The sequence below is a fragment of the Macaca nemestrina genome, chromosome 19 (genome assembly GCF_043159975.1).
Source record: "Macaca nemestrina isolate mMacNem1 chromosome 19, mMacNem.hap1, whole genome shotgun sequence".
NCBI classification, from domain to species: domain Eukaryota; kingdom Metazoa; phylum Chordata; class Mammalia; order Primates; family Cercopithecidae; genus Macaca; species Macaca nemestrina.
Window position 1 is genome coordinate 40,530,999 of NC_092143.1, and position 72,089 is coordinate 40,603,087.

At 43.3% G+C, this 72,089-nt stretch overlaps 1 protein-coding gene and 1 pseudogene across 1 annotated transcript; both read left to right on the forward strand.

The window, feature by feature from the left end:
• The first annotated feature begins 1,400 nt into the window (after positions 1–1,400).
• On the forward strand, positions 1,401–24,410 carry LOC105489420 (mex-3 RNA binding family member C). Its single transcript, XM_011754239.2, has 2 exons — positions 1,401–2,524; positions 21,384–24,410. Exons 1-2 carry the CDS (start codon positions 1,771–1,773, stop codon positions 22,607–22,609), a joined length of 1,980 nt encoding a protein of 659 aa, XP_011752541.2. The 5' UTR covers positions 1,401–1,770; the 3' UTR covers positions 22,610–24,410.
• A 93-nt stretch (positions 24,411–24,503) lies between these two features.
• On the forward strand, positions 24,504–40,768 carry LOC139360012 (serine/arginine-rich splicing factor 10 pseudogene; annotated as a pseudogene).
• Positions 40,769–72,089: the final 31,321 nt, after the last annotated feature.

Sequence of the window (72,089 nt, forward strand, 5' to 3'; positions counted from 1 at the left end):
TAGGGAGGAGGAAACGGGGATTCATTTCTTTAAAAGCACCAAAGAGCTGGACAAGGTGGTTCACGCCTCTAATGCCAGCACTGTGGGAGGGCGAGGCGGGCGGATCACTTGAAGTCAGAGTTCGAGACCAGCCTGGCCAACATGGTGAAACTCCGTCTCTACTAAAAATACAAAAATTACCTGGGCGTGGTGGCACGTGCCTGTAATCCCAGCTACTGGGGAGGCTGAGACAGGAAAAACTTTTTTTTTGAGACGGAGTCTCGCTCTGTAGCCCAGGCTGGAGTGCAGTGGCGTGATCTTGGCTCACTGCAGCCTCCACCTCCCGGGTTCAAGCGATTCTCCTGCCTCTGCCTCCCGAGTAGTTGGGATTACAGGGGTGCGCCACCACGCCCGGCTAATTTTTATATTTTTAGAAGAGACGGGGTTTCACCATGTTGATCAGACTGGTCTCGGACTCCTGACCTGACCTCGTGATCCGCCCGCCTCAGCCTCCCAAAGTGCTGGGATTACAGGCGTGAGCCACCGCGCCCGGCAAGGGAAAGCTCTTGAGCCCGGGAGGCGGAGGTTGCGTTGAGCCAAGATCGTGCCACTACACTCCAGCCAGGGCGACGGAGCTAGACTCCGTTTCAAAAAAAAAAAAAAAGCCCCAAAGAGCTAAAGTTCAGCACCTGCAGGCTGCTGATGTAACCACCCTTCCGGCAGAAAAGCCGGGCCAACGGGGCGTTGGGAGCGTCAGGCCACGAGGGAGGAGTATTCCCGGGTCCGAGAGGGAAGGCCCGGGAGCCACGCGGCTCAGGAAACCGCCCCCGCGAGGGGATAGGAGGATATTGCGTGGCCCCTCCTTCCATGACTCTTCTTAAGGCCCTTCCTCTGAAGGGGGCGATCTCATCCTCAACCCGAGGAAACAATGCCCTCGAACCTGCGCCTGCAGCTCTGCTCCAGGCCGCTCACACAGTGCCTTCCCTAAAAGAACTCAGCCAGACCGGCTACAGGGATAAAGGGTTGGGGGAAACAAATCCAGGTGTGCGCTTCGACCGCAGGCGCCTGCGCCAAAACCCCGCTTGGCCCTTAGTTTCAGCCTCTGCAGCAGCGCCTTCATCCGCCTCCTTTTTCCCGCCCCCGCCGGAGACGTCACAAAGAGTGACGTGTAAAGTGAACAATCACAGTCCCTCTCCGCGCGTGCCGGGAGGAATGGAGAGGGAGGTGGGCGGGGAGAGGACGGAAGGAGTGGGCTTCGGGAGCTGGCTGGTCCCGGTCACCCAATCAGAGAGCTCTGGGGAGGGGAGGGGCGGGGCCCGAAGGAGGGTGGGGGGTGGGGCTGGGGAAAGGAGTTGGAAGGCTGCGGGAGGAGAAGGCGGGCTCCCAGAGATTAAAAACACCCAATCAGAGCGCGCCGGCTTCATTCGGAGAGCGGCGTGGGGCGTCGCCGCCGCCGCCGCGCGCGCCGGGGGCTGGTTAAGGCCATGAAACAAAAGAAACCCTGAGAGGGAGCCGCTGCCACCTCCACCAGCCCGCCCCGCCGCCGTCCCCACCCACCCACCTAGTTACCTACCTTTGCCTCCTTCCCCTGCCCCTCCACCCCGCCCTCTCCGGTCTCCGGGCGGCCCTGGCGCTCCACGGCCCGGGTCCCCAGCCCCACCGCCTCCCCAGAGGAAAGGTGTTTGCGCGCTGAGCAGGGCCCTGGCCCTGTCCGCCATGGGGCTCGCCGCCTGCCGCGCCTGACCCGGCCGCCGCCGCCGCCGCCGCCGCCATTGACAGCGCGCCGCCGCGATGCCGAGCGGCAGCTCCGCGGCCCTGGCCCTGGCGGCGGCCCCGGCGCCCCTGCCGCAGCCGCCCCCGCCGCCGCCGCCGCCGCCGCCGCCTCTGCCGCCGCCCTCGGGCGGCCCGGAGCTCGAGGGGGACGGGCTCCTGCTGAGGGAGCGCCTGGCCGCGCTAGGCCTTGACGACCCCAGCCCGGCGGATCCCGGTGCTCCGGCGCTTCGAGCCGTGGCGGCGGCGGCGCAGGGCCAGGCCCGGCGGGCGGCGGGGCTGTCTCCAGAGGAGCGGGCTCCGCCTGGCCGGCCTGGGGCCCCGGAGGCGGCCGAGCTGGAGCTGGAAGAGGACGAGGAGGAGGGGGAGGAAGCAGAGCTGGACGGAGACCTGCTGGAGGAGGAGGAGCTGGAGGAAGCAGAGGAGGAAGACCGGTCGTCGCTGTTGCTGCTGTCGCCGCCCGCGGCCACCGCCTCTCAGACCCAGCCGATCCCAGGCGGGTCCCTGGGGTCTGTGTTGCTGCCCGCCGCCGGCTTCGATGCCCGGGAGGCGGCGGCCGCGGCGGCGGCGGCGGGGGTGCTGTACGGAGGGGACGATGCCCAGGGCATGATGGCGGCGATGCTGTCCCATGCCTACGGCCCCGGCGGCTGTGGGGCGGCGGCGGCCGCCCTGAACGGGGAGCAGGCGGCCCTGCTCCGGAGAAAGAGCGTCAACACCACCGAGTGCGTCCCGGTGCCCAGCTCCGAGCACGTCGCCGAGATCGTCGGCCGCCAGGGTGAGTGCAGGGGTGGGGAGGTCCAGCTGGGCATGGCCCCGGGCGTGGGTGGGGAGACGAGAGAAATGAGCATGGGACGGAAAGGGCGAACCCGGCGAGGCCCCCAGATCCACCCCGAAGGGGTCTGGGAGGAGCCGAGAGTCGACCAGATGTGAAGATGGGTCACCTTGCGAAAACCCACGCTTTTTCGCTCGTCTCGCCTGGTAAAAAGTGTGAAGTTTTTCGGGCGACCCAGTCCGGTGGTGTTCACGTTACTTGGGCTGTATTCGTGGAACACCAGGCTGGCGTGGCACCAGAAACCTCAGTGAGGTGGTAAAAGGTCGGGCTCGAGGAGTTGTGGGTTCGCTCTTGGGTACGGAAACCTTCGAGATTGCAAGTTTGCGCCGCCGAGTGTCTTCTTTTTAAAGCGTTCAGCCTCCCTTACAAGAACTTGTTCAGATGGAGAAAAGGACAGAAATGGAGGCCTGTAGACAGAGCTCACTGGGGAGGGAAGGGATGTTCAAATGGTCGGTATCACCGCCATCCCCTGCCCCTCCGCTGTTCAGAAACAGCTTTGGAAAAGCAGCCCAACTCACTGCCGCCGATCTTACTGTATTCCTCTCGATACGTTTCAAGTCTCGGAAAGACACACTGACACACTGGCTGTCTTTTGAAACTGTTCGGTGTGCAGGATGAAGAAAAATTGGACACTAAGGTAATTAAGAAACTTCTGTGTTTATACAGTTTTCAGTTAATTCTCCTCTTCACTTGTCAGCACACCAGTACTGCAGACAGACTCCTCCCACATTGTTCAGACAAAGGACCTATGTCTCAGATTCCAGGAGTAGATTTGTGAAGGTGGGGGAAGGAGATGCTTGGGGTACCTCTGTATCCGACATTTTTAGGGAAGGTCCTAAGTTCTTTATGGGAGCTTTTTCCCTTTATGAAAGGGGCAGATGTTACCTGCTGCCACCGCATGACAATATGGTTTAGCCTGGTTGATGCATGCCTCTTTACTGTTAGGTTGAGAGCATTGTTGGGGTCAAATAAAGCGAGATGATGGCGCTGCTGCTTAAATGATCTCATCTTTCCCAAGTGGTCTAAAGTACACATAAATAAGAGGTCTGTCGAAATGGTGGTTTCACATATCAGAGTTGGCTCATTTCTTTCCTATCTGTAGGATTTTAATAAAAACTCATATGAAATCTGGATAAAGGAGATAGCTTATTTCAGACTGCCTGATGATTGGCACTTACCAACACTGTTCAAAGCTGGACCTTTCAATTGAGAGGTAGCTTATGTGTGTTGTTCTTCTGGTTAATGAGTTTCAAATACCTGGTTTGTTTGGTTTTGACGATACTTAGAGTAATAATCCAGGATAAAACTTTTATTTACATGGGATAAAATTACAACATCTCAATTTGCATCAGAATGAGTTGACCATTCATGTGAGAACACTGAGGAATCGCCATGTACCAAGCATGTATTTTGCCCCGTGTTGAGTTTGTGGTATTGAGTTGAGAATGTGAAGTTAATTCAGACTTTCTGCCCTTAAGAAGATAGAAGTCTAATAAACAGTAGAATGGCACTAACGATAGTATATTTAGTGTGACAGAGTATCAGATAGGAGAACATCTACCGTGGAGGGCCTTGGAAAATGGGTAGGAAGGAGTTTAACAAATGGAGATTGAAAAACTGTGAAAGAACAATGTGAGGAGTGGTGTGGAGGACCATCTTCTAGGTATAATTGCCAAGTAGTGTTGTTTTGATACTTGAGGTCTGTAAAGGGGAGTGGTGGAAAAGGGGGAAGGCAGGCGTTCACACCGGAATGTGAAGAAGTCTGAATGCCATATGAAGATGCCACTTCTCAGGACAAGTTGCTTCAGTGTGCTTATGATAACAGTCTAGGGTAACAAAGGAAAAAACCATTTACCTGCTAGTTTTACAGAGGGACAAGATAACATATTTTATAGATTTAGTTTAATACAAACTTTTGTCCTTCTTTATAGTAGACACCCCGTAAAGCACTGCAGAATGGCCCTTGTGTACATTGTTATCTTTATAGAAATCAATTTTTTAAAAGTGAATTCCAAGTTTTTATTTTGTACCAGCTATTACATGATAGGAAATGAGATAAAGCCTTAGTTTTTCTTTTGAGGGCTGTGCTTATTTGGTTAATAAGGAAATGTTGAATTTAATTATGTCTTAGGACATGGAGACAAATTGCTGGCTCTTCCGTTTAAACCTTGTATTTTCCCGGAGTTGACAATACTGTTAAAAGTATGTCATCATCCTCTGTCTTAAAAGCAGAAAATCTGGTCCTTTTGCTATTTTGAACCATTCAACTTGTGGATCATTGTACCCCTTTGCCACCCCCATGTCCCAGCACGATAGTAATAAAACCTGTAAAGTTATTTGCTTACTCGTATGGAGAACTAAGTAACTTCTAATGTTCACATCCTTTTACAGTATGGTATTTCCCCATGGGAGAGAACCTGTCCTAAGTGAGGAAAACAGGGCAAATCATTTCATTTTCTTGTTTGCTTTGAGGGAGCTAAATTTTCATCCTTAAGATTAAATTATCCATTTCTGCCATTTTATGTATTACCTGAAGCCACAGTTTTCTGTTTGACATCTCTTAATTGATTTTGGAAATAATTATGTCACAGATGGAGACATTTATGACTTCAGCTCTGAAGCAAAGAGCAGGACAAATGGAATTCTGAGTCACATAGACTAGCAACTCATGTAGATGGCCTCTGAGCTCCAGTGTTTTCCTAAACACAAGCTACCGCTTTTGATACCGATGAAAGTTGGCAGAGTGTTTGACCTCGAATTTATACTCCCCAGTAGCATATGGTCATTTGTAAATGTTAAATTGGCCTTGTATTTTAAAGCATTGCATCTATTGTGAAACAACAGTATGAAGCCAGGAACTGAATATAATCAAAAAAGTTTTAGAATATGGACATCAAAAATAAACCTGACAACAGATTTTAAGACCTAATTTTACAAACTTAGAACATCTCTGTTTTTAAGTATAGTACCTGCAAGACATATTAACAGTGATTAACAGGTCTAATTTTAGTCAGCAGGTTTTTGTTCCAGTTTGTACAGTCATTTATATCCATTTAGACTAAAAAGTGAATTAAAATAGAACTGTGTACCCATTCTTAACTACATTATAAATTAATACTAAATGTCATAAATTCAGTTGTTTAGAGACTTGTAACCCAATATTTTATATTACTATTAGGATAAATGTGTATTTTTCATTATTTTCATTAGACTTCAATTGATGGGATATGTGTGTTCTCTAACCACATAGTCTAGAAAAGTCATCTCTAGCTTCTTTTTATTGTCCACCCTGTCCAAAAAAATGTGCATACTCCCAATCTCTGGGTTTTTATGTATGACTAGTAAGTGTGCTTAATATATTACACATTATAAAACATAAAATTCTTTATTAACAATTAATACTTTACACTGTTTCAAGTTGTCTTCCCAATTTCTTAGGGTGGAACCACCCTTCAAGCTCTAACACAACTGAAATAAGGTTTATACGAGAAAAAGAGAAAGCTTGGTCTTGCTGTACATAAATTTTCTCTTCAAGGAGAAATACATATTTCATGAGAATATATAGTTTCAGAATGATGCTACAGCACATTGTCTTCTTCTTTTATGGGGATGAGGGTGCATTGTTGGCCTTCTCTTTGCTTAGTACTATGCTAGGTGCTTTACCAGTGCCGTTTAACCCTGCTAGGTGGTTACTGCCATTTAGAGAGGTAGAAACTGTGGTTTTGAGAGCTAACTTGCTCAAATAGTGGAGTTTGGATTTAGTATAGTTTGACATCAGAAATAAAATTCTTTGTACTCTACATTGCTGCCTCAGTATTGAAGCATTCTGCTCTGGAAGGTTAGTATTTTGGATTAACTTGTGCCCTAATCGTAGGACACTGAATTTCTAGTATGCATAATTTAAAATATCACTATCCAAATTAGTTTACTTGATAAAATTTTGGTGTCTCTGCTACCCACAAGGCACAGTTATAACTGTAATATAGTTCTGTGTCTAGCTAAAAATTCACTGTCATTTGTAGTTCAGAGAGTTAATTTGTGTATATATAGACACTAGCTTTAAAAATTAAGTATTACAATTTTTCTAGGCTTTAAAATTTAAATTTCATTAATAATGGTTTGTATTAGCTCTGGGACCCTTGAGAAGGGTTCAATTATTGTAATTGTTTTTGCAAATGGGTGGGGAAATCTACTGCCTTACTTCCTGCCTTATTCAGCTAATGAACTATTCTGATTCACTAGGGAGGAGATGGGAAATGAAGTGGTAGTTCAAGGGTATATTTTGTACCCCTTGGTTACCAACAACCTGAAAATGATCCAGGAAACCAAGTATTTGTGTTAGTCTGTTAGAGATTTCTACCTAGAAAATTTTCAAACAATGTTTATGGGTTGGAATTCTAGGTGGTTCTTCACAGCGTAAGTTTTTAAGGAAAGGTAGCATTTAGTTATAAGGTAGTGCTTAATATATTGCTGATTTGGTTTTGAATACTTTTGCCTTAAGCTGATTTAAAAAATGTTTTAGTATGTGTATTTTAATATAAAAATACGTGTTGTAGCTACACCAAACTGCCTGTAACAGTCTCTGTTCGGCTGTGGTATATTGGAAAGAGCCAAATCAGAAATAGATATTCCTGTGCCAATAACTCACTATGTAATCTTGAACAAGTCACTTAAACTCCCTAGGCTTCAGATTCCTCTTTTGCACCTGGGCCTAATCGTATCTACAATTCCTGTAGAGACTCTGGAAGATACACAAAGAAATTGACATATATGAAACTATTAAGTGGTAAGCACATTACTTTTGTTAAGGTAAATCTGAAATTAATTGGGAACCACCGTTTAGTTATGTCCGCCTTTTTTGGCTTTAGCAGATAGTTTCACTCATTGTATTCTTCTGATGTAACAACTAGAACCAACAGATATCTGAATGCCTTTTAGATACCTGGCACTTCTGTCAAGATGGGCTTGTTACGCTATGGTTAACAAAGAACTCTACACCTCAGTGTTAAAAACAACCACGGTTTATTTCTTGTTCATAGGGGCTCTGCTCATTTTAGTCATTCAGGGACCCAGGCCAACAGCAGCCGCCATCTCCAATATTACTGATCTACCATTGTGCCAGAAGATGAAAGACTACGGCATAGCACATACTGATCTTAAAATGTTAGATCCAGAAGTAATGCTTATCACATCTGCTCATATTTCATTAAAGCAAATCGTCTGGCCACACCTAACTTCAAATGGGTGAGAAAGTATATTACAACTCTGTGCCCACAAGGAGAGCCATGATGACTACCACAGTCCTATTTTATAATTTATAGGATTCTTATAGAATTTTAAACAGTGTCATTCCTGCCATGTAGAATTTGTAACCAAACTCAAGATGAAAAAGTAGATAATGTTCATAAGATACTAAATGAATGTATTTGCACTTAAAAAAAAAAAAAAGCTTTTTAAGAAGCTCTAAATAGATCATGGATAATTATGTTTAAATTTCCATTGATATTCAGGTGATCCTTAAGTGATATGTTTTTTATTAAACTGCATTCTTAATGCTTCCCAAATAGCTTATATACCATAATTTTTGGATTTACTTTTAAAATTTTTCCCATGCTACCATTAGTTACTGTATAGAGACAAAGATTAAATCTGATATTTAAGCCTTGAAAATAATTTTCTAATGTTAAGATTACCAAACCCAGATATACTAAATTGAATGTATGCATAGTCTAATACTGTTTGAGTAGTTCGAGTCTTTGTTCTATAACTGACTTTGAGAATTTTGAGTTACACTAACTATAAGACCTCTTCCGTGCCAGTGTTTGAGATGTAAGGACAATTCAAGTGTTTGTTGCCCTTGTCCAGTAAGTGCGGACTACAGTTCATCATTGCATGCAGAGAAGCCTGGTTTGGTCACAAGTAAAGTTGTATCATGGAATAATAAGACTAAGCCTTAAAATAATAAAGAAAATCCTTCAATGAAAACTGCAGATGTAGTTGAAGGTAAGCATAAAGAATTTGGTCTTGAACGTGATTGAAGGGGAAGTGGGGAGGGAATGGCTTCAAACAACTAGAAAAGATCTCCCAAAATGGTTACCAGTGTAAAAGTGTATATTTGTATTTGGGGCTCACCTTTTTATTATTATTTCTCTTCTCCGTGCCTCCCTTTCCCTTTGCCTTCTCTTCTGCCTTTCTACCAGTGCCATTTAGTATAATGCAGGAAAGGACGTTGAACTTGGAGTTAGAAACCTTGCGTTTTGCCACTTGCTGCCTGTGACCTTGGATAAATCACTTAACCTCTCTGAGCCTGTTTTTTCTTCTGGAAAAAACCTACTTCATCTACTTGTTCTTTCAGGTTTCTCTCTTCCCTTTCCCTCATTTGTTGTAAGGATCAAGTTTGAGAAGATAGCATTAGTAGAAATTGACAGTACAATTGAAAGTACAGAGATGATAAATTATATATCAGATAAGGTAAATTTTTACTGCTAAATTTCTTTTATACTCTGAACAAATGCTAGTTAAAGCCAAAAAAATGTGATTTTGGTAAGTTTTTCCTAGGCTATACCAATAAATTACGTAAGTTACATTTTTTAAATTTACAATATGTCTTAAAATTTATTTAAAATCAGAGCTTTGGAAATGTATTTCCTGGCAAAGAACCAAGCAAGTCTGGAAGAGAATCATTTACAAATGAATCTAATTCCATTGTATGGTAGGTACCCAAATAGATAATTCTAAGGTTTCTGTTAACATTCTCTAAAGAGCATGAACATAATTTCAAGCTCCCCAGTTAGGAAAACTTCTGCCTTTCATCTCTAATTAACACCCTCTTCTGGTTTTTTCTTTCAGGTTTACCGAAAGGCCAAATAATAAACCTTTTCATTAAATATTTTTTATTGTCTTGTCTAAAATAAGTGAAAAAAGAGAGGTTTTAGATTTAATTTAACTTCTGTTTTTTAAAATACCTTGTACATGCAGGGAATTCTCCACTCCTAAAAATACACTAGAAATATTCTTACTGGGATTTAGGAAAATAAGACAACTTGAGAGAACGTTGGTTTAGGGGTCACTAGTTTATAACTGGACAGTTTTAGGCTTCGATTTTCCTCATGTCTAAAATGAGATTTAACTAGGTGGTCTGTCACAGTTCTTATATTCTGATTTTTGTCCAAAGGGAGTCCCTAAAATTACGTAAAAGTAAACCAGATTTCATATTACCAATTAGATAGATTGACTTTGCAAAATCTTCTCAATTTTGCAGAGTTTATAGTATGTTTTATCTTTAGGAGTATTTTTTAAATGTTAACTCCGTATAAAAATCAGTTCACTTGTCTTTTAATAACAAACTTGTGTCAGGCACTGTGCAAAAACTACATGTATCACCTCATTTAATCCTTTCTTAATTCCACCAAACAGGCAACAATTCTATAGAGGTACAAACAACTTACCCAAGGTCTCAAGCTGTTATTGTTTGAGACTTCAACGTACCTATCTCAGTAAGTGGTAGAACAAGTAGACAAAAATCAGCAAGGATATTGTAGAAGATCTGACTACTGTCACCAACCAGCAGTATAAGAAAAGAAAAGAAAATAGGTCACTATCTGTACGTGAACACGTGTCACTAAATACTTTTAGTGCTTGAAGTTAATGCAAGTCAGTGAAGGTAGAACTGAATCTTAGTCATCTTTGCATTCTTAATATTGGTTAAAGTACCTAAAACAAAATGGAATACTTCCTGTTTGTTTTATTGAGCTGAATTTTTAAATTATAAACTTGCCATTTCATTGTTTATCATTGTACTTTCCACATTGTGTTAATTGGGGTTTTCTTCCCTCTTGCCTTTATTCTCAGCCTTTTTTTTTGAGACAGGGTCTCACTCTGTTGCTCAAGCTGGAGTGCAATAGTGCAATCTCAGCTCACTGCAACCTCCGCCTCCCAGGCCCAAGTGATCCCCGGTAGCTGGTACCATAAGTGCACACCACCACACCTGGCTAATTTTTTGTATTTTTGGTAGATACGGGAATTTACTACGTTGCCCAGGCTGGTCTTGAACTGAGCCGAAGCTGAGCTCAAGCAGTCCACCCGCCTTGGCCTCCCAAAATGCTGGGATTACAGGCGTAAGTCACCACACCCATCCAAACAGCTTTTTATTTAAGGACCCAGTCAACCTCAAGTTGTTTGGCACTTTTGTTTGAAATACAGTAGATGCTACTTGATTGAAGGCATTAAATGTTTATATGAATACTGATAATGAAACTAAAATCACATAAATGAAGCTGTTTGAAGTATTGTCATAGTAATCCCTAAAGTGAGACAAACAATATTCTTCACTTGAAATAGCTACAAGGAGGCCACTTGAACCCTAGAAAGGAAAGCTATTAGTTTTATATTGTGCATTTAGGAATACATTGCATTCTTAAATTATTACTTAAAATGTTGAATTAATGTTGTGTACACAAGAAGCATTCTTACTGGGATTTAGCTGATACTCATCAGTTTTTGAAGATAGAATACAAGAATTGATTAGTTGAACTAATGGCAATTCCATATTTGCTGTAACACCTTAATACAGTATTGTATGTGCTTCTATAAAATGAAAGGAGCTTTTGAATATTCTGTCTAGACTCTTCCAAGGGGAAAGGGACCTTATTTTGTATAACATTATTAATACGACCCCCTCATTCATTCTTATATATCATGAAACTTGTGAGATGATTTAGGGTTTTTTTGTTTGTTTTTGTTTTTTGGTTTTGGGGTTTTTTTGAGACGGAGTTTCGCCCTTGTTGCCCAGGCTGGAATGCAGTGGCATGATCTCAGCTGACCGCAACTTTGCCTCCCAGGTTCAAGTGATTCTCCTGTCTCAGCCTCCCGAAATGATGTGTTTTTAGGGGAAAGTCGTATGATGAAAGGAGTGTGGAATTAAGACAATTTGGGCTAAGTACTTAACTGAATAACAGGCATTGTAGTAAGCATGTTTGATACATTTTTTCATTTAATCTTTGCGAAAAACAAATGAAGGAAGTATCTTTAATCATAGTTTGCCCTAATGTTGAAACAGCAAGTTCCCAGTCCTGCAGATAGTCAGTTCTTTGCTGCTTGAACTGGACCTTGAAGGATTCATACATGATAGCTGTAATAATGAGTTGTGCGTATGTTTGTATTATTCTTGAGTTCGTGGAGCCTTTTACACATAGTTTTATCTTTTCCAAATGGCCATGTTTGTTATTCAGATAACTCCGGGAGGAAAAGGAATACTAGGAGGATTTTCCAGGTTATGTAAGGAAATAACTGAGCAGAGATAGAAGAGGAACAAGACATATTTGGGGGATGAAGTCTGGGAGAAGGTAGGTTATGGCCACTTAATGTGCAGAAGGGGTAGGGACTTAATTTCAGGCCAAAGAGTTTTATTTTTCTTGAAGGTAAGAAGAGCTACTCAAGATGTTTAACTCCCCTCTCTTTACCCTTCAAAACAAAACCTCTTGGGAAATTTTTGAAGAAAAACCCCAAGGACTACCAAAAGTGAAAATATATACATGATGCAATTTTGGTGTTTGCTTGTAAGGGTTTGAACTTTCTTCAGTCACCTTATATTTGTAGCTAATGTATGAAATGAATGGAAAACATAATTTAGTTTCTAGAAAACAAATTCCTTTTTGCAAAATCTACAACACAAGTACTTGATGTTCATAACAGTGGTCATACATAGCCCCAGACTTGCATTCTGTCCTTCATTCTCAGCCTTTTTCTGTTTATTATTGTGATAGGCTTTGCGGTGAGTCCCCCGTCTTGTCTCTTTTGCATCTTTTATGCTCCTACTAGTCTTAACATGCATATCTGATTATGTTACCTTCTACCTCCAATTTTTTCTAGTCTACGATAAAGTCGAAATTCCCTTGCCTGACATCGAAGACCTCTGTCTCCCCATCCAGCTTTATCCCTGCCATTCTACCCTCCAGTGACTTGAAGTTCTCACACTACTGAACCCAGTTGTCTGACTGTGCCATCCCGTACTCTTGATTCCCTGCTTTTGCACTTGCAGTTCCCTCTGCTCTCCTTCCCATCTGGCAAAACCGCTGTCTTTAAGCCTCAGTTCAAATGCCTTTAAAGCTTTCTTTTATTTACTGTAAGTAGTAAAGTCATCTCCTTTTGTATGTACCTACTGCTTTGTAGGTACCTTTAAACCAGTTCTCGTATTCAGTATTGAATTTCCCTCTAGACTGAGCTTGAGAGCAGAAATGATGCCGGTTCATTTATACCACCTGGAAGTAACACTAGCATCTTTATAGGGAATTTAACATGTGAATGGGTAAGTTCAGGCATTAGGCTGCACTTTATCTCACAATTGATAAAATGCTCTTAAAGTTCACCCAAGCAGTGATTTTGCTGGGAACACCTAGGATAAGTGGAAGCTACTTTTACTTGTGTATCACATACCAAACCACTAATCTCCCAGCATAAACGTAATCTCCTAGTAAAAGTCATTGTAAACTCTTGGCTTATATATTTTCTCCCTATTTGATATTTTTATTTTAATATTTAATTGTTTATTATAGAGATGAGCGTCTCACTATGTTGCCCAGGCTGGTCTCGAACTTCTGGCCTCAAGCAGTCCTCCCACCTCTGCCTCCCGAAGTGTTGCGATTATAGATGTGAGCCACCACACCCAGCCCTTATTTGATTTTTAGCTTTATCCCTTCACCTATTCCAATGCTTGTGATTCCCCAAACCTTTCCTGACCCTACCTTATGTCTGTTCACTGCCCTGGCCTTCGGGTTACTATTCCTGAATTGGGATTTAAAAGCTAGATACTTGGAAGAAAAAGGAAAATAATTGAAGGAAAGGAGAAAGATAATGTCATAGGTAGAGTAATCCTACCCACCCAGAGAAGTCCGTGTCCAAATCCCCCAGGAACTCTGAACACGTCACCTCATTTGGCAAAAGGGATGTTGCAGGTGTTTATGCAGATGCAATTGAGGGTATGGACCTTGCTTTGGGGAGCTTGAGATCATCTGGATGATCGTCTGGGTATAAACACATGAGACCCTAAAAGCAGAAAACCTTTCCCAGTTGGGTCTGAGATCTGAGAAAGAAGATTTGAAGCATGAGAAGAACTCAGCCTCCGTTGCTTACTCTGAAGCTGAAAGGAGTCACAAGCCAGGGAATGTAGGTGGTGGCCTCTAGAAGCTGGGAATGGCCCTCAGCTGACAGCCAGCAAGGACGCTCAGTCCTTTCACTGCAAGCAATCAAATTCTGCCAACAACCTGCATGTGCAAGGAACTGGATCCCTCAAGCTTCTTGCAAGGAACACAGCCCTTGCAAACACCTTGATTTTAGCCCTGTTGAGACCCATATCAGATGTGTGACCCACCGAACTGTAAAATAACAAATATATGTAAAAAAATAAATTTATGTCATTAAAGCCACTATGGGAACTTGTTATGGCAGCATTAGGAAACTAAAGCAGGTAATAGGGAATTAAAGGACAGAAATATTTTTGGACTTGAACTGTTGACAATTCCATATTTACTGTTAACACCTTAATGTAGTATTTTATGTTGAAAGCTGCTTCCTAATTCTTTTTTTTTTTTCCTTTTTTTTTTTGAGTCAGGGTCTCACTCTGTTGCCCAGGCTTGAATGCAGTGGCACGATCTCAGCTCTCTGCAGCCTCGACATCCTAGGTGATCCTCCCAACCTCAGCCTCCCAAGTAGCTGGGACCACAAGTGTGCACCACCACGCCCAGATAGTTTTTTATATTTTTTGTAGAGATGGGGTTTTGCCATGTTGCCCAGACTGGTTTCAAACTCCTGAACTCAAGTAATCCTCCTGCCTCAGCCCCCCAAAGCATTGAGATTACAGGCTTGAGGCATCACACACGGCCAAAAGCTACTTATAATAATTCTTGAGAGACTTCCAGAATGTCTTTTAGAGTATTGAATAAGAATGTAATATATCTAACATTTTAGTCTCTGCTCTCTTGGGGCAGTGATTGTGGAGTTTTTAAGGGCTCTGAGAATCTCTAGTAGTTTTTATTGCTTTGTAACCGTTACTGCTAATTTAGCAGCTTAAAACAACATAAATTTATCATCTCCATTTCTGTAGGTCAGAAGTCTAGGCGTGGTGTGCTGTTCAGGGTCTCACTGCATTCAAATCAAGGTATTGGGCAGGACTGCAGTGCTTATCTGCGGCTCATGTCCTTACCCAAGCTTGCTGGTTGTTGATAAAATTCATTTTGAGCAGGGGCTGGGAGATGGGTGTTGCAGGATGATGACCTCCACCTCCATTTTTCTTCTAGCTCACAGCTCCTAGAAGACACTTGGAAGTTCCTTGTCTTGGGGTCACCATAGGCAATTTACAACATACATTGTTAGCTTTCTTCTTCCAGGTTAGCCAGAGCACATCTCTCTGACTTCTTTTCTGAGTCATGCTAGGAAAAAATATATATATATATATTTTAAGAGACAGGGTCTCACTCTGTTGCCCAGGCTGGAGTGCATTGGTGTGGTCATAACCCACTGCAGCCGTGACCTCCTGGACACAAGCAGTTCTTCACCTTATTAGCCTCCCATGTAGCTAGGACTCCAGGGATACACCACCATACATGGCTAATTTTTTTTTTTTTTTTTTTTTTTTTCGGTAGAAACAGGGTCCTGCTACATTGCTCAGCCTGGTCATGAACTCCTGGCCTCAAGCAGTCCTCTGGCCTCAGCCTCCCAAAGTGCTAGAATTACAGGCATGAGCCACCACAATCAGCCAAAACCTCTGCTTTAAAAAAAACTTGTGATTAGGTCAGGCCCACCCAGATAATCTGGATAATTTTACTATTTTAAGGTGAACTGATTTGGATTGTAATTATATTTGCAGAGTCCCTTCACAGGGGCCACGTAGGTTGGTGTTTGTTTAACTGAAAGTATGTGTACACTAGGCCCAGGAATCTTGAGGAACCGTCTTAGGATTCTGCCTATCATACTGTCTACCATAGCTTTTTAAAGGATTTAGTGGTGAATGATGAACAGCTCCATGGACTTTTATTTTCTGCTTAATTGTACATTACTGGTGACCTAAATGTTAACTCAATTCTTTATCACATGGTGCTTTTTCTGTTGGGAAGTGGTATAGATAGGCCATGTGGTCTTTTTGCTACCATCTAAATGAACTGTGGTTTAAAAACAAAAACAAAACTTGAAAAATCCTGTTCTAAGTATCCAAGATGTGTTGCTGGTGGCTGGAAAATAAATAATGGGTTTTTAAAATTCAGTGTTATAAATATGTTTGGGCTCTCTGGCCTGCACAAGCTACTTTAGGTGACCATAGAGCAGAACTATAGTATTACCATTTTCAACTGTATGAAAATTTCATCTGTAAAGTCAGATCTTAAACCCAGGTTTTCTCAGTAATGCCACATTCCCTCCATTTCACTGTCACTGTACTGGTTCTTAGTTGTAAGTACGTCATTTCACATGTGCTATGTAACTAGAAAGTGGCCTTAAAGATGATATTGTGTAGTGGTTTTAAGCTTTTCTGGCAGGAAAAAGAACATTTTATATTGCAGCCCATTATATATTTCACTGAAACATTAGGAACATAGTGAGTCCTTTTTTTAAATGCTAATTGCACCCACTGAATTGATACTGCAACCCATGGTTTGAAAAACACTGAAGATTACAAATCTTTGTTTTAATTTCTTTTCTTTTTTTTAGATTTTTAATTTCTTTTCTTTCTTTTCTTTTTTTTAATTTATTTCTTTAATTTCTTTTCTTTCAACCCCTCTCCCAGCAACAGAGGACCTCCCCGTCTTAATTTCTAAGGCTAGGAAAAGCCTTATTTATTTACCCTGGAGTAAATAAATAAATACCCTTACTTATTTACCCTAAATAAAGATACCCTTATCTTTATTTACCCTGGAGAAGCAAGGCAGAATCCTTTACTGTATCAGGGAGTGAGAGGACCAGAGTTCTAGCTGCAGCTAAAGGGTTTTAAGGTGAAACGTGGCCCCAGCAACAGTGATGTAGGAAGGGAAAATGGGTTCCTACACCAGTGAGGTAAGTTGGAGACTCTTTTTTTAGGGAATTTACTTCCAAATCAAGATAAAATTAGTTCTTGACCTCCAAACAGTCTAATCTAGACTTCCGCCCATTGATTACCTTGAATACAACTTGCCATACATGGATTTTTATCTCTAGCTATAAGAAGTGTAGTCCTCACATTTTTAAATTTCAAAACTTTGTTCAACTTTGAGGCTACGAAATCGTTTACCCTGCTGTTTGTGTGCAGTAGGTCCCCCCTTATCCAACAGGGATGCCTTCCCAAGACCTTAAGTGGATGCCTGAAACCACAGAGTACCAAACCCTATATATACATACTATGTTTTTTCCTATATGCACATACCTGTGTAACATTTGATTTATAAACAAGACAGAGTAAGAGATTAACAATAATAAAATAGAACACTTATGACAATATACTGTAATAAAAGTTAGGTGAACGTGGTCTTACTCTCAAATATCTTTTTATACTGTACTATATCCACCTGCATTTGGACTATGGTTGACTGAAAGGAGCTGGAAATGATAGAAAGTGAAACTGCAGATAAGGGAGGGGGGCTACTGTAATTTAAAATAATATCAGTAGTACTAACCAGAAGTCTAATCAATATGCTAAGACTAGTGAAGTGTATCATTTCTGTATGTTTGATTTGTTTTTCTTTTCTAACTTAATTTATTTGAAAAAGTAATGTGTATGTATGACTCAAAATTTATTTAAAAAAATAAATAAGAATATACAGTGAAAACTGCCTCCCTCCTTCCCTGTCCCCCTAAGTCAACCCGTTTTATAAGTGTATAGCATACCATTATATAGCTGTACCAGCCTCATGCTAATTCAATAATTATAAAATACAGAAGTTACTTTGTACTTGTGCACATATTTCTACAGGATCAATTCTACAAGAAGATTGTAGAAATGTAAGAGTACATGGGCTTATAACTGTGATAGCTCTTAGAGGGCAGTTTATGCTCTCACAGCTAAATATGAGAGTTCTTTTCCCCACTCTTACTACCATTGTTATAAGGTTTTTGTTCTTTGACAGTCTTATAGGTGGAAAATAATAGGTCAGTTCCCATGAAAATAGGAATTTCCATCTTCAGAGCCATTTGTATATTTACTTTGATGTTAGCTGTTTCTTTCACCCTTTTATTGGGTTTTTGTTGTTTTGATTTGTAGGGGAGAGATGTGTGCGTGCGTGTGTGTGTATGTGTGTGTAAGAAAGTGAGAAAATGTTATAAATATTTTAGGTTTTTTTTACTTTGTTTTTGGTGACTTGTGCCATGTAGCAACTTAAAAAATACAGGCTAATATATCATAATACGGCTTCTGAATTTTATGTCACTCTGAGATTATAAATTCTATGATTTTTAAAAATATCTTTGAGTTTTCAAATAAAAACTCAATTTAAAGTACCCAAAAAAACTAATACCTTCGTCACCTGCAAAATTACAAAACAAGATTGTTTTTTCTCCTTTAGTTCGTGTCACCTTTTAAAAACTATCTATTCGAGTAGTCCCCAATGTTAGAATGTATTTGTAGTTGAGAAATCATGTTAGTTGTTTGGAACTCAGAATATGTGTTCCTATAGAAACAATGTTATGATTGGTGAGCTTCCCTATAATCCCTAATCTGAGTTTAGGGTACTATAATCAAAAGATTTAGGGAAGTGAAGAAATAGTTTCCTCTATCTTTATTGACAGTGGCTTAAACAGGGTGGGCGGCTGGGGGCGATGGCTCACACCTGTAATCCCAGCACTGTGGGAGGCCAAGGCAGGTGGATCACCTTGAGGTCAGGAGTTCGAGACCAGCCTGGCAAACATGGTGAAAATCTGTCTCTACTAAAAATATATTTTAAAAATTACCCGGGAGTGATGGTGGGCACCTGTAACCCAGCTACTCGGGAGGCTGAGGCAGGAAAATTGCTTGAACCTAGGAGACAGAGGTTGCAATGAGCCGATGTGGTGCCACTGCACTCTAGCCTGGGCGGCAAAGTGAGACTCCATCTCAAAAAACAACAACAAAAAAAAACCCCAGGGTTGGCTTTCCTGTCTTCCTGTTACTTTTTTCCCTGATCTGCAAAACCTAATAAGCACATGACCCTTTTGGGTGTAGACCAGGCCTGTGTCCCAAGAGTGGCCCATGCTCAAACCATTTGTCTTATCTGTACCCAATGAACCATGCATTAAACACCTATTTATTAATACCAACCATAGGCTAGGTAGTGTTCTGTGGACCCTCAATCATATTTCCTTAGTTAATAACATACCTATTAGGTATTTAACAGAAAATATTCTACTAAGGATGTGACTGGCAGTTGCTTATAGTATCAGAAGTGTTTGATTAAGGGATTTTTACGTCGTTTTCTTTTTTCTCTTTTGTTTCTGTTTTTCTTTTTTTTTCTTTTATTTATTTTCAATTTTCTAATGGTCAATATTAGTAAGGAATGAAAGGGACCAACCCTAGACCCTTACACTAATTCTACCTTTGTCCTTAATGCAATTTGCCCGTGTTTTTCTGCAGAATAACGTCTGTCTTTTGTTAGGAATGTAATTGTGGCTGACTGCCTTCTTGCCACCTTGTCAAGTTGTAGCCCACTGTGAACTTACATATCCAAATAATAACTCCCCTAAGTATAGAGTATGACCAGTTCTGTATTCATATACCCCTTTCAGAATTTCTTAAGCATCAATAGAAAGTGATCTCAATTCTGTACACCAAACCGTTCCTGCTGTGCTGAATGAGGGAATCTCCTGGACATTTAGCCTGTATAAATGATAAGTAGATGTGGAAGTTTCGTTGTTCTCTCTGGTCTTCTAACTGATTTTTCTACTGTGGAACAAAAGCAGATACAGGCTGAAACTTCTAATCTGAAAATTTGAAATCCTAAATGCTCAAAAACCCTCCGATTTTGTTTTGGAGCTCCAAAATCTGAGGCTTTTTGAGCACCAGCATAGTGCTCAAAGAAAATACTCACTGGAGCATTTCAGATTTTCAGATTGGGGATGCTCAGCTGGCAGGTATAATGCAAATACTCCAAAATCTCAAACATTCCTGGTCCCATGTGTTTTTGGATAGGGGATAACTCAACCTGTGTAGTCAACACCTAGTGGCTTGCGAATGCTTTGGAAGGGCAAACAAACGAGTCCCACTTTGTGCAAAAAAGTGATCAGATCATGTGCTTTCTTAGAAAGCATTGGCCAGGCGTGGTGGCTCACCTGTAATGCAGCACTTTGGGAGGCTGAGGCGGGCAGATTACAAGGTCAGGAGTTCAAGACCAGCCTGACCAACGTGGTGAAATCCTGTCTGTACTAAAAATACAAAAAATTATCTGGGCGTGGTGGTGCACGCCTGTAGTTCCAGCTACTTGGGTGACTGGGGCAGGAGGAACCTGGGAGGTGGAGGTTGCAGTGAGCCGAGATCGCATCACTGCATTCCAGCCTGGGTGACAGAGCAAGACTGTCTCAAAAAAAAAAAAAAAAAAAAAAAAACCTCATCTGACTAAAGTGGTATAGAGAATATTAATTTATTAAGGACAAAAAAGGAAGGGAATATTTAAGAAAAAGACATGCTCAGATTGTGACACTTAGCTTCAGTAGCACCTAGCTTCTCCTTTTTTTTTTTTTTTTTTTTTTTTTTTTAAGATGGAGTTTCACTCTTGTTGCCCAGGCTGGAGTGCACAATCTCGGCTCACTGCAGCCTCTGTCTCCCGGGTTCAAGCAATTCTTCTGCCTCAGCCTCCCAAGGAGCTGGGATTATAGCACCTAGCTTTATTTTGATGAACTAAGAATAGTATGATATATTCATGAGAACACATCTATCCTGGCAAGCTCAAGTTAGGGTCTTTGAAAAGTATAACCCCAGAGTTTTATGCCTTGATGTGTACTTGACATTTTAAGTTACAGTTTGAAACCCTCTAATCTTAACATAGTTGGCACTAGTAATCTGTGATTACTCAAAAAAAAAAAAAAAAAAAAAAAGTTGGTTAAAGTGGGGCATTATGTAAAGTTATACATATGTGTCTTAGATGTTTTATTTTAACTTAAATATACTTAGGATTTGTCAAGGCCTTTTGTTTCAAATTGTGTCTGTCAATCAGAGCAGTCCTTGAGTAAAACCATACCCAGCACCCACATTCCATACAATCTGCAGTATCTGTTTCTTTTAAATGGAGCAGGACTTTACAACGATTACAAAATCATTCTATGTTACTTTTTTTTATCCCAGCCCTTTATAGCTGTCTCACCTATTCATAATTCAATAGCAGCTTTTTTCTTTAAGATGCTCTTTAAGATACTCGTCTTTTTTGCATTGATGTTTCATTAGTTTATGCAATAATTCAGATAATTCAGTTACTAGCATGAGTACACCTAGCACAAACAACATGGGAATAAACAAAACTGATCATAGCAGGCCTAGAATTGAACTGGTGGGAGCAGAAGTGAGATGACCTACTAGCCATGAGCACAGTGTTTTTGTCATCAATTGAGTTTTACAGAGGAAAGAGTAATGTTAAGAGAAGTCAGTTTAAGAACTTCTGTAAGATAATTGTGAAAATTGAGGTTCTTGGACTAGCAAAAAGACCATAGATTTTAGGTCAAACTAGGTTTACTTCTGGCTCTGCCACTTCCTAGCTTTGTGAAAAACTCTAAAACTTACCCATAACCAGATACTTAGCTTAAAAGGTGCATTCTGTGATTTGTCTTTATATATATCATTGAAGTACATGTTGATTCTTATGAAATGTTTTCTTTCTAACAGGTTGTAAAATTAAAGCACTGAGAGCCAAGACAAACACGTACATCAAGACTCCTGTTCGTGGTGAAGAGCCCATTTTTGTTGTCACTGGAAGGAAAGAAGATGTTGCCATGGCCAAAAGAGAGATCCTCTCAGCTGCAGAGCACTTCTCCATGATTCGTGCATCTCGAAACAAAAATGGGCCTGCCCTGGGAGGATTGTCATGTAGTCCTAATCTGCCCGGTCAAACCACCGTCCAAGTCAGGGTCCCTTATCGTGTGGTAGGATTAGTGGTTGGACCCAAAGGAGCAACTATTAAAAGAATTCAGCAGCAGACCCACACTTACATAGTAACTCCGAGCAGAGATAAGGAACCTGTCTTTGAAGTGACAGGGATGCCTGAAAATGTCGACCGAGCACGGGAAGAAATAGAAATGCATATTGCCATGCGTACAGGAAACTATATAGAGCTTAATGAAGAGAATGATTTCCATTACAATGGTACCGATGTAAGCTTTGAAGGTGGCACTCTTGGCTCTGCGTGGCTCTCCTCCAATCCTGTTCCTCCTAGCCGCGCGAGAATGATATCCAATTATCGAAATGATAGTTCCAGTTCTCTAGGAAGTGGCTCCACAGATTCCTACTTTGGAAGCAACAGGCTGGCTGACTTTAGTCCAACAAGCCCATTTAGTACAGGAAACTTCTGGTTTGGAGATACACTACCATCTGTAGGCTCAGAAGAACTTGCAGTTGACTCTCCTGCCTTTGACTCTTTACCAACATCTGCTCAAACTATCTGGACTCCATTTGAACCAGTTAACCCACTCTCTGGCTTTGGGAGTGATCCTTCTGGTAACATGAAGACTCAGCGCAGAGGAAGTCAGCCATCTACTCCTCGTCTGTCTCCTACATTTCCTGAGAGCATAGAACACCCACTTGCTCGGAGGGTTAGGAGCGACCCACCTAGTACAGGCAACCATGTTGGCCTTCCAATATACATCCCTGCTTTTTCTAATGGTACCAATAGTTACTCCTCTTCCAATGGTGGTTCCACCTCTAGCTCACCTCCAGAATCAAGACGAAAGCACGACTGTGTGATTTGCTTTGAGAATGAGGTTATTGCTGCCCTAGTTCCATGTGGCCACAACCTCTTCTGCATGGAATGTGCCAACAAGATCTGTGAAAAGAGAACGCCATCATGTCCAGTTTGCCAGACAGCTGTTACTCAGGCAATCCAAATTCACTCTTAACTATATATATATACATAAATACTATATCTCTATATGGACTCGTAAAGGCATGGGTATAATGGTACCCCCCAGTAAACTTCCTAATGATTTCTTATGACTGTTATCAGGCTTTATTGGGATTAGGCTAAAGTTGTTAGTAAACTTATAAAAGGCTGCTATGGTAACACTAAACCTAAGTGGTCTCTTGTCTATTAGTTTGGTTTGAATTATTAATACTATCCTGTAGACCCAGAGACATAGTTTATATAAGAATTGCTAAAGCTGAAGTTCAACTTGGCTGAGTGAAGATAATCATAGGTTGTGTGAGCCTATGAGAAAAGTGTATACGTCTAAGATTTCAAAACAGTGGGTCCCAAAGCCTAACCACTTTAAGAGTTTATGGAGGGTACTTGGCATTACAGACGATTCATACACTTCCAGTGCTGCCTTCTTTACACTGCCAGTTTTGACAAAACAGGTTTGTTTGTTTTTTATTTTACAACAACTTATGCCTAATTCTGCAGGATTGCAAGTAACTTTTTAATGCATTGTGATTACTTATTGGTAATAATAGGGCTGATGGCAGTTTACTAGATCACTGGTTATAATTTGGGACAAAAACTGCTACATCGACTTTCATCTCGCCCAGAGTTCTCAAGGCTGGTATGATCAGTGGATCAGGAATGCTGAATTCCTGCCCATTGCCTGTCTTGGTGAATGTGGAAATGGCCACCTTGGTTTTCCCATATCAGGAAGGGCTTTGGGATGGCACCTATATTGGCTAACAATTGAGGATGCGAACATTCCATTCATTAGTGTGCTCGAGCTGTTAGTTTTTAGACTATAGATCAAAATGTGAAACATTTTATGTTCAATCCATATTTGTCTTGCACATTATAAATATATTTTTATTTTTTAGTAATTTAGGGGAGGGAGGAAGGGGAAAGGGATAATGATGCCCTTGGCATAATTCATAAAAGCAGCTGTGACAACCTCCAATCAGTTTACTTCATTTCAAAAACTATTTCCAATCACAAGGAAAGATTTATTTAAAATACACTCGTACATTTCACCTGTGGATGTCTATAACTTCATCCTCAGTATGTTCCCAAATCTGTGCTGGCATTGAAAGGACAAAACATTATACTGGTGGGTTTTTCTACTAATTATTTTTTGAAGCATTATTTTCCCAACACAAAAGAGCTTTTTTCTCGGTATAATGAAAATTGAAATCCTATGTGTATTCAATAGTAAATAGACAAATTTTATTTTTTATTTCCACTTGAAGAGTTACATTTCTTATAAAAGTTTACAAATAACGGTTTTTATTTTGATTTTTTCAGTATAAAAAAAGTTGCCTTGATGGCATATTATGATGTAATGCTAATTGCTTGTAGGATAGTAAATGTCAGTATTGAAACCTAATCTCTAGCTGCCGTCTTGTAGATATGAACGAATGTTCACCAAGCATGTATTTTGTATTTTGTTGCATTGTACACTGCAACTAATAAGCCAAGGAATCGACATATATTAGGTGCGTGTACTGTTTCTAAAAACCACAAACTAAGAATGATAAATTATCAATATAGTTTAGTATTTGCTAATTTTACTACATTCTTTTGTTATGTATATGTAGGGAAGTCATAGGGATTATAAATTCAATTTGAGTAAAATTTAAAACCATATATTTTATGATAAAGGGCCTTTAACTTAAGATGGCCAAAGCACTGATATTATATATTTGCTGTAAAGAGAATTATAAGAGTTTTATTTTTCTGATATTAAAAGTTACTTAATAAAGACTTGTTTCCATTAACTTGAATGTATTCTCCTTGGTGTGTTTCATATAATCATCAGTTTATACTAGAAGATTAGTTAACAGAATTGAAAATTTTCTTTTATAGACTCCCTGTTCCCCAACCAGCTATCTCTGCTCACTCTTGTAGTTATTTTGTGTATGTGTGCTCTTGGTTTTGAGTGTGTCGCTTGTGTTCCTGTCCAAGTTTAGTTTTTTCTTTAAATGAGTGTTACATTACAGTAAATTGGAAATTTGGCTGGTTGTAGATTTAATTGCATATTTGTGTAGTTGACCACAAACCACTAGTGATCTAATTGTGAATAGTAAGTGACTTTCTTTTATACATCGCTACTTGAAATCCTGATTTCAACTTAAATTCTACTTGGTTTGCATCCTTTGTTTATGGATTTTTGTCTTTTTATCACCAAATCTGTAAAACAAGTTCTTTTCTAATACAAAAGCACCAGTTTACCTTTCAAGAAAAACTACCTTCTGAAAAGTTGACAGAAATATTTCTCCATTTATGAAATTGATTTGATACAGATTGAAGTAAATCATTGACTTTTTTTTTTTTTTTTTTTTTTTTTTTTTGAGAGTCTCGCTCTGTTGCCCAGGCTGGAGTGCAGTGGCGCGATCTCAGCTCACTGCAAGCTCCGTCTCCCGGATTCACGCCATTCTCCTGCCGTAGCCTCCTGAGTAGCTGGGACTACAGGCGCCCGCCACCATGCCCGGCTAATTTTTTTTGTATTTTAGTAGAGACGGGGTTTCACTGTGTTAGCCAGGATGGTCTCGATCTCCTGACCTTGTGATCCGCCCGTCTCGGCCTCCCAAAGTGCTGGGATTACAGGCGTGAGCCACCGCGCCCGGCTGACATTGTTTTAAAAAGCAAGAATAAAGGCATTTCTAAGATAATTTTAAAGAAACTAAAATTCTATTCTTTTTTTTTTTTTTTTTTTTGAGATGGAGTCTCGTTCTGTCACCCAGCCTGGAGTGCAGTAGCTCAATCTCGACTCACTGCAACCTCTGCCCCTCAGGTTCAAATCAGCCTCCCGAGTAGCTGGGATTACAGGCACACACCACCACGCCCAGCTAATAATTTTTGTATTTTTAGTAGAGATGGGGTTTCACCATGTTGGCCAGGCTGGTCTCAAATTCCTGACGCTAAGTGATCCGCCCACCTTGACCTCCCAAAGTGCTGGGACTACAGGCGCAAGCCACTGTGCCTTTCCTCTATTTATTCTTAATACTTAGACGTATCACATATCCATTCCAAGACTTCACTGTGGGTTTTGGACAAATTCTTAGGCTGTGGTAGACTTGCAAACATAGATTCAATGATGGGCAAGATCATCGTTCTAGAATTGTTGGGCAGAGTTACTTTGTCAACTTTAGGATTAGCCCCCGGAAGTATTAGTCTAATTACTCGGTTGTGTTACAGTATTTGTACAATTCCTGTTTAGATTGGATAACTTGTGAAATGAATTAACTTTTACCTAATGCTAGGTCAAAATCTTTCAGGGGGCCTTGAAAATAATCTCTATTTTAGAAGCTTTCCTTGTCCCAGAGTAAGCCAAAACTTGTCGGGAAGTAATGTTAGCAAAACTGATAAGCACTTACTCTGGTTCTAAGTCGGGATCTGCCTTTCCCTGTGTGCCTGTGTTAATTTTCTTGCTTACTGAAGTATTGGGGAAGAGAGACTTCAGGAAATCTGTGGGCCTGTGTTACAGGAAATAGCCATACCACACTGGATAATCTGCAATGTGAATAACCAAGAATTAGGCAAACCTATTGGGAGACCTTTACATTATTCCATTTTCACAACTGGAAAGGTGGATGCTAAACTGAAAACATTAGGTTTGGCTAGCTGCTCAAGTTATTGTAGTGTTCTATAATTCTTCCTATAAAAGACTTTATCAAAAGAATCCCATTGCAAAGTAGACTTTTAGCAAGAATGGAGGCTAGAATAATTAGGTTTAAAAAAACAGGTATAAAATAGGGGTATTAAATGTGTTTTTACAGATTGTTCAGTGAATCTGGTAGCCCAAAACCAGACACTGGTTCTCATTCTGCTACCTGCCCCTTCTATCCCTTAAATTTCTACTTTTCTCATTCTAAAACTGTGAACATCTTTTCCTTGTCAGTATACTTCTACAATGTAATTTAATGGTAGCAGTAATATTCTCTCTTCTGGCTATCCCATAACTTAACCATTTGCTCTTAGTGACTAATCGAAGTAACTATGGGCAGTGGAGCCCTGATGAAATATAGGGAAGGACATTGAGAAGCCTCAGGAGGAGATTCAATTTAGTAAAGATTTAAAATAGCTGTTCTCTTTAAAGTGGCATACCTTCCCCCTTGGGTACATCAGAGCAACTCTTCCTATTAAGTTTCTTCAGCTGATTATAAGTAATAATTGAGAATTGTGAAAGAAATGTTCCCGCCATTGAGATTTTCTACTGCCTCCATACTCGTTTATCTACATTTTAAAGGATTGTGTTTGTACACCAGTACAAGAAAACTTCATAAGGAGGGTAAATGATGAGATATTTTAAATAGTAAATGGAGTTCACTGATCAGAGATTGGAATTGGGAGGGAAGATGGCTAAAGAGAAACCACACATTTCTAAGCCCTTGGGGTGAGTTTAGATCCTCATTAGTCTCAGGGAAAATGGGGATATTTGTAACTTGATTACTAAATGAGTTGTAAAAATAGACTTCCTGCTGCCTTTGAATGTGTTCTAAATGATAAATCTTCAATCTCTGAAAGCATGTGCGTAAGTGCCTTCCTTTTGTAATGTGGAAGTTTTAAGAAGGAACTACAGTAATCAGCTGAGTTTAAACCAAAAACTGAAAAGAACTGGCTTAGTAACAAGAGGCTTGCTAGTTTAAGAAGAGGCAGTAAATGAGAGTCAAGATTATGAGTCTGCTCAACTCCTACCAGCAACATTTCAGTTTACCCAAAGCTGCTAGCAGTGTTATACATAATTTTCTGCATATTTAAATATGGAGCATGGGGATGGGACAAGTCAGTCACACCATCTTCAGGGCTGCACAAAAAGATACAAACATGATCTGTACCATAAACTGAGTCAGATGGTGGTTCTCGTAAATTAGAATCATCTTGGATAAGTCAGCAATAGTTTACCTATATTCAAAATGGAAAATCTGAGTGTAATTACTTAAAATTTGGAAATAAAATGTAGATATTCCCCTATATTAAAGCATTAAGGCTTTTATATCTGTTTCATGACATTTTCAATATCAGAAACACTGAGTGGAACTTTTGACATGATCTGTTTCTGCAATTTCAGGGAAATTACCAAAGTAGTATCACAAGGGACATGAATGGGTAGTGGTTTCAAGTCTACTTGAGTCAGAGGTGAAGTGCTAGGCATTATACCTTAACGATAAAACTAGGGCTAGGTGCAGTGGCTGATTGATGCCTATAATCCCAGCACTTCGGAAGGCCAAGGCTGGAGGATCACTTGAGCCCAGGAGTTCAAGAGCAGCCTGGGTAACAGGGAGACCCTGTCTCTAGAAAGCTAAAATTTCAAAAAGGATTGAGGGAATACTTGATAACTCGTAGATTTGGCTAATGCCCAACATGTGTAAATTAGCCAGATTTATTAGGTGACAAGAGAATGTGATCATAGAGATAACAAATAGCAATGCCTATTGAAAAATTATTAGTATTGTTGAAGTAAAATTTTCTGAAAGACCGTTTAAAACAACAGAGAAATACTGGACAGATAGACTGTGTTGCCCAGGCTGGCCTCAAGCGATCCTCCAGCCTTGGCCTCCCAGAGTGCTAGGATTACAAGCATGAGCCACTGTGCCCAGCCTACCTAGGATGTTTTTTTAAAAATCCTGGAAGCTCTAGTTATCTAGAGGCTAGGCAGATCTTTCTAAGTTTGTGTCTTCAGTGCATGAATGAAGGTTCTCAGAATTCATATTCTGAGAGCTGCCATCTCATTTGAATTTGAGAAAGCCAACTACAAAATCCGCTTTTCTTGGACTATTCCCAGTGGTTTTTCTGGAACCACACATAATCCAATGAAAAGATCTTATTCTTATGTCTGGAAGCTTGTGAGAACTCTTGAGTCAGTCCTATCTTTTATGTTTTCCTAAGCAGGTGATTCCAAGTGCTTTTTCAAAAATGCATCCTCATGTTGAAGATTGTATTTGTGGTCAAGGATTTCAGAAATGGTCCCTTTTCTTTGCTAATAGGCAGGCTTTTTTGATGTCCCTATTACTTTAGATGGTGCCGTTATCTTTTTAACTCTCCCCAGGAATAGCATCCTTCTGCCATCCCTTCCACCATCACCACTGCTTAGACACCCTTAGTTGCCGCCCCTTCCTGAGAAAAGATGGAATCAGGACTCTACAGCTCTCTCTCCCTGGGGTCTTAAAATCCAAGTAGACCAATGAAGGGAATTTAGTCACCTTTTAGAGTACATCTGATTTTTCAGTCATTTCCTATGCTTCCCAAATCCTGGTCATTACACCTAGAAACTGCTCCTGGGCTAGCCCTACAAAGGTGTCAGGGCATGGGAGTTGTAGAATTTCATTTTAGTCTCCAACTTGGGCTTCCGTTTCAAGTTCCCTTATTTTCTGGCTTTGTTAGAGGGTATTTAATCCCATATTTTGCAGATTAATATTTTGCATCTCATTTTCCTTATCTGTAAAATGAAAATAATTGCCTCTGAGAACTGCGTGAAACCTAAGTATGAAACTAAGGCATAGAAAGGCTTGCTGTGAAGTACCTAATTTACTTTCATAGGTAGCATCCTCTTGTTCTGTTTCTTTTAAAAATCCAGCATGACCCTGAAAAATACTGTTGAAGGGCTCTCGAAGAGCAGTGTAAAGTAAAAGTGAGAAGCCTTTGGGGTTTAGAGCACTACCTTTAGTTGTGTGGCCCGGTTAGTACAAAGTGAATTCAGGTGCATACTTAATCTTTACCATACCCCTAGAGGTGGAAGTATTATCTCCATTTTGCAGAGAATAAAGCTGAGGCTTAAGGGTAAAAATTAGTAAAGAGTGAAAAATAAGGAACAGGCTTAAGGTAAAAATTCCCAAGTCTAAAGGCATTTTAAGAGAATTCCATGGAAAATGCCTCAGTTTTTTGCACATGTGAGCATTTTTCATTTAACTCTGGTTCTCTTATTCCTGGGCATGCCATTCAAAAGATTTCAGTGGCCCTTTTTAATATGATAGGAGTAATTAATATCCTCAGACTGTCATGACCATGAAGAGCTTGGGCTAGTTAAGGCACAAATAATTGTTTCAGAATCTATTTGTTGACTCAATGGGCACTTGCCCTGCCAAGCAAATGAAATGTCAAAATCAGCCAAAGCTATGGTGGAGTCAGAATTTTTACTTAGTTTCATCTTCGATGCCATAGCATGAGCAGATAGTGGCCCAGCCAGACAACTTTGTTGACTTTTTGAAGGATTGGTCTTTTTCTAGAATAATGCAAATTCATTGACTTAAGTGTTTGTAGTTCTGAGTATGTAGTTTGCCTTGTCCTAGAGAGAAAAATCAAGAATGGGTGATGGACCTCATATTTTATTACTATGTGATGCTTTTTATTTTTTCCTCTTCCTGAACCACATTTTTTTGTTTGTTTTTGTTTTTGCGTTTTTTTTTTTTTTTTTTGAGACAAAGTCTCACTTGCTCTGTCACCCAGGCTGGAGTGCAGTGGCATGATCTCGGCTCACTGCAACCTCTGCTTCCTGAATTCAAGCGATTCCCCTTCCTCAGCCTCCCGATTAGCTGGAATTACAGGTGGCCGCCACCACCCCCGGCTAATTTTTGTATTTTTATTAGAGACGGGGTTTCACCGTGTTGGCCAGGCTGGTCTCAAACTCCTGACCTCAAGTGACCTGGACCACATTTCAACCTCTAGCTTCTTTTCTGTTCTGGCCCTCCATTTTCTATCACTTTTTCACATTTTACCAAAAAGCTATTTAAATCAGTCCACTGACCTATGGGTCTTCATTCTGATCCCAGTGTCTCTAACATACCCTTGACTAATAGCTGCTAAAAGTGTACCAATTGAGAAGAGGGTTGGTTCTGCTTCCAGGGATGGCTGCAGGACTTTAAAGTTGCTGCCAGATCCCACACTTGTAAGCCTGTTTCCTACCCACCTCCCCTTGTCTGGGTGGGCTAACCTCAGCTTCTCCCTTTAGACCAGAGGTACTCAACCTTAGTACTATTGACATTTTGGGCTGAATAATTTGTTGGGGGGTAGGAGGCTGTCCTGTGCACTATGGAGTGTTTACCAGCATACCTGGCCTCCACCCACTAGATGTCAGTAGTACACACACACACCATGCGCGCACACACACAGTTGTGACCATCAAAAATGCCTTCTGACATTGAAAGCCAAACCCTCATTAGCCATTCCAGGGCTAATGAGCAAGCAAGTTCTAGGTTGAGTACTTGAGTTAAGCATGCTCCTAAATGTTTTATATACAATGACACTTAATCCTTAAACTCTGTGAGGGAAGTAGTACCCCCTCCTACAGATAAGAGCCCCATCTCGGAGATGAATGAACTTGCCCAGGGTCACACAATGACCGAAAGAATGGCATTCGGCCATTGTGATGTGCATGTTCTTCACCCCTGCTGTGTGTTGCTTCCTTACCGAGCAGCTTACATTCCAATTGAAATGCCACAGTCAGGGTTCCTAAGCCCGAGGACCCCTTTACAGAGCTGTCTCTTGCACTTCCCAGGTTCTCTCTAGAGATCTTGCTGCCAGGCAGCCAGACCACTGTGCCCTGAGGACCTGCTTTACAGTCACCCAGGCCCGAGCCTGCTGCACTTCCCACCTCAGACAGTCTGCCTATTCCTGGCAGCCGCATCAAGTTGCCTCAGAATCTGGTGAAAGATAGGTTGTGCATGGAACAAACAAGAATTCAGCTGCCTGAATCCATTTTCTTAGGCTTCAAGTAAGATTTTATTTGAAAACTTGGGATGCCTGCACCTTTCTAGGAAGTCTCATTTTCCTGTGGTTTTCCCATTTGACCGTTGTTCCAGGAAGGAACCAGAGGACTTCAGAACCATCACCTTCAGGCCTCACAAAGGGTGGTTGGGATGCTGTCTCACGGGGCTTTGAGACTTGGCTAAGTCCTGAAAGGGCTTAGAGGGACATCCTTAGTTTGCTCTTCCAGTAACAACGTAGAAAGACACCTAAGTATGAGTCCTTGGTCTTCTTTGCCAGATCTGGATCCACTTTTTAAGGGTGTGCTAAGGGCAGCGCTAAGACCACTTGGAGCTAACCCCAGTGGACCTCTGTAGGGCTTTGATGTCACACTGGTTTGACCCAGCAAAGCTCCACAATGGATTTGTCACTATATCACTCAGATCTTGAAGAAGGCACTTTATCTCATCTACAAAGGGACCCCAGAAACCAGTGCTGAGGGAGTGTGCTCACCTGTCCACCTCCTACCTGGGTTTCAAGGGCAAACACAGCCTTGAGGCAGTGCTGCTTAATCCCACCTGAACCTTAGTGTCACCTGGGAGCCTTTTAGAGGTGCTGATGCTGGACACCGCCCCTCTAAGATCCTGAATTAGTGGGTGGGCTGAGGCAGGGCTGTGTGGGAGCGGGGTGTTCAGCCCTCCAAAGCCAGGGTTGTGAACCACTGCTTTAGGCTGCAAGCCTGAAATTTGTTTGACGTCTTGTGTTTTATCTTAATCAATAAATTCGCATTTTCCTAACAAAATCCGTATTTAATATTAAACTGTCTTCAGTTAACTCACCACACACATTTTCAGGAGTAAAATCAATGCACAAGATGTTTATTACATATATCACATAGCTCCTGGAGGTTTTGCTTTAGTTTGAGGCAGGTAAGCTCTTTAAGAACAAGGCATGCTCTCACAGTCTACAAAGCTGTGAAGACGTGACAGGAGAGGAAATTGTCCAGCTTTGCAATGGACCATTTTCCTTGGGCTTTCCTTGGGCTTTTGGATACTGCTTTTTCATTTGAATCAGTGCCTGGGTGTGGGCTCAGGTTTTTCAGGGGCTTCATAGGCTACATAGTTGCAGTTGCCTCTGGAGACATAAATGAAAGAGGAACAAAAAGCTCAGTGCTTAAATAACAGTCTGTTTTGACCAGGAAAAAAGACACAGATGGAGGAAAACCCTGAAGGTACAGCAGGGATCCCGAGGCCCAACGCAGGGCGAGAATCTTCTCCGCCTCCCCAGTCCTCAGACCTGCGGGCTTCTGTTGCTCCCACTTAGATGCCTCTCTGTCTTTTTATTTCATTCCAGAAAGAATTCCATATATTATATTTGACTCTTCTGCCAATCCTATGAAGTTGGACAGCTACCTGATTTTACAGATGAGGGGAAGGGGGCTGAGCAGGGCTGCCAGAACTGGGAACCAGGAGGCCCTGATGCCAGAATAACAACTGGGGAGGCTGAGCCCACACGGGCCCATTTGGTTTGAACAACCTCCAGGTTCCAACCCGGAACCCACCTCTTCACAGAATGCTTTCAGCATTTAAAGCTCTCTAAATTGGCCAGGTGCGGTGGCTCACGCCTATAATCCCAGCACTTTGGGAGGCCGAGGTGGATGGATCACTTCAGGCCAGGAGTTCAAGACCAGCCTGGCCAACATGGTGGAACCCATCACTACTAAAAAATACAAAAAAAAAAAAAAAAAAATTAGCCAGGTGTGGTGGTGCATGCCTGTAGTCCCAGCTACTAGGGAGGCTGAGGCATGAGAATAGCCTGAAACCGAAAGGCGGAGTTCGCAGTGAGTAACTGCAGCCTGGGTGACAGAGCAAGACTCCATCTCAAAAAAAAAAAATGGCCGGGTGGTGGCTCACGCCTGTAATCCCAACTTTGGGAAGCCGAGGCGGGTGGATCACTTGAGGTCAGGATGTTCAAGACCAGCCTGGCCAACATGGTGAAACCCTGTCTTTATTAAAAAACACAAAAATTAGCTGGTCATGGAGGTGCACACCTGTAATCCCAGCTACTCCGGAGGCTGAGGCAGGAGACTTGCTTGAACCCAGGAGGCAGAGGTTGCAGTGAGCCGAGATCGTGCCACTGCATTCCAGCCTGGAAGACAGAGCAAGACTCCATCTCAAAAAAAAAACGAAAAAACTCTAAATTCACAGTTTGTATTAACAATGGTAAAACAAAGTCCGCTGGGTGTGAAATATTTCATTCATAAAAAAGCACCTGTCTCTTCTGTGTTGTTCATAGTAATCAGCCTGCCCTGGCCACTCAAGTATTTGTTAGTCTACATTACTGAGCACCTAGAACATGGAGGTGGCACTGTGCTAGGGGCTTACCTATGATACCTATTATCTGGGGGGCCAGCCTTGCCCCTTAGCAGGTACAATACAGCATAGGACTTTTTTTAGGGTGGACTTGATCCCACACCAGTGCTTCCATGAGATGCCCTGTGCCTTGACACCCTAGAGGCCTTGTGAGGGACTTCAACCCCTAACCTATCCCTGGGTCCTATAGGAGGACACTCTATTCTGACTAGCTGGCATGAGAGGGCACCTGAGGTATGGCACTGTGCAAAACTGGGAGGCAGGTTGGCAAATAACCCAGGGCGTGGGCTGACCACATGAAGGTATCAGCATGCAGGGCATCTGGCCCAGCCAAGCCCAAACGCTGGGTGAGTTTAGAGTGGACAGAACCTCCATGCTATTTCAGAAGAGGAGAGGGAACTAGCAGAGGAAAAATGTATTAATTCTGAGACTGACCAGGGAGAAACATCATAGAAAAAAAGGTGACTATCAGCCCAGCAGTCCAGATACTTGGCTGGAGAGTCCAATACAGAGAGCAGCTTGACCAGATAAGACTTATAGCCAGGGATGGAGTGCTGGCAAGGACAGGGTGATGACTTTCTGCCAGGGCCAACTGGACCTGGCCAAGCAGGCAGGCGGAGCTCTGGAGGTGGCAGCTGAAAACTCTGGGCCTGGATGGATCCTCAGGAAGTGCTTCCACCCCCTCCTCATCCCCAGGCCCTTCCCAGGCCTCTCACTGCCATCCAGCCTCCCTCCTCCATTGTTCCCTCCCACTAACATTTGTCAGCTGGGCCCAGCATTCGGCTTGGGGAAACAGACACATAAAAAGGACTCTGTCCTCAGCTAGCTGGGTCCTTCCCTCCCACTCAGCTCTCCCCTGGGGTTTAGGAAACAGGACTTCAATGCATTCTTCTGATGCTGATTGAATTCCTTCCTTCTGGGCAGCTTTGTGTGCCCTTGGCACAAAATGGGAAAGGGAGCAGGAAGGGTTTAAAATAGCATACAACTGGCCAATTTGCACACCAACATAGGCTAGCTATTACAAACCCCAAAATCCAGGTGATGCAATTTGTTCCAACTGTCTTTGGCATGGGCTTTAGTGTGGGTTTGCATTTTGAAGAGCAATGGAAATAAACATACCAAGTGCAAATTCTGTTTCTGTTGCATGTGTTGGGGCTATTGCAAGGTGTGGTTGCAATTCAGGCTGCAACTTGCTTTGGTGTCCGAATAAATTGTGGTTGTCATCCATTCTTGGCCACAGGTCCCCTCAGATGACTTGTGGTCATCGGGTGCTGTTGGAATCAGCAATTTCTAGGAACCAGAAACTGAGACTGCCATGAAAGGAAGCCACTTCTGGGCGCGGTATTTAAAGATATGTTCGACAGCTTCTAGAAATGGCCAACACAGGCTAGAGTCCCGATTGCAAATAAATACTTTTAATGTAAAACACATCACTCATGGAGAGTCCTTCCTTAGACAGTTGAGAGGGCCAGTGTCATGAATACAGAGCGTTTATTTACAAAGAATGTTTTAAATCATTTTATTAGTTACTATGTCTGTCATAACCAGGAAAGAACAGCCAGCTGTCCTGGGATGTCTGCATCCACTGCATCCACTAGGTTCACTTAGTAGTGGCTGAGTAACTCAGATTTGTGCCTAGGCAAAATAACAAATATATAGGTCAGGGACCTTCTGGGTGGCTTGGGAATGACTGCATGTCAGTTGCACAAATGTCAAGGGTCTATAATAGACTTGCTGTCAAGCTAAGGGTTTTGAGGAGCATAGGGTCACTACACCTATAGACATTTTGTTTCCCTTCTTTGAAAGGAAGAAAGGCCAGGCGTGGTGGCCCACACCTGTGATCCCAACAGTTTGGGAGGCTGAGGCAGGCGGATGGCTTGAGCCCAGGTGTTTGAGACCAGCCTGGGCAACATGGCAAACACCAACTCTACAAAAAATACAAAAATTAGCCAGACGTGGTGGCACATGCCTATAGTCTCAGCTAGTTGGAGGGCTGAAGCAAGACGATTGCTTGAGCCTGGGAGGTAGAGGCTGGAGTAAGCCATGTTCGTGACACTGCACTCCAGCCTGGGTGACAAAGCAAGACCCTATCCCAAAAAATTTAAAAAAAAAAAAAAAAAAAAAAGGCAGGAAGAAATACCAGATATTTTGGATATCAAAAAAGGGAAGAAATATCAGATATCACCTTATCAAAATGTTCTAGAATTGCCTAATCTTTTTTTTCCCTCCTAATCTTTGATTTGAATGACTTTTTTTAGGTCTCAAAGCATTTCACAGCTATTGTCTTCCTTTTTAAGGGCAGGAGAGGAGATCCTGGGTAAGGAAAGTGGCTGGGACATGAAAAGCCTTTTTACTCAAAATCACATAATTATTCATTAGTTGAAGGTGGAATTAGAAACCAGGATTCCTATTGCCTAGTAAAATTTCTATTTTACATCCTGCTGCCTCTGTTACTTGGCTCTAATATTCCTCATACTTCCCCCTAGAAGGTCAACTTGTCATAGATACACGCCTGAAATTCCACCATTAGAGCTTCATCTGTTTTGCTTAAGGGATGAATGTGAATTAAATTGCAACTCCTCCTAGAAGAAAGGTATCTTTAAGTCAGGGATCAGCCAACCTTTTCTGCAAAGGACCAGATAATATTTTAGGTTTTGCAGGCCATACAGTCTGTCGCAAGTATGCAACCTGCCTTTGTAGCACAAAAGCAGCCATAAACCATACAAGTGAACAAAACATTATTTATGGACACTGACGTCTGAGTGTCATATGATTTCCACGTATCACAAAATATTCTTCTACTGAGTTTTTTTCAACCATTTAAAAACGGAAAAATCATTCTTAGTTCATAGGCTGTACACAAACAGGCAGTGGGGCGCATTGGTGCAAAGGCTGTGGTTTACTAGTCCTTGCTCTAAGGTGTCCTTGGTCATTGGCTGTGCTTTGTGGGCAAAAGTTCTATTGAAAAGATTGGGTGAGAAAACTGAGTGAACAGGAAGCCACTGAGCACCCTAAGCAGGAGGCGGGGAGTGCAGACAGGTCATCACCATCTGCAGTGTGGCCACTGCTGTCTTGAAGCTGTAGCTTGAGCACATCTACAAGGCAGCAGCTGCCCACTGACCCATCTGTGCAGCCACTGCATTTGGGGCACCCACTGGAGCCATTCAGACCCACTGTCCATCTAAGGGTAAGCCAGATGTTCCCACACGCTGCAGCTCAGCTGCTCCAATATTCGGCTCCTTTCCTCCAACTCCCCCATCGGTCTGGTAAGATCCTTGCCTCGCCATAAAGAGGCTGAAAGGTCCTTGTTCCATGTTTCTGTTACATGTGAGAGATTCTGTTTCTGTTTTAAAATATAAAAACCATTCGAGGAGGAGGTTGTTGCTATAGACTGCCACATGGTAGACACTGGGCATAAGGTGCTATCATCTTGAAAGCACTTGCTCTTACTATCTCATTTGGTTCTCCTGGGCAGAGTAAATAAGAAGAGGCAATTATCATCACCATTTCACACATGGAGAAACTAAGGCCCAGAAGTTAAAATGACTTTCCCAAGGCAGAGTAGAGGAGGAGGGTCTGCATCCAGGTCTGACTCCAAAGCCCTGACCTCCAAAGCTTGCAGTGCACTGGGACGACTCCGGGAGGGCAGATGTGCAGAGAGTAGCTCCTGCAGAGCCCAGCCTCCTCCCATCCTCCCATCCAGATAAAGAGCTGGCCGAGCACTCATGGCCCAAAAAGGCTGCTGGCTACTCCCTGCAGCCTCAGACTCCCCAAGGTCTCACTGAGGGCCCTTCAGCCTGGCAGTTCCTCCGTGGTCTTCTGCCACTTTGCCTGGTATGGAAAAGGGCTTCCATCCATTGGCAATGCCCACTGCCTGCCCCATTCTCACCTGCCCAGCAGCTTAGTCTCCAGGGAGGTCTGCCAGAGCCTCAAGGCCCTACTGCGTGAATAGTCCTCCCAGAGAAGCTTTTGTTCTTAGCTATTTACTAGCTTATCGTCTGACATGCCGTCAGCACTCCGTATACATTTGTCGCATGGATAAAGGAATGAATTAACCTTCAGGTACCCCAGAAATCCCACCATAAGATTCCCTGAGCTTAGCTCAGTGACATAACCCACAGGGTTTTTTAGAATTTAGTCCAATTGGATGAGCCTATAGTAAGGATGCAAGGGAGCATCCACTGGGCCTTTCTCTTCACACACATTCACTTCACCCTCATGGCCATCTGCAGTCAGCACCCTCATCACTCTATTTTACAGAGCAAGGGACTGGGGCCCGTAACATTGAGGAACTTGCTCAAGGTCACCCAGGTGGCCAGGGATGGGATGAGGATTGGACCCTCTGAGGCCTGTTGTCTCCACACAGTTCTCACCGGCCTTTTTTAGGCACTAACTCATGCAGGTAAAGGAGGCTCCAGAATTACCCCAAAGGCAAATGGGTGCATGAGCCATGCTGAAAAAGGAGGGAGCTCAGAGGCTCCCCCATGTCAGCCCCAGCCAGTAGCACCAGGCGCAGACAGGCCACACTGGAACTTTGTGGAGCTGCATAGAGCTTGCTCCCTTCTCCCTGCAGGCTGCATGCTGGAGGCTGGAATTCCAGTGCCAGCATGGGCAGGTCCAGAAACCTGGTATCACAGTAGGCCTTTCTGCAGAAGCGAGCAGCCTGGATGCATGGATATGACTTGGCCCAATCTGAAGGACACTGACTCTCTCCTGGCCTGTGCTGTCCAGGAAATCCTGCGATTAAAGTCACATCCCTTGGTGTGTCACTGCTTCTGGTTTTCAGGAATCCCTTATAAAAATGCATATTTAAAAAATAAAGAAGCCAAGTATGGTGGTTCATGCCTGTAATCCCAGCATTTTGGGAGGCCAAGGCAGGTGGATCACTTGAAGTCAGGAGTTCGAGACTAGCCTGGCCAACATGCTGAAACCCCCGTCTCTACTAAAAAATACAAAAATTAGCCAGGCATGGTGGCTCACTCCCGTAATCCAAGCTACTCAGGAGACTGAGGCCGAAGAATCAGGTGAACCCAGAAGGTGGAAGTTACAATGAGCCAAGATCGCACCACTGCACTCCAGCCTGAGCAACAGAGCGAGACTCCATCTCAAAAAAATAAAGAAAGAAAAATGGATGTGTGAGGTGAAAGGAGTCCTGGAGCAGAGAGGAACGGAGAAGGTCCTAATATCTACTTGGCAACTTTGCCCTACCAGGCACGTGTCCTGCACCAGGCCTTCCTCACACCCACCAGGATATGGACTCAGCCTCCCGGGACCTGCTCCATAGAAGATGATGGCAACATGCAGGGCCAGAGGAACAGGGTGGGCTGCACCCCCAATAGCTCACAGCTTCCTTCTCTTAGGTCTCCCCAGTGCTTTCTCACTGGCCCCAGCTTCCTCCTTCTTCCTTTCCACAGCAGCCTCCCACTCCCCAGCCCCCGCTACCAGCTCCTCCATGCTTACAGGCCCACGACCCACACTGAGTCCGGCAGACAAGAGCCTGCAGCTACCAAGACCCACCCATCTTAGAAGGCAGGAAGAGAATTAGAAATAATAAGGTCTTTTTCCTTGAGATTTGAGGTCAAAAGCTAGCTAGCGGCTGCACAGGGAAACCAGTTCAGCTATCTCTGACATCAGAGCCTGAGGTTTCCAAGCCTGTGCCCTCAGCAGTGAGGCTGGTAGGTGGGATCACAAACCCCTCCTCCTCCGCATCCCTGCGCTCTGCATCCCTGCTCGCCTCTCACTAACACTGCTTCTAGTTTCTAGAGGCAGTTGCAAAGCCAACTTTAAGGCTAAGGAGTCCAAAGGAGTCCAGCGCTGAGGGTGAATTTCAGGCATGTGGCAGGCTGTGGGGAGAGATCATCAGTCTTCAGGTGACAGTCTTTTCTCCACCTGTGAGCAAGGTTGACAAGGGCAGAGGTGGCCTCACTGCCTTCAGCTTGTCTTCATTCAGGCTGTGGTCATTTCTATAGACCAGTGGTACCCAGACCATCAGCATCATCGTCACCTAGGAACTTGTTGGCAATACAAATTTCTAACAGCAGAGCTGTGGACAGTTTGCCTGGTCTGTTAGGGCCTCCGGCCTGGAATCACGCCATCGTCATGTCCCACTACCTGCACAATCCTCCAAAACATGTCTCTGTCCATCAGGAACGTGGCCAATGACACCAGGTCTGCAGATGGACAGGATAAATTTGGTCATGATGGTCCTACAGGAGATGTTTATGTTCCACTTGATTTCCACACCTGCCGTCCAGGAGGATTTGCTTATGTTCAATTTGAGGATGTTCGTGATGCTGAAGATGCTTTGCATAATTTGGACAGGAAATAGATTTGTGGACATCAGGTTGAAATACAGTTTACACAGGGGAATCAGAAGACACCAAATCAGATGAAAGCTAAGGAACAGAGGAATGTGTACAGTTCTTCACGCCATGATGGTTATGACAGATACAGAGATTCTAGAAGCCAAAGTTATTAAAGGAGATCCAGAAGTCAGTCTTTTGATTACAATTATAGAAGATCTTACAGTCCTAGAAATCAACCAACTGGAAAACCACAGAGTAGCAGAAGCCATTCTGACAATGGTGGATTCAAACACCAAAATCCATCTTTTTTGGATGAAGGCTAAATCACATTCTGGGTCTGCATCCCACACCAAAACTAGAGGCACCTCTAAAACAGATTCCAGGCTGGGTGCAGTGACGCACACCTTTAATCCCAGGAGTTTGGGGGGCTGAGGCTGGAGGGTCACTTGAGCTCAGGAGTTTGAGATCAGTCTGGGCAACGTGGCAAAACACCGTCTCTACAAAAAAAAAAAAAAAAAAAAATTAGCCAGGCATGGCAGTGCATGCCTGTAGTCCCAGCTACTTGAGAGGCTGAAGTGGGAGGATTGGTTGAGCCTGGGAGGTGGAGGCTGCAGTGAGCCTCGATTGTGCCACTACATTCCAGCCTGGCTGACAAAGCAAGACCCTGTCTCAAAAAGTAAGTAAAAATGAATAAATAAATCAGATTCCAAACATATTAAATAATCCTGGCTCAAGATATGAAAAGGAATCAAAGAAAAAAGAACTATTTAGATCCAAATGTCAGTCAACATCACAGTCTAGTTCTAGTTCAAAATCTAAATCAAGGTATTGGACTGCTCCTAAAGCCAACGGCCACTGATAGTATAAACTAAGATTGTTTTTAGGAACATATCATTTATTTATAGTTTGGTTTACTTAAATTATCAGGAATTGGCCAGGCATGGTGGCTCACCCCTATAATCCTAGCACTTTGGGAGGCTGAGGCAGGCAGATCTCTTGAGCCCGGGAGTTCGAGACCAGCTTGGGCAACATAGTGAAACCCCTATCTCTACCAAAAATTAAAATATTCGCTGGGCATGGTGGTGTGCGCCTGTGGTACCAGCTACCTGCGGGGCTGAAGCAGGAGTATTGCTTGAGTCCAGGAGATCAAGGCTACATTGAGCCTAGATCACACCACTGCACTCCAGCCTGGGTGACAAAATTAGACCCTGTTTCAAAAAAAAAAAAAAATCAGGAACACAATATTGTAACGATGCTTTTAAAACACTTCTTTTTAAAAACACTGTACCAGGCAATGGTAATAATTCAAATGATATGCTGTGGAGAAGTCACTTTTAAGAGTCCAGTTTGTAACCCCGTCTCTACTAAACAAAATACAAAAACTAGCCAGGCGTAGTGGCGGGCACCTGTAGTCCCAGCTACTCGGGAGGCTGAGGCAGGAGAATGGCGTGAACCCGGGAGGCGGAGCTTGCAGTGAGCTGAGATCGCGCCACTGCACTCCAGCCTGTGAGACAGAGCGAGACTCCGTCTCAAAAAACAATTAAAAAAAGAGTCCAGGCCGGGCGTGGTGGCTCACGCCTGTAATCCCAGCACTTTGGGAGGCCGAGGCGGGTGGATCACGAGGTCAGGAGATCGAGACCATCCTGGCTAAAACGGTGAAACCCCCGTCTCTACCGAAAATACAAAAAATTAGCCGGGCCAGGTGGCGGGCGCCTGTAGTCCCAGCTACTCGGGAGGCTGAGGCACGAGAATGGCGTGAACCCGGGAGGCGGAGCTTGCAGTGAGCCGAGATCACGCCCCTGCACTCCAGCCTGGGCGACAGAGCGAGACTCCGTCTCAACAAACAAACAAACAAAAAAGAGTCCAGTTTGTTTAAGGTTATAGGTAACCACCAGTTCGTGGTGTCTCTGTATATTTTTAAAAGATTCTTTTCTTCGTGTTTGAAATTTGTGGCAAAAAGATGTTGCTTGGCCATAATTTGCAACATTTTCTTTCTTTTTTTTTTTTTTTTTAAAGACAGGCTGTTTTGCTTTGTCACCCAGGCTGGAGTGCAGTGATGCAATCAAAGCTCATTGCAACCTCTAATTCTTGGGCTCAAGTGATCCTCCCACCACCACATCTCAAGTAGCTTGACTATAGGTGCACGCCACCATTCTTGGCCCATTTTAAAATTTTTTGTAGAGATGGGGTCTCGCCATGTTGCCCAGGCTGGTCTCAAAATCCTGGGCTCAAGCAAATCACCCACTTTGGCTTTCCAAAGTGTTAGGATTACAGGTGTGAGCCACCGTGCCCGGCCTCACATAGTCTTATTAAAAATAAACTTTCATATTCATATTTGGTAGAATTGTTAACTTAGAAATGTAGCTTGCTAATAAGATAGAATGATACAAAAGTGAAGTTGTAGCCACAGTAAAGTACTATTGCTCAGACACATTTAGGTTCAGGCTGGGCCTGGATGTCTTAACAAGATGTCTAGGCCCGTGATAATCGTTTGTTTATCATGCAATGGGGAATAGTTCTTTTGTTGACCCCACTGTTTTAGGGAATGATGCCAACCGGATTATGCAATATTTTCAGGGAGATTGAGTTTTGACTGAAACGTGGAGTCTTCACTAGTTCTTTTGGTTTCTATGAAGATTTGGACATAGAAAACATGAGAAAAACTTACCTTAAAATTTGAGCAGTTCAGTGGTGGCAGAAATCATTTTAAGGGGAAAAGAATGTTCCCATGCAATTATTCTAAGATTTAAGGAACATTGTTGACCATGGTATTGCTTTGTTTTCATACTGCTGTTAGAAGCAAGTAAATTGTTTCAAAGTAGATTTTGCATGTGCATATGTAAAAGTACTGAATTTTAGGCCGAGTGCGGTGGCTCACAGCTGTAATCCCAGCACTTTGGGAGGCCGAGGCGGGCGGATCACCTGAGGTCAGGAGTTCGAGACCAGCCTGGCCAACATGGTGAAACCTCGTCTCTACTAAAAATACTAAAATTAGCCAGACATGGTGGCACGTGCCTGTAATACCAGCTACTCAGGAGGCTGAGGCAAGAGAATCACTTGAACTCGGAAGGCTGAGATCGCGCCATTGCACTTCAGCCTGGGTGACACAGTGAGACTTCATCTCAAGAAAATAAAATATAAAAGTACTAAATTTTGATGCTTGCAGTATGTGGCGTGTGCGTTTGTATACAAATTTGCCTACCTCTTTATGAGGGAGGTTTGCTCTTCATGCCTCAGTTTATTTAATGTGAGCTAAGATGAAAGACAGCACTTCATTCTAGGTGATTCTGTGGTGCCATGAAATTCAAAGTAATTTTGGAAAAAAGAATTAGTCAACTTTCAGCAAGTCACATCTCTGAGTTTTTGGTTATCAATGTAGTGCCTGACTAAAAATGGAGTAATACCCTTCATTTATTATACCCTTCATTCAAATATATCATTTACAATTTAAAGTGTTTCTCTGAAAGATTGTTTTGGGGGCAAAAGTAACTTGACATGTCCAATCTCGTTTCAGAATAAAAAGCTAGCATCTTTTAAAATCTGACCTGCTTGCTTACATATTTAAGTATGAATTATCTTAGGGAAACAATTCCTTTTAAAGGATTACTTTTTTCAATTTTGGTTTTAGTAATCAAGGCTTTGCCTGTAAAGAACAAAAACGTGGCTTTTAAATATTGTTTGTGGAATGTGTTTATAAAGGATTGATTCTAGAACCTTTGTATATTTGATAGTGTTTCTAACTTTCATTTCTTTACCATTTGCAGTTAATGTCCAAGTTCTGCTATGCATCATTTATATGCACATTTCTATAATTTTTTGAGATTTTCCTGGATGTATGGTTAAACAACAAAAAGTCTATTTAAAACTGTACCAGTAGTTTGAAGTTGTGGCAAAAAGGAAAATTGTGAGGTTAAACTTCGTATTTTCTTTCTAATAGAAACTTCTAAAAAGGTAATGTTATGTGTTATTTTTAGGAAATATTGTGTACAGCTTTTCAAACATCAATGTTTGGATCAAAACAAGACCCAGCTTATTTTCTGCTTGCTGTAAAATAAGCAAACATGCTATAATGAAAACAAAATGAAGGAAATAATGGTTACCTGGAAAAAAGGAAAAAAAAAAAAAAGGCAAATTCTCCATTCCATTCCAGGCCCAATGGATCAGAAACTCTGGGGGTGGGCCTGAGACCCACTGGGCTGGATCAGGAGTCCCTGCACTATCATACATTGCACTATCATACTATTATTTTTTAACATCCAAAAAAGAAGAGTAAAAAGGATGAGATAAAGGTGAAATTAACAATATTTTAAATGTCTTATTACCCTCTCTTGGCACAATACGCAATTTCAGACGACATCCAACTAGAATGATTATGGATGTAAAGTCGTATTTCAAATAGTCTTCTGGATGATTGCAATTGCAGCCAACTCTGCAAGGTCTGAGGAAAGCGCTGCTGTTTTCATTTCATAATGTGGCTGGGGGCAGAGGAGGGAGGGTCAGCTCTGCCGTGTGGGGGCTGTGCAGTGTGATTTCCATATTAGTGTTGTCTTCAGTCCAAGATTTATTTTCAACATTGTTTTAAAGCCACTTATCCTTTTTGGGAGCCTTAGTTGACTTAAAAATAGATAATAGAATATCTAAATTCCCTTTGGTGGGCACTATGTAAGTTGCAATTTGATGAAATCCCCGCTCTTCCTCCCACAAAGTACTCCTCCCACACAGCCGTCTAAGGCACGTGAGTCCCTCCACATTCAAAATTACCAACATCACAGAGCTTTTTCTTTCATGTTGGAAGCAAAACACTCATCTAAGTAGATGCACTATTGTTTTTCTTTCCTTGAGCCCTTTGTATGCACCCCACTTTGGAGAACCCTGCTCACACATCACCCCTCCACTTCCCTTGAAAGCCTTGTGGAGTCCCTCAAGAGATGTCATCAATCCAGAGGCTCAACCAACAGCTGCACAGTTTGCCTAAGAAAGGCTCAGTCCAGGGGGCTCACAGGAGACCACATATCCCTCTTTCCTGCATGACCAGTCCACCCTGAGTTTCTGTTACCACTCCAGAGGCTCAGACACAGGAGTATGGAGTCTTGCCCGCAGCCAGCATGGCAGGGGCAGCTGCTAGACAGCCCCAGGCAGGCGGCACTGGGCCCTGACCCCACATGCCAGGCCCTGTCCAGCGGCCACCACAGGCAGTGGGCCAAGGGGCTTTCCCTGTGGGCAGCCCCAGCTGGCGGGCGAAGGCTGGGGGAACACGAGGGAGGGGCAGCTGCGACACCAGCTTCTTGTGGCATTTCTGAAATCTCATTTCCTGCCATAATTCTGAAGCAGGTGTTTCTGTTTTTTAGAGCGTCTTCAGTTGCTATTCTGGTCGTGTGAGTCGCTAGTTTTTTCCAAAGACTGAACTGCTATTTTTTCCTCTAGTGGAGGCACGATGAGCAGCTGGTCCCCCACCAGCATCAGTTGGGTAGCAGGTCCCCCTCGGCCAGCCCCAGCCTGGGGACGTGGGGACCCTTCACAGACTGAGCTGAGGAGCCACAGGGGAGCAGGGAGCTCTGTCTGCTGAGCGGCCACCCAGCACTTTGTGTTTCAGTTCGCATCGAGCATGTAGTGTGCACCTGCCCTGCCCAGGAGAAGCAAAACAAAAACAAGCCACGCCCCCAGTGCCTGCTTGAGGGACCTCAGCCCCACAGGGCATTGGGAGTGGCTGGAGTCAAACCCAGGCCTAGGGAGAGGCAGGTAAAGAGCTTCTTAAGTGAAATACCAGGATCTCAAATCCAAGAATTTTAGATCTGGAGTCTCCAAACACCCTGAGACTCATACCAGACACATTCAGGAGGTTCGTGACCCCTCTACGAGACTTTTAGTTTTCATTTGAATGAAGGTCTTAAAAATTAATGTAAACACATCTGACATCAGATGACAGATCATCTCACAACTAAGTACTTCTAGAGATCTCAGAGCCAAATAGTAGTAATTTAATAGGACGGAGTAGATGATGTCATTTGTAAATACCACGGTAGCGTTCTATATGAGTGAAATGTGGCAATTTTTCCAATACAGGCAAGATCTGAAGAGCCCCATGATTACACCACACAGCCGGGGTATCACTGAGCACGGCAGTCATGGTGTTTGAGTTCAGAAAGACAACACAGCAAGTCACATTAATGTGCTAACGAGTTTGGGTGGTTTTTCAGGGACTTTTGGTGTTTTCTTTGTACACTGATTTTGGTTTTAGAATTATTTAAGAGTCATTAAAATATTCAGAATTTAAGTAATTTTATGGCTGGGCACGGTGGCTCACGCCTGTAATCCCAGCACTTTGGGAGGCCAAGGCGGGAGGATCACAAGGTCAGGAAATCGAGACCATCCTGGCTAGTACGGTGAAACCCCATCTCTACTAAAAATACAAAAAAGTAGCCAGGCATTGGGGCGCATGCCTGTAATCCCAGCTACTGCGGAGGCTGAGGCAGGAGAATCCCTTGAACCTGGGAGGCACAGTTTGCAGTGAGCCAAGATCACGCCACTGCACTCCAGCCTGGGCAACAAAGCGAGATTCCGTCTCAAAAAAAAAGAAAGTTCATACCTATTTAAGTAATATGATAAACAAAATAATTTCAGTCATCCCTAGGGAATCATACGACTTCTGGTTTCCTTTGTGTAACAGAGGTTTGTACATGACTCAGGTGCAAAAACCATTATTCTCATGTTTGAATCAGATAGCTAGAATTACCTACAACAAAGGCTCAGGCTGGAAGAATTAAAGCGAGGTCTTTTAGGGCTTAGGACTAGCAAAGAGAGGGGGCCCTAGGGAAGCATGTTGTCCCTTGCATGTTTACTGGGAACTGAGGTTAAGCAGATGCGGAAGAGGTTAAAAAAAAAAAAAAAAAAAAGAGGCGAGGCTAACATCTAGGGAAAAAACAGCAAGCCTGTCTGCGGGGGCCACCAGAGGGCATGTTCACTACCAGCAACACACACAGGTGCACACACACACCCACACACGCGCACACAGCCCCGGAGGCCACAGGAGACAGGTAGGGCCATCGCCCTGGGAGTGACAAAGTGGCTCCTCACTTGCTCCACTGCCCTGGGGGCAGGGGAGTGTGTGACACTTCAAGCACTCACTGGCTTTCCCTCGCCAGTGGATTGGGGGTCCCAGGGATTAGGTCTGGGCTGTCACGGTCAGGAGGGCAAGGGCCACAGCTTTGTTCAGGTTGTTCCTCAGACATCTCAGAAACCACAGTGACCACAGAATCAGAACAAGAAGCGCAGCTGTGCAAGAGGTTTACAGCCAGAAGTGGCCAAATGTATGCCAGCCAGTAGAGAAGCCCATAATGCAGCAAGGCTCTAGTCCTGCCACTCACGGTGTGGGGACCCGACGAAGGAGCAAGTCCAATCAACAGTCCTCCAGGTCCCTCCGGCAGTCGAGTCAGGAAGTTAGGTGCCAGGTCCCCTCAAGACAGAAACTCCAGAGATCTGGGTTTTCTGCCCTCTGAGAATGGACCTGCTAGAATCTTCTTATTTGGAAGGAGGTGGTTGGTAAAGGAAGACAAAATAAGGCTGGAAACAGACCCAGACACACTTAGAAACAAATGGAGTAAATGAGGTACTGGGGAGAGTCACTTTCTGAAAGCCAGACACCTCAGGACCACATGGGTGGGGTGTTTCCAGGGAGGACGGAAACTTTCACCATCACCTTCCTGTCAACTGAGTGTCTGACCCCACCCCAAATGTATTTGTGTACTAGGACCGCCGTAACAAAATACCACACTGGGCAGTGTCAACAACAGACATTCATTTTCTCAGTTCTAGAGGCTGGAAGTCCAAGACGGAGGTGTTGCAGGGTTCGTTTCTCCTGCTGCTGCTCTCCTCGGCTCGCAGCTGGCTGCCTTCTGCAGTGCCTTCACCTGGTGCCCACCTTCTGCAGTGCTCACCTTCTGCAGTACCTGCCTTCTTCAGTGCCCAGTGCCCGCCTTCTGCAGTGCCTGCCTTCTACAGTGCCCGTCTTCAGCAGTGCTCACCTTCTATGGTGCCTTCACATGGGCTTTGCTCTGTGCCTGTGTATACATGGCGTCTCCTCCTCCTCTTGTTGTAAGGACACTGTGGGGGCCAGACCTTCATGACCTCACTTAACCTTAATTACCTCTTTAAAGCTCTGATTTCCAGGCCAGGCGAGGTGGCTGACACCTGTAATCCCAACACTTTGGGAGGCAGAGACAGGTAGATCAACTGAGGTCAGGGGTTTGGGACCAGCCTGGCCAACCTGGCAAAACCCCATCTCTACTAAAAATACAAAAATTAGCCAGGCAAATTGTGGCGCATGCCTGTAATCCTAGCTACTCGGGAGGCTGAGGCAGGAGAATCGCTTGAACCTGGGAGGCAAAGGTTGCAGTGAGCCGAGAGCATGCCACTGCATGCTAGCCTGGGCGACAGAGTGAGACTCTGTCTCAAAAAAAATAAATAAATAAATAAAGGTCCGATTTCCAAATACAGTCACATGCTGAGGTGTTGGGGGTTAGGATTTCAATACAGGAATTTTGGGGGGAGACAATTCAGTCCATAACACCGATAAAATGGCGTTGTGCAAGGTGTGAAGGTCCTAGGCTGGAGCTCTGTCCTTACTGAGCCCCTACCTGCAGTGGCAGCATCATTCACCTTCATGAGAAGATGAAGCAGTAGCTCCAGGAGTGGCCCATCTCTCACCCTTCCTCAGCCCCTGGCAAGGATGAGGTATAACGCCAACCTTTGGCCCAGACTCCTGTCTTTGAGCTACAGGGCATTGAACCTGCACCGAGCGCTCACTGTATCTATCTTGGTGAAGGTAGAACAGAGACTATTTTCTAGGTAGACCTCCATGGCACTGGGCCCTGGGCACAGATCCAAAATCTCAGCACAGCACGGGCTGCCTCAGGTGCCCTTGTGGATGAAGAGACACCATTACTGAGACAGCTAAGCAATACATACAGTTCCCAGGCCTGGCTAGCACACACCTCTGACTCCAGATGCAACATCGCATGCTGGGCCATGAGTCACCTCTCCCAGACATTGCAGATTCTGAGGAGCTATGGGGCTTAGACTGCTTTGCTGGCAGCCATACTCTATGCCTGCTCAATGGGTCTTCATCAAGTATAGTTAGTAGCATCGAGCTTCTTCTTCCACTAATGTCAGAATAGGTAAACCAGAACAATTGTCCCACCAAGAACAACTAGAAAAGCTGGACTAAATATGGAAATTATTGAAAGCATCAAAGAGCCCAGATGACAGTGAAAAATTACTGAGCCAAGATCTCTGGAGAGCAGAAACTCAAGCAGATAAGGCAGGTTTCTGGGGCCTAGATGCATTTACTGATTGTACAGACAGCTGATAAGACTGAACATGGCTTTTGAAAGCTTGATAGGCTGCTGGGTGGGGGTGTGCAACAACAATAATAGCATATAAGTCAGAAGCGGAGTGAATGGAATTAATGTCTTTCTAAGGCACTCATATTGTCTGAGAAGAGGTAAATGTACTAATTCCTTTTAGAATTTGGTAACTCAAATATGTTGCAATATCTGACCACTAAAGAGCTTCTTTTTAAAAATATGTAACTACTGGCGGGGCATGGTGGCACATGCCTGTAATCTCAGCACTTTGGGAGGCCGAGGCAGGTGGATCACCTGAGGTCAGAAGTTAGAGACCAGCCTGACCAACATGAAAAAACCCCGTCTCTACTAAAAATACAAAATTAGCCAGGCATGGTGGCACATGCCTGTAATCCCAGCTACTTGGGAGGCTGAGGCAGGAGAATCACTTGAACCCGGGAGGCGATTGGTGGCAGTGAGCCAAGATCGTGCCATTGCACTCCAGCCTGGGCAACAAGAGCGAAACTCTGTCTCAAAAAAAAAAAAAAAAAAAAAGTAATTATCAAGTTAAGAGATGAGAAAATTGAATAATTTTTTAAAAGGCAACAAAGAAAAGGGAACACAGACTAATTGGGGCAAGGAGAGAGTAAATAATAACATTTACACTCAAGTGAATCAGTAATTATATTAAATATAAATGGGCTAAATGCTCTAATTAAAATATAAAAATTGTCTGGCTTAATTAACAAAAACAAAACCCAATTATAAGGTGCTTGCAGGAAGCATGCTTAAGAAACACAGAATGGTAAAAGTTAAAGTATGAAAAAAGATACAGCAATCAAAAACCTAAAGAAAGTTGGGGTATTAATATCAGAAAAAAATAGATTTAAAGGCAAGAAGCATTACTAGAGGTAAAGAGGTCTTTTATTATAATAACAGTTTTAATTTACCAGAAAGATCTAGCAAATCTAAATTTGCATGTACATAATAGCATTGACTCAAAAATGTAGAAAGCAACTAGAACTAAAATAAAAAATCGGCAAATCCAAAATTATAGTTAGGAAAGAGTAATGCATTTTTTCCCAAAACTTTGAGGAAAACACACAAAAAATCTGAAAGGAATCTAAAGGGCACACCATAACTGGAGAAACTAAATATTATACTTTAGAAAAAAAGGAGAAAAATCTTTTGGATATATAGGCAAAAAGACCAAGTAACTTACAGGAAAAAGAAAATGTGCTTGTCAAAAAACACTTTGATAACAACATTTTATGTCAGAAGAAAATGAGTAAGATATTTACGATACTCAAGGAAAGAGGATAAAGGCCAAGATTTTTTGTTTATCTAGTCAAATTAACATTTTATTTGTTTGTTTGAGACGGAGTCTCAACAAACTGGCTGGAGCGCAGTCACTCAATCTCAGCTCACTGCAACCTCCGCCTCCCAAGTTCAAGCAATTCTCCTGCCTCAGACTTTCGAGTAGCTGGGATTACAGGTGTCCACCACCATGCCTGGCTAATTTTTTATATTTTTAGTAGAGACGGGGTTTCACCATGTTGGACACGCTGGTCTCAAACTCCTGACCTCAGGTGATCCACCCGCTTCAGCCTCCCAAAGTGCTGGGATTACAAGCGTAAGCCACCGCACCCAGCCAATTTTTTGTATTTTTAGTAGAGACAGGGTTTCATCATGTTAGCCAGACTGGTCTCGAACTCCTGACCTTAGGTAATCCGCCTGCCTCAGCCTCCCAAAGTGTTGGGATTACAGGTGTGAGCCACCACACCCAGCCCAAATTAACTTTTAATATGAATATTGCAGAAGAATTACATGCAAAACATTAAAAAACCAGGGGATATTAATTCTATACCCTTTTCTTAGGAAACTGCTAAGGAATGGCATTTTGGGGGTGTGTGTGTGTGTGTGTGTGTGTGTGTAAAACTGAGACTGCATGAGGGATACAAAAGAAAAAGTGCACATATGAAACTAACTGTATGCTCCCTGGAAGAGGAAGCGCAAGAGCAGGGCGAAGTAGAATGGGGTGAGAAGTCACACACAAAATAATCTTTCCAACTGTTTTCAGTAACCATATTTGGATAGTAGTGTATCATTTTCCACTAAAAGAAACCACTGCTTCAGGGAAAAATGTCTGGGACAAGAATTGTACAAGACAAGCCTGGAGGATCTCATTTTACCAGATGGAAAAGAAGCTTTCAGAAACGCAGGAGCCAACTAGCTCTCCAACTGCCCAAATATGGGACAATTTGAACATCCAGGGTAATTACTGCAATGTATGAAACACATCAAATATGTTTAAATCCATTGGTTCATTATAACACACACACAAAAAAAATACAAATTGGTTACCCTTGGAGGATTGCTGAGAAACCAACTCTTTATTTGGAAAACTGGTAGGAAAAGGGAAATGATTAAGCATTTATCTTGCCTTTTCTATTGAATTGTACAATGGGGAATTAAATAGTAGATGAGGTAAACTTTCTCTTTCTAGAAGTATTCCAGCAAATGAATGAAGGAGGAATGATAGAACTATAATATCACTATTTTGCAACGTTGAATGAATTAATGCACCTAGACATGGAACACCAATACCTTCTAAATCTCATAAAGAGGGAATTCTAGACATTTTGTGCCTCCTGATAGAAAAAAACAAAAAACAAGCAACTATTCATGAAGACTCTTGTCAAAAAACAACAAAACTAACATAATTCTCATTAGTCCTCTAGCATCAATTACCAATCTACAAGAGATACAAAGGATAGAGGAGTATGTTAAATTATGCCATGGAAATGTAACCAGCAAAATTCAGAATATGACCGGGTGCAGTGGCTCACGCCTATAATCCTAGCACCCTTGGAGACTGAGGCAGGCAGATTGCTTCAGCCCGGGACTTCAAGACTAGCCTGGGCAACACGGTGAAGCTGTGTCTCAAAACAAACAAACAAACAAAATACAAAAATTAGCTGGGCATGGTGGTGCACCTGTAGTCCCAGCTACTCAGGAGGCTGAGGGGGATCACCTGAGCCCAGGAGGTTGCGGCTGCAGTGAGCCAAGATCAGGGCATTCCAGCCTGGGTGACAGAGCCTGTCTCAAAAAAAAAAAAAAAAAGAAAGAAAAAGAAAAAAGAGAAAAGAAAAGTCCAGAATAAGAGAAACTCTACCAATGACCTGGTTTTTTAAAACAAATTATGAGACAGAAGAAGAGGAAAACTACAAATTAAGACACATATAAAAACAGTTTTTAAAAAGTCAAAATTAAACTGTAGTGTTTAGGTATTTATACTTGGATGATAAAGTCATGAAGACAAGAAGGTCATTACTATAAAAGTCAGAATAGTAGACATTTGTGTGGGGTAAGAGAATGGCTATGATTAGCAGAGGGCACTTGCTTGCAAGCTTCTATCTTCTTACATGAGTAGTGGTTGCAAAAATATTCACCTTATAAAAATTCATTAAGCAGTACGTTGTTTTATGTGATTTTCTGAAGGTGTGTTATATTTAAAAATAAAAAGTTTTTTGAAAGTCAAAATTGTAAAAACATGATTCACAAATTTGACCTAACCGATATATATATAACACTGAACCCAACAACTGCAGAACACACATTTGTTTTAAGGACACAGACAATTTACAAATATATATCATGTTCTGGGCCATTGATTTGCAACAAATGCCAAAAAAAATGAAGTCACATAATATATTATTTGACCACTGTAGAAATGAAATTTTAATCAATTAAAAAATCCTATAAAATCTCCATATGTTTGGAAATTCATAAACTTCTAAGTAACACTTAGATCAAAGACAGTATCAAAAAGTAACTTAGAACCAAATACTTCTTTTCTTTCTTTTTTTTTTTTTTTTTTTTTTTTTTTTGACATGGAGTTTCTCTCTTGTTGCCCGGGCTGGAGTGCAATGGCACAATCTCAGCTCACTACAACCTCCGCCTCTCAGGTTCAAGCAATTCTCCTGCCTCAGCCTCCCAAGTAGCTAGGATTATAGGCATGTGCCACCACGCTTGGCTAATTTTGTATTTGTAGTAGAGACAGGGTTTCTCCATGTTGGTCAGGCTGATCTCGAACTCCCGACCTCAGGTAATCTGCATGTCTCGGCCTCCCAAAGTGCTGGGATTACAGGAGTGAGCCACCATGCTCCGCCAGAACCAAATATTTCTGAACCAAATAATAATATGTAATAAAAATCTCTAAACCTGTGGCATGCATCCAAAACTATGCCTAGAGAGACATATATACCTTTAATTGCACAACTGAAAAGGAGAAATACTAAAAGTTGATGATCTAAGCATTCTTCTAAAAAACCTTTTTTTCAAAGAAGGCAAATTAGCCCCCCAAAAAAGTAGAAGGTGAGAAATAGTAATGATAAGAACAAAACTAATAAAATACAAAACAAATAAAATAGAGAATTCAACAATGCTGAACATTGGTTCTTTGTTCAAAAAAAAATCAATCAATGGCCAGGCACAGTGGCTCACGCCTGTAATTGCAGCACTTTGGGAGGCCTGAGGTTGGGAGTTCAAGACCAGCCTGGCTAACATGGTGAAACCCCCATCTCTACTAAAAATACAAAATTAGCTGGGCATGGTGGCACGCACCTGTAATTCCAACTACTCAGAAGGCTGAGGCAGGAGAATAGTTTGAACCTAGGAGGCAGAGGCGGAGGCAGAAGTTACCGTGAGCTGGGATCACGCCACTGTACTCCAGCCTGGGTAACAGAATGAGACTCCACCTCAAAAAAACAAGAAGAAGAAAGAAAGAAATCAATCAATAAGCTGCTGACTAGAAAGAGTGAAATCCAAACAACCAACATGAGGAATGAAATAGAAGCCATCACTACAGATCCCACACACATTCAAAAGATAATAAGGGAGCTGGGCGTGGTGGCTCATGCCTGTTATCCCAGTAATTTGGGAGGCCAAAGTGGGTGGATCACTTGAGGCCAGAAGTTCCAGACCAGCTTGGCCAACATGGTGAAACCTCATTTCTACTAAAAATACAAAAAGTAGCCAGATGTGGTGGTGCACACCTGTAATCCCAGCTACTGGGGAGGCTGAGGGACAAGAATCACTTGAACCATGGAGGCAGAGGTTGCAGTGAGTCAAGATCCTGTCACTGCACTCTAGCCTGGGTGACAGAAAGCGACTCTGTCTCACAGAAAAAAGAAAAGACACTTTGGGAGGCCGAGGCAGGTGGATCACAAAGTCAAGAGATCAAGACCATTCTGGTCAACATGGTGAAATCCTATCTCTATTAAAAATACAAAAATTAGCTGGGTGTGGTGGCTTGCGCCTGTAGTCCCAGCTAGGCAGGCGAATCGCTTGAACCAAGGAGGCGGAGGTTGCAGTGAGCCAAGATCGCGCCACTGCACTCCTGCCTGGCAACAGAGCGAGGTTCCATCTCTAAAAAAAAAAAAAGAAAAGAAAAAAAGAAAGAAAAGAAAAAAGATGGTAAGAGGATATTATGACAACTTTGGGCGTTACATTGGAAAACTGACAATGAACAACTTCTTAACAAAAATACTACTTAATCAAAACTGACACAAGAATAGAAAATCTAAATAGTCCGTATCTATCAAGGAAATTAAATTTGTTACTAAATCCTTCCCCACAAAGAACCCTTCACTTCCAGACGGCTTCAGTGGTAAGTTTTTACTTTTAGGGAAACCCTTACACTAATCTTACACAACTTTTCCAGAGAACAGAAAAAGAGAAATAATCCCAAACTTATTTTTTATTTTTATTTATGTATTTATTGAGATGGATACTCTGTCTCTCAGGCTGGAATGCAGTGGCATGATCTCTGCTCACTGCAACCTCTGCCTCCCGGGTTCAAGCGATTCTTGTGCCTCAGCCTCCTGAGTAGCTGGGATTACCAGCGTTTGCCACCACGCCCGGCTAATTTTTGTACTTTTAGTAGAGATGGGGTTTCGCCAAGTTGGCCAGCCTGTTCTCAAACTCCTGACCTCAGGTGATCCGCCAGCTTTAGCCTCCCAAAGTACTGGGATTACAGGCATGAGCCACCACGCCAAACTTATTTTTTAAAACATAGCCTTGATACCAAACCTGACAGCAAAATTACAAAAAGGGAAAATGTAAGTCAAGTGTCATTAATATCAATTTTTGAAATCCTTTGAAAAATTAGCAAACCAAATCCAATGATATATAATATAAAAAGGATAATGTATCATGGCTAAGTGGAGTTTATTTCTAGACTGCAAGAGTGACAGCTTTGGAAAATCAATCATTATAATTTGACACACTTTCATAATGAAAGTGAAAAATCATATCTCAATAAATGCAGAAAGGGCCAGTATAGCAAAGTTTTGAAATACAAGATCAGTATAAAAATCGGTTGCATCTCTAGGGTCCAGCAGTAGTTTGGAAATTAAATTTTAAAACAGCATCAAAATAAATACCTAGGAATAATTCTAACAAAAGATGTTCAAGACTCATATGTTTAAAACTATAAAACAGTACTGAAAAAAAGATCTAACTAAATAAAGAATGATATCATGCTCAGAAATTGGAAGACTCAATATTGTAAAGATATAAATTCTTCCAAAACCAATCTATAGATTCAGTGCAAGCCCAATCAAAGTTTCCTTCTTGTGGTAACAGGCAAGTTGATTTTTTCTTTTTAGAAGCAGCGTCTCGCTCTTGTAGCCCAGGCTGGAGGCCAGTGGTGCGATCTCGGCTCACTGCAACCTCCGCCTCCAGGGTTCAAGCCATTCTCCTGCCTCAGCCTCCCGAGTAGCTGGGATTACAGCCTCCTGTCACCATGCCTGGCTACTTTTGGTATTTGTAGTAGAGACAGGGTTCCACCACATTGGCCAGGCTGGTCTTGAACTCCTGACCTCAGGCGATCTACCCACCTCTGCCTCCCAAAGTGCTGGGATTACAGGCGTGAGCCACCACACCTGGCCCAGACAAGGTGATTTTAAAATTCAAAAGAAGGTCGGGCTTGGTGGCTCACACCTGTAATCCCAGCACTTTGGGAGGCTAAGGCAGGCGGATCACAAGGTCAGGAGGTTGTGGTGAGCCAAGATCACGCCACTGCACTCCAGCCCAGGCGACAGAGCAAGACTCCATCTCAAAAACAAAAACAAAACAAAACAAAAAATTAATAAGGAAATGCAAAAGGTCAAGGGTAGCTGACATCATCTTGAAGATCTCCTCTGTCAGGAAGCAAGATTCATTAGAAAGCTAAAATAAGACATTATACTGTTATATTGTATAACAAACATAGAGAGACCAATTGATATGGTTTGGCTCTGTGTTCCCACCCAAATCTCATATCAAATTGTAATTCCCAATGTGGGGGAGGGACCTGGTGGGAGGTGATTGGATCATGGAGGCAGATTTCCCCCTTGCTATTCTCGTGATAGTGAGTGAGTTCTCACAAGATCTGGTTGTTGAAAAGTGTGTGGCATATCCGCCTTTGCTCTCTCTTTCCTGCTCTACTGTGGTAAGATGTGCTTGCTTCCCCTTCACCTTCTGCCATGATTTTAAGTTTTCTGAGGCCTCCCCAACCATGCTTCTTGCACAGCCTGTGGAGCTGTGAGTCAATAAAACCTCTTTTCTTTGTAAACTACCCAGTCTCAGGTAGTTCTTTATAGCAGTGTGAGAATGGACTCATACACCAATAGGATAGAGACGGATCTATGGCACATGCACACTTATGGAAAAGGCAGTTCTGCAGGGCAGTGGGAAAAGGGCACCCATTTCTATTCAATAGCTCCATGGATATCCACATGAAAAAGGAAAAGAAATGTGGCCCCACTGCATAACATACACAGCAATCAGTGTAGATGGTAGATCTAAAGATGAAAGGCAAAACAAGATGGCTTCCAGAAACTAATATAGGAAAATATCTTCATGCTGTCAGGATAGGAAAACTTAAACAGAACACAAAAAGTGCTGAACATAAAGGAAATGGTTGCTAAGTTTGAGTGCATTACATTTAGGAACTCCTGTTCATCAGAAGACACCACGAAGAGAATGAAAAGGCGAGCCGAGGAACTGGCGGTAATCATTGCTGCACATATTAAAGACCCCCATCTCTAGGATATAGAAAGCATTACCAAAAACTGACATCAAAAACCCAGTAGAAAAACAGACTAAAGTATTGAACAGGTTTTCAGTTTTAGCACCAGAGGACAAAGAGAAAAAAAAATTTAAATCGAACAGGCACTTCAGAAAAGATTTCCAAATGGCCAATAAACATGAAAATGTGCTAAACCTCATCGGTAATCAGCAAAATGCAAATTACAACTACAATGAGACACTATTACTCACCCACCCAGCAGCTAAAATTAAGAAGTCTAACAAGAATTGCTGAGTATTGATAAGGAAGAGTATCAATGGAAGCTTCCAAAGACTGTGGTGGGAGTATACATTTGTACAACCACTTTGAATGACTGACATCATCTAGTAAAGTTAAATATGTACATTCTTATGACCAGAAATTCCTCTCTCAGATATTTTTCTCAATGGCAATGTGTAACACCATGAGACTTATGCAAAAATGTTCACAATAGCCTCACTTATAATATTTTTAAAAAAAACTGTAAACAATGCAGCTGTCCAACAATGAGAAAATAGTTAAATACATTATAATATATTCATACAATGGAATACTATATAGCACTGAAAACGAATAAACTGTACTCACTGAAAATGAATGAACTATATGCAACAACGTGGATTAATCTCCCAAGTTGCAGAAAAGTACTTATATTTCCATTTATTGAAAATGTAAAAATGCAAAATGAAAAATAAGCTTGTCCAGGCTGCAAACATATATGGTAAAACTAAAAGAAAAGTAGACTGATAAATACAGAATTCAGGGACATGGTTACCTCTGAAGGATAAGGGGCAGGGATGGCACTGGAGAGGGCTAACAGGGGACTTCAGAGGAAATAGTACTATGTTCTATTTCTTTGCCCAGGTGGTGAGTATATGAGCATCTATTGTATCATAACTCTTCATACCTTACTTACATTTTATTGCTATTCTTTTATACATACTCAATATTTTATTTTGAAAATATTTTTTGAATAAGCTGTAAGCATTCACAAAAGGTGAAAATTGCCTATAATGACATTTTGGCCCAACCCCAGCATTAAACACTCTTCATGATCTGGCACTTTTCCAAACTTTGTTCTCTGTGCTCGACTAACATATGTGTGTGTGTGTGCATGTCTGTAGGTGTCTGTGTGTGTATTGGGTAAACTATACATTCATTTTCGCACAAGCAAACAAATGAGCATTCCCCAGATTTGGAGAACTAATGATAAGTTCCTATTAGGCACTTTTGGAGACAGAAACCCTACCCCAGAACCCATGCTAGCTGTGCAGGGGAGAAGGGGCTCTTGGAAGATCAGGAGATTTGTGGGGAAGTTCCTACTTGGGGACAAGATGCACATTTTTTTTTTTAGTCGGCTTGCATTGTTGGTTTGTTTCATAATGCATTGAGTTGATTAAAAGGGCTCAGAGTCTGGTTGGGGAGATAGGCATTTATAAACAAACATCCAAGAATTCCTAGTAAATGAATGAACTCATTCACCAATGTTTGTTTGTATTTTTCTTTTTGAGACGGAGTCTTGCTCTGTTGCCCAGGCTGGAGTGCAGTGGTGCGATCTTGGCTCACTGCAAGCTCCACCTCCCGGGTTCAAGCCATTCTCCTGCCTCAGTCTCCCGAGTACCTGGGACTACAGGCGCGTGCCACCATGCCTGGCTAATTTGTTGTATTTTTTGGTAGAGACAGGATTTCACCATGTTAGCCAGGATGGTCTCAATCTCCTGACCTTGTGATCCACCTGCCTCGGCCTCCCAAAGTGCTGGAATTACAGATGTGAGCCACCGCGCCCGGCCTCACCAATGAACCTTAAAAGACAGCACAGGGCGGATGCGATAGTTCATGCCTGTGATCCCAGCACTTCGGGAGGCTGAAGTGGGCAGATGGCTTGAGCTCAGGAGTCCGAGACCAGCCTGGACAACACGGTGAAATCCCCTCTCTACAAAAAAATACAAAAATTAGCTGGGTCTGGTGGCATGTGCCTGTAGTTCCAGCTACTCTGGAGGCTGAGGTGGGAGCTTGAACTCGGGAGGTTGAGGCTGCAGTGAGCCATGATTGAGCTACTGCACTCCAGCCTGGGCCACCAAGCAAGACCCTGTCTCAAAAAAAAAAAAAAAAAAAATTCATTCTTCCCCTAGGTCACCCAGGAACCCCTGCATGACAGGGCCTCACTTGACCACACCTGGATTGGAATGTCCCACACGTACCGGGCTCTGAAGAAACGTAAGGCTGCAGGACTGCTCCAGGGCCTCAGCTGGGATCCCCGCCCATCCCTGCCTTGAATGGAACTTGTAATAAACCTGATTTCCTAAAGCTCCCGGGGAGGCAGGATCAGTGGTTGAGAGCCAGGCTTTTGTTGCCGCCTTGAGTCCTAGACACAACTCGCCTGCTATGTGCCCTTGGGCAAGTCACTTCATGGCAGCCTCTGCAAGCCTTCCGTTTCTCATCCATACAACAGGGAGCGGAAAGCCCCTCCTCCCAGGGTTGCTGTGAGGATTACATGATTCCAAGCATTGAACAATGCCCAGCATTCAGGGAGTCTTCATAAAGTTTTGGCTGTCACGCTCAGGGAAGAAAACCAAATCTAACTATGAAAAGCCAGTTTCCTCGGCATAGCCTCATTGTGAGCTTTGGTGCCAGAGATGGACTCAGCTGAGTGGTGGCTTTTCTCCGTGAGCATCCTCTGGGCCTGAGAAAGGACAGCTAGAGGGACCTTTGGCCTAGGCCTCAGCCGACTCAGGTTTCGGCTGACATTCGGTGGCAGCTTCCTGAAGAAGAGCCAGTAAGGCTTGTCACAAAGGTCAATGGTAAGCGAGGTCACCTACCCACACCGCTGAAGCTGCCATGGGCTGTGACCCCAGCGGAGGAACCACAGGCGGACCCAGGAGGTTCCTGCGCATGCGCTGTGCTGCTCACTTCCCCGCGTTGAGGCGCTGCACCCAGCCTCCGCTCCTGGCGGGGACCCTCAGCCCCAGACACAGCCACCGGCCTAGGCATGATTCAGTGTTCCAGCTTACTTAGGAGAGCCCAGGAGTTCATTTCAAAATGTCAAATGATCCTTGGTGACTAATGGCCCCTGCTGTGCTGAATATCTTCACAGAGGCTGTCCTTCCGCACCCCCAGGGCTCTGTACTCTGGGAACATCTATCTTGGTATCTGTGGCAAGGAGCTGCCATGTCGTCAGATTGCCCAAAAAAGCCAGGGAGCCACAGAACTGCCCAGATCCTGCTGGGGTGAGCACTGGGGAAGTCTTGGCCAGAAGGCATTCTCTAGGAATGGAGAATGGGAACACATAAATTCAACCACCTAGAAAAAATAAGCAGAACATTGGACAAGTGATCTCACAGAGTGTACTCAGAAAACAACTGGATTATTTTATCATTTCCCCCTATAGTTTGCCCATTGAAACCTACTCTGAAGATAGCTCTGATCCCACCCATGCGTGAATTTCCAGCAGGTTCTGTACCTCTCCTGCTTACTCACAATTTTAAAAAGCCCTGTAGCCACTGTTTAAAATTTTTCATTATGGAAATTTTCACACATCACCAGAAAAAAAGACAATGGTATGGTGGATTGCCATGTAACCATTCACAGCCATGTTGTTACACGAATTCCCACCTCACCCCAACAAATTTTTTTATGGAACTTTTTTTAATTGAGATGGAGTCTTGTGCTGTAACCAGGCTGGGGTGCGGTGGCACGATCTCGGCTCACTGCAACCTCTGCCTCCCGGGTTCAAGCGATTACCCTGCTGAGTAGCTGGAACTACAGGCACGCGCCACCATACCTGGCTAATTTTTGGTATTTTAGTGGAGGTAGGGTTTTACCATCTTGGCCAGGATGGTCTTGATCTGCTGACCTCATGATCCGCCCACCTCAGCCTCCCAAAGCGCCAGGATTACAGGTGTGAGTCACCACACCCAGCCTCTGGAATGTTTTAAAGCAAGCCCTCTGATTAATTTTAGAAACTCAAACTGCCTTAGTTCAGTAATGAGTAAATCCACCCCACAGAATGATCCAGGACTCTCAAACTTCATTTTCAGCTAAAGCTTATTCTCCCACCCAGGGCAAGGCTGCTGCAGCCTGGGAGCCTGCCTTTCTCCAGGGGACCTGGGTGGGTGTTGCCTGCATTCCGCACCTCAAGCTTCTCTTCCTCACCCTCACAGCTGCCTATGGCTACTTCAGGGTCAACAGCGGTGGGATAGTGGCCCTGACCGGCTGGAGGCAGTGTCAGCTACAAGTCCCAGAGCGGGCTCTTACTCTCTGCTCCCTGGGTCTTAACTACTCAGAGCTGGCACCAGGGCTGACTGCTGGGCTGGACAACAGTACATACCTGGTAAGCTGAGCCCCGAATAAGGGGGTACTCTGATAGCTGATGGTGGAAACAGATACTGGAGTCCCCCCTTACCTGCAGGGGATATGTTCCAAGCCCCCTAGCGGATGCTTGAAACTACAGATAGTATGAAACCCTACAATCCTATAGGGTAGGGTTACTACCCTGCTATCCTATAAGGTTTGTTTTTTCCTATACATACATACCTATGGTGAATGTTAATTTATAAATTAGCCACAGTAAGAGATTAACAATAACAATAATAAAATAGAACATTTATAACAGTATGCCAATGTCACTACTTTTGCACTTTTGGGGGCATTATTAAGTCAAAGAAGAGTTACTGGGACACAAGCACTGCGATTCTGTGACAGTGGATCTGATAACTGAAGTGTCTCTAAGTGACTAACTTGGTGGGGAGTGTCTGCAGCATGGACATGCTGGAAAAGGGATGATTCACATCCCGGGCAGGACACAGCAAGATGGCACAGTATTTCATCACGCTCATCACGCTACTCAGAACAGCCATGATTTAAAACTTACGAATTGTTTATTAGTGGAATTTCCATTTGGTGTTTTCGGACTGAGGCTAACCTCGGGTAACTGAAACCGTGTGTGGATAAGGGGGACTACTGATTGCTGGCCTGGACAGCAGTGTGTGCCAGGTAAGCTGAGCATGCTGTGGTCTTCCTTCACTATGAAGATTTTTTTTTTTTTTTTGGAGACAGCGTCTCGCTTTATCACCCAGGCTGGAGTGCAGTGACGCAGTCTCGGCTCACTGCAACCTCTGTCTCCTGAGTTCAAGTGACTCTTATGCCTCAGCCTCCCGAGTATCTGGGACTACAGACATGCACCACCACGCCAGGCTAATTTTTGTATTTCTAGTAGAGATGGGGTCTCAAACTCCTGACCTCAAATGATCCACCTCGGCCTCCCAAAGTGTTGGGATTACAGGCGTGAGCCACCACATGGGGCCCATGAAGACATGTTCTCAGTCGAAAGAAAAATGTGGCTGAGGGGCAGGTGGGGAGAAAACGAACTGCTTTACCTACTCCGGGAGATGCAGGATTTCTTCCCGCTTAGATAATCTAGTGTCTCTCTTGGGAATGTGGCAATTGCTGGCACTTCTTGCCTTGGAACTGCACTTTCTGATATGGTAGCCACTAGCCACAGGTGGCCACAGAGCGCCTGAAATGTTCTGTGAGTGTAAGACACACACTGGAGTTCCAAAACTTGGGGTGAAAAAGTAATGTCAGATATCCCATTAATATGTTTATATTGATCACATATTGAACTGATATGTTTCTATGTTGCATTAAATAAAATGCATTAACATTAACTTTATTTATTTTTTATTTTTTAAATTTTTTTATATTTTTTTGAGACAGGATCTCTCTCTGTCACCCAGGCTGGCGTTCTGTGGCGTGATCTAACTCACTGCCACCTCTGTCTCCCAGCTTCAAGCAGTCCTCCCATCTCAGCCTCCTGAGTAGCTGGGACTACAGGCACCCACCACCACGCCCAGCTAATTTTTAATTTTTTAATGTGACTACTAGAAGATTTAAAATTATCTCTGCAGTGCACTCTTAGAGACTCAGCTAAAACCATGAGTGAAGTTGTTACCTTTAGAAAAACTCCTTCCCCACCCCCCAAAATTGGTCTTGGAGCCAGTGAAGGTTGAGCTGGATGAGTGTCTAGTTGGACCCCTTCATGTTACAGATGATGGAACTGAGGACTAGAGAGGAATGACTTGCCCAGCTTGCAGTCACCCATGTGCAGGCACTTAAGCTATGTCAAGCTGTTGCTGAGAAACAGTGAAAAAGGTGGGTGACAAACTTGCGGAAAATCCTTAGTACATTTATATTTCAAAATGAAATCTTTCAATGTCTCCCAGAGAATGACAGCTGTGGGGCGGGACGGCTGGTCTGTGGACCTTCCCCACGGCCTGTGGAAACAGCAGGCCCAGTGCCAGCCGGCACGTGGCTCCAAAGAGGTCTGGATCTGAGGTCAGTGAACTGGCAGCCTGAGGCTGAAATCTGGCCCTCAGACCTGTTTTGATTGGCCCAAAGTGTTTGAAACTTTCTTGAATCATTTGCCAGCATTTAAACATTGAGAAATGTAAAAAAATAAATAAATAAATACAGGTTTCTGACTTCTCTTGAAAAGTTTGCCCTGGCAGCGAAAGTCTTGTTTTCCTGCCTGGCCATGGCCTGCTGCTGCCCCCGGAAGTGGCATCGCCCCCTCCGTCCCCACTGCCCATCCCCTGCCCGCACCGAGGCCCGAAGCAGTTGGCAGCTACAGTCAACTACACTCTCTAGTTTTCCTTAGAGCAGGATTGAGAAGGCAAGTGGTGTTTTTCATTCCTATGTCTCTACCAAATGGCTAGGAAATCTAAGCGAAGCCAAAAGAGCTTCACGTTTCAAGAAAATAAATCTAGGAGTTCAAGACTAGCCTGGCCAACATGGCGAAACTCCATCTCTACTAAAAATAGTAAAAAATTAGCCAGGCATGACGGCGCGCACCTGTAATCTCAGCTACTGGGGAGGCTGAGACAGGAGAATCACTTGAACCCGGGAGGCAGAGGTTGCAGTGAGCCGAGATCGTGCCACTGCACTCCAGCCTGGGTGACAGAGCAAGACTCCGCCTCAGAAAAATAAAAGAAAAAAGAAATCTATTCTCTTTTTAACCCAGCTGCCTTCCCCATTTGCTCATTGGAGGCACCTGAGTTTGCCATCCTGCTCTGACTTTTTTGTTGCATCCCATGATGAAAGGGAAGGTGGTTCTTGTACCCATCTCCCATGGGGAACCTGAGGCACTGAGAAGTTGCCATCCACCAAACACAAGGACCTGGCTCTAGTGTGGTACCCGGGGTGGGGGTGTCCTGAGATCTGGGGCTTCTTCCCAGCTTTCTAATATTTCAGGGCCAAGTAACCAGGGTCTGCCCAGCCTAGGGAGCAGAATCCAGTCCAGTCAGCCACCCCATGGCTGTTTCCAGGAGCCACAACCAGGCCCAGAAAAGAAAGGGACACAGTTTAAACTAAACCAATGACAGGAGACATTTGAGAGAGCAGTGGCCTCTGACAAATGTTCGCCTGCTCCTTTTCCCGCTGCTGTGACATCCTCTGTCCCTGATGGCATCCTACCTTTGGGGTTCTGGAGTGCAGTTTTGTCTCCCAGGGTGTCTGGGGCCAGCCACACCCAGATGCTTCCAGCTCTCAGAACAGGGAAGGCAGGGTGCCACGCAAGGGTGGGACCCAGACTGGAACTGAGCAGCCCTCACAGCCAGAGGCGTCTCAGCTTTCCGCTGAAGGCCTTGGAAGCTCTTAATTGTCCCAAGAGACTCAGGTATTTTATCTTATTTGCAAATGGGCAGGCAGGACAGGGCAGGCTGGACAGGGCAGGCTGGACAGGGCAGGCTACCTCTGCAGGAGAGGGAATTCGGCTTTAGTTATAACTAAGGCTGCCTATATTGTTAAAAATTAGTCCACTTCAAGAATTGTGGTTACAAGAGTGTGGGAAGGGTAAGGCAGAGGGGAGGGTGGAGAGAGATTGTAATGAATACAAAGTTGCAGTGAGATAAGAACAAGTTCTAATGTTCTATAGCACTGCAGGACGACTAGAATTAACAATAATTTATGTTTTCAAATAGCTAGAAGGGAGGATTTTGAATGTTTCCAACACAAAGAAATAATGGGTGTTTGAGGTGATGGTTGTGCTAAGTACCCTCATTTGTTCATTACACATTTTAGACATGTATGGAAGTATCACTCAGTACCCCGTGAACACGTGCAATTATTACATGTGGACTAAAAAGTTTAAAGCTATAAGAAAAGAAACAGTCTTCTTTATTGGGAGGAAACAGGCCAGTAAGTGACAAGAGCAGAGCAGGAGATGCCCCTAGCTGCTGACAGAAACCCATTGAGATCTGTTCCCAAAACTAACCAACATGGAACAGATACTTGCCTACTAGCCTGGACTGCAGATCAATGCTTGGTAAATGGCAAGGGACGCGAGCCTTTCATTTTACTAGGAGGTGAATGGGAAGACAGATTTAGGTTGAGGGGGTGGCCTGGACCAGGTGAGCCTCTGCCTGCAGGATTCTCATTTGCCTGTTGTTTGGCAATCACAGCACTCACACATTTGCTTATTTGTTTGGGATTTTTGCCTTTTTTTTAAAAGTATTATGTACCGATACAAAAAGAAAAAGTAATAAAAAGGGGGGGATGGGCAAAAACTGCCTTGGGTATGCAGCGTTTATGTTCCAATGAGGAGAAATAATATTGTTCAGGTGCCGGGTGCAGTAGCTCATATCTGTAATCCCAGCACTTCAGGTGGCTGAGCGGGGAGGATTGCTTGAGCCTAGTAGTTTGAAACCAGCCTGGGAAATGTAGTGAGACCCCCGTATCTACTTGTTTAAAAAAACTCAGCCAAGTGTGTGGCTGCACGTGTCTGTAGTCCCAGCTACTCTAGAGGCTGAGGCAGAACTATCACTTGAGCTCGGGAGGCTGAGGCTGCATGAAGCTGTGGTAGCACTACTGCACTCCAGACTGGGCAACAAAGTGAGACCTTGCCTCAAAAAAAAAAAAAAAAAAAAAAAAAAAAATATATATATATATATATATATATATATATATATATAGTTCAGGGTTGCTTATATTTGCATCAAGAAAATGCAGAAGGATGGCTGGGTATAGTGGCTCATACCTGTAATCCCAGCACTTTGGGAGGCCGAGGTGGGTAGATCACCTGAGCTCAGGAGTTTGAGACCAGCCTGGCCAACATGGTGAAACTCTGTCTCTACAAAAAATACAAAAATTAGCCAGCTATGGTGGCTTGCGCCTGTAATCCCAGCTACTCGGGAGGATGAGACAGGAGAATTGCTTGAACCTGGGAGGCGGAGGTTGCAGAGAGCCGAGATCGCGCCACTGCACTCCAGCCTGGGTGACAGAGGGAGACTCAGTCTCAAAAAAAAAAAAAGGAAAGAAAAATGTGAAAGTGTGTCCAGAATTGGTGGGTTCTTGGTCTCGCTGACTTCAAGAATGAAGCCGGGGAACCTTGCAGTGAGTGTTACAGTTCTTAAAAGCAGCACGTCTGGAGTTGTTTGCTCTTCCCCGTGGCTTCATGGTCTTGCTGGCTTCAGGAGTGAAACTGCAGACCTTCATAGTGAGTGTTACAGCTCATAAAGGCAGCATGAATCCAAACAGTGAGTAGCAGCAAGATTTATTGTAAAGAGTGAAAGAATAACGCTTCCACAGTGTGGAAAGGGACTAAAGCGGCTTGTTGCAGGCTGGCTTGGGCAGCCTGCTTATTCCCTTATCTGGCCCCACCCACATCCTGCTGATTGGTCCATTTTACAGAGAGCTGATTGGTCCATTTTGACAGAGTGCTGATTGGTGTGTTTACAATCCCTGAGCTAGACACAGAGTGCTAGACAGAAAAGTTCTCCAAGTCCCCACTAGGTTAGCTAGATACAGAGTACCGATTGGTGTACTTACAAACCTTGAGCTAGACAGAGTACTGATTGGTATTTACAAATCCTGAGCTAGAAACAGAGTGCTAATTGGTGTGTTTACAATCCCTTAGCTAGACATAAAGGTTCTCCAAGTCCCCACTAGACTCAGGAGCCCAGCTGGCTTCACCTAGTGGATCCTGTGCCAGGGCCACGGGCAGAGCTGCCTGCCAGTCCTGTGCGGTGCACCTGCACTCCTCAGCCCCTGGGCGGTTGATGGGACTGGGCCACGCTGAGCAGGTCCCGAGCCCTGCCCCACTGGGAGGCAGCTGAGGCCCAGCGAGAACTCCAGCGCAGCACCCACCGGCCAGCAGTGCTGGGGGACTAGGCACACCCACCCTCTGCAGCTGGTGGCGCGGGTGCTAAGCCCCTCACTGCCCGGGGCTGGCAGCGCCTGCCAGCCACTCAGAGTGCAAGACCACCGAGCCCACGCCCGCACCCACCGGAACTTGCGCTGGCCGGCCTGTGAGTGCTGGTTTCCGCTCGCACCTCTCCCTTCACACCTCCTGGCAAGCAAGGGAGCCGACTCCGGCCTCGGCCAGCCCAGAGAGGGGCTCCCACAGTGCAGTGGCTGTGGGGCTGAAGGGCTCCTCAAGCACCACCAGAGGGGACACTGAGGCAGAGGAGGCATAGAGAGTGAGGGCTGCTAGCACATTGTCACATCTCAGAAGGATATACAAGAAACTAAAGTGGTTGTTGGGAACCAGGAAAAGGGGGGCAGTTAGAAAGAATGTCTCAAGTTATACATTTAAAAACTAAAATAAAAAGTACCACAAGCAACTTCATGAATAGTTTGAAAAGCAAACGAGGAAAATCTACCCTTAATCCTACTGCCATAAAAGCATGATACAGTGTGTTCATTTTGACATATTCTCTTCCTGTTTTTATCCAGATACTCGTATTTTATATATAGGTACAGACATGGAGCACATAAAACTGTCTCCTAATTGTTTCACTGACCATCCTAAGTATTTCCTACGTTATACTGGATTCATTTTGGCTGTCTGAATAAAATTCCATTGACTTTTTTTTTTTTTTTTTTTTTTTTTTTTGCGTCAGGTCTCCCTCTGTTTCCTAGGCTGGAATGCAGTGGCACAATCATAGCTCACTGCACCCTCGAATTCCTGGCCTTAAGCAATCCTTCTGCCTCAGCCTCCTGAGTAGCTAGGACCATAGGCGTGAGCCACTACGACAGGTGAACTTTCTCATTTCAAAGGCCAATAGTGCCTTTAAGACTCCTCCCCTATGCAAGGGATTACACATGCACCTGGAGGTGGGAGTATGGGCCTCTCTTTCCAACCTGAGCTCAGAGTGAGCAGGGAGACCTAGGTGGATGAGTCTGAAGGTTATCACTCAGCACAGTTATGGTTGCAACTGGAATTAATGGGAGAACAGAAAAGACCCTCTTCTCTCAGTGCACAGGCAGAAATAGAGCCAGCTGTCCCACCCTTCCCCCAGGGCAACTGGGATTTGGTCATTCACCTAGCACTGCCTGAGCCCCCACAGAATGGTAATTTCCCCCGAGGGCTAAGTGTTCTCCAGTATTTGTTTACTTTTTAGTTTGAAATAAATATAGATTGCAAGTTACAAAAATGGTATAGAGAGGTTCCATGTAACCTTCACCCCCCTCTATGCCCAATGGTTATGTCTTACATAAGTATGGTAAAACAGCATACCAGGAAATTGATATTGATACAATGTGTGTATAATGCTGTGCCATTTCCTCAGTGTGCAGCTTCCTGTACCCACCACCCATGAAGATAAAGAACTATTTCAGCTCACAAAGATCTCCCGCACGCTACCCTGCCCACCCCTACCATCCCTAACCCCTAGCAATTCGTAATCTCTTCTCCCCCTCTCTAATTTTCTCATTTCAAGAATGTTATATAAATGGAATCATACAATAGGTGACATTTTGAGATTGGCTTTTTGGGGACTATTACAAATGAAACTATTATGAACGTTTATGTTTAGGTTTTTGTGTGGATGTAAGCTTCCATTTCTCTGAGATAAATACCCAGGAATGGCATTGTTGAGTCATACAGGAAGTGTCTGCTTAGTTTTTTAAGAAACTGCCAAACTGTTTTCCTGAGTGTCAGTACCATTCTATATTCCTACCAATAACGGATGAGAGATCCAGCCTTTCCACATCCTTGCCAGCATTTGGTATTGAGCATATGACACACATGAGCCAATCAGAGCCTCCCCTGGACCTTTTTTTTGGGGGGGGGACAGGATCTCACTCTTTCACCCAGGCTGGAGTGCGGCGAAATGATCGTAACTCATTGCAGCCTCAAACTCCTGGGCTCAGCAATCCTCCTGCCTCAGTCTTCCAAACAGCTAGGACTACAGGGATGCACCACCACGTCGGGCTAATTTTTACAATTATACTATTTTATTCTAAGGGAATATTTCTGTGGTTTCTGCAAGGGGAAAACCTAAAAGTGGTTAAAAAACAAAAAATAAGAGAAAGGATGATTTAGATGTTTCTCTTTTTGTTTGTTTGATGTTTTTTCTCCCGTGGGGGAAAAAAAATGTAATTTTACACAATTTTCGTTAAATTAAAAAAGCAATAATCGGACGCACACATCAACAACTACACTTATAAGAAATGACCAATAATTATCAATATTTTCTCTTATGAATAAACTTAGGATTCTGGGCAATTCTGTGGACTAACATGCAAATGAAATCCTGATAAGTCATTTATCTGGGTATTGGTTGTTCTCAGTTAAAAGATACAATTTTTTTTTCTTTCTGATATTTCATAACAATTTATCTACTATGCTAACAATATTTGTTTTTTCATACCACTACAGAAGGGGAAAATGTTAGTGTTTATACAAACCATAAGATTTGTATAGTGGGGACTATTACACCTGCTGTTTCTGGATAGTCTATTGGCAGACTTATCAGGCAATCCAATTATTTGTCCTCCATATCAAACAAGGTATGGAAGTAAGAAGTTTTCCAGTCAGAAATGACAAACACAGATGGAATTAATCATACAGAATCAGGGCACATTTACTTCTTTCATACAGTTCTTGGTAATAAAAATGAGATTTGTAACCTACAGAGGGACAGAACCATCAGGTACAGAATGTCAAAAGGCCTACTTTTTCATTTTAATTTTACTTAAATGCCTTTTATTTGTTAAAAAAGAAATACATCTGTCACCCTCACCTAAAAAATGAGATATCCTGAAATGTCTTTGAAGATTTAAATATTCTAAGAGGCTTTTTGACATCTCTCAATTTTATCATAGCATCAAATTAATCTTAGCTAAAGAAGTTCTGCAATTGGCAAATGTCATATAAAAGCTTCGATTCAAAATTTTGTGGGGAAGAAACTGAAAATGGAGATGAGGGAGATGGACTGATATGCCACACACACCTATGACTTGCAATCCTCATAGAACTACTGAAACAGCTAGAGTTTGGAATAATGCCATAAGACCTGCTTATGGATATGCAAGACAATATCTTTGTATCCTCACCCCAGAATCCCTATTTTCAAGTTTCATAAGGCGACAAGGTTATCTTCCACATGTTTTGTATAGGAACCTACTAGTACCTTTTCTACCACAATTCAGATAGCTAAGTAACACCATATCTTTGTGGAATCACTCACAGGTTTGCCAGAGTAAGGAAAGAGACTATTCTTTTTGAAATGACAAGGGCCTCCAGCAACTGGTGCAAAAGACAAAGAGGAATTGTTTGGGAAGAAGGAAGGTAAAACAATGGGAGAAAAACTGCCATTGGGGAGAAAATGAAAATAAAGGGAGAACCCCCATTTCTGCGTACCCCAGCTCAGGATGTGAGACAGCAGAAATAAAGGCCCACACCCAGAGAAGTGGGCATTTTAGTGGGTTTCTACAAACACTTCAAGACACTTGGGGTCTGATGGGCTCCATGGATCTTCTGTGTGCATCGTTTGTGGAATATCATCCCCTTTACCTTACTTTACCCACATCGAGATCCACTGCTGAGAAGGCTTGACCCAGAAAATGAAAGGGACACATTACTGTTAACAGCAGTGAAGGTCATTTTCCCTGATGTGCAGGGCTCATGGCAAAAGTTTCTGTCCTTCACATGATTAGCTTGGCAGTGAAAATCAAAATCAATGAAGACCACTTCACTATCTTTGTTAAAAAGTTGAGTATTTTTATTGGGTCTTCAAATCTGGCTTCCACAGTCCTCATTCGGTGTCACTCTTAGCTCTGTACTGAACTCTCCTCTGATTTTTATGCAGGGCTTGCCCAAGTAGCCTATTGCAGACCTCAGGCTAATTTTTAAAAAAAATTTTGTAGAGACGGGATATCTCCTTGCTATGTTGCCCAGGCTGATCTTGAACTCCTGGCCTCAAGCAATCCTCCTGCCTCAGCCTCCCAAAGTGCTGGTGTGTCAGGAATTGGTGTGTTCTTGGTCTCGCTGACTTCACGAATGAAACCACGGACCCTCACGTTGAGTGTTATAGTTCTTAAAAATGCTATGTCCGGAGTTTGTTCCTTCGGATGTTCGGATGTGAACACAGTTTCTTCCTTCTGGTGGGTTCGTGGTCTTGCTGGCTTCAGGAGTGAAGCTGCAGACCTTCACAGTGAGTGTTACAGTTCAAAAATGCAGCATGGACCCAAACAACAGCAAGTTATTGTAAAGAACAAATGAACAAACCTGCCACAGTGGAAAGGAACCAAACGGAGTTGCCACTGCTGACTCTGGCAGGCTGCTTTTATTCCCTTATCTGACCCCACCCACATCCTGCTGATTGGTCCATTTTACAGAGAGCTGATTGGTCCGTTTTGACAGAGTGCTGAT

Coding starts and splice junctions, on each gene's coding strand:
- LOC105489420 (XM_011754239.2), top strand. CDS start 1,771: ATGCCGAGCGGCAGCTCCGCGGCCCTGGCCCTGGCGGCGGCCCCGGCG. Junction 2,525..21,383: donor CGAGATCGTCGGCCGCCAGG/GTGAGTGCAGGG, acceptor TCTTTCTAACAG/GTTGTAAAATTAAAGCACTG.